Source organism: Artemia sp. Qi Xiang Cuo, chromosome 1 (genome assembly GCF_049724085.1).
Source record: "Artemia sp. Qi Xiang Cuo chromosome 1, ASM4972408v1, whole genome shotgun sequence".
Lineage (NCBI taxonomy): Eukaryota > Metazoa > Arthropoda > Branchiopoda > Anostraca > Artemiidae > Artemia > Artemia sp. Qi Xiang Cuo.
The window spans coordinates 42,746,127-42,818,215 of record NC_142794.1 but is presented as its reverse complement, the minus strand read 5'-3'; the positions used below and the strand labels follow the sequence as shown (position 1 = coordinate 42,818,215).

The 72,089-nt window shown below is 35.1% G+C and overlaps 1 protein-coding gene across 2 annotated transcripts; it reads left to right on the top strand.

Moving 5' to 3' along the window:
* Window positions 1–27,149: 27,149 nt before the first annotated feature.
* On the top strand, window positions 27,150–71,756 carry LOC148956337 (protein SET-like). Of its 2 annotated transcripts, none has more exons than XM_089094993.1 (6): window positions 27,150–27,223; window positions 50,189–50,566; window positions 57,227–57,470; window positions 61,386–61,492; window positions 65,607–65,716; window positions 71,613–71,756. In XM_089094993.1, the coding sequence occupies exons 1-6, from the start codon at window positions 27,219–27,221 to the stop codon at window positions 71,633–71,635; spliced, it is 867 nt and encodes a 288-aa protein (XP_088951119.1). In that variant the 5' UTR covers window positions 27,150–27,218; the 3' UTR covers window positions 71,636–71,756. The 2 variants fall into 2 exon arrangements, with proteins under 2 accessions (XP_088951119.1, XP_088951124.1); XM_089094998.1 differs by lacking the exon at window positions 27,150–27,223 and adding an exon at window positions 36,359–36,504.
* The last annotated feature ends 333 nt before the right edge of the window (window positions 71,757–72,089 follow it).

Here is a 72,089-nt window from a genome sequence, read left to right as displayed (position 1 = left end):
GGAGATCTTGTTTTGACAACAGATCCAAGCGGGCAAGAGACTGGTGTAAAGTCAAATGCAATTTTCCTTGACATGAACTCATTGTATTCCTCGGCAATGTCTCACTAGTCTTTGCCGTGTGGGAACTATAAATGGCTTGAGAATCCTTGTGAGTTCCCCGACATTAAAACCGTTGAGGACAATGGGTCACAAGGATGGTTCTTTGAAATTGACGAACACATTCCATTGGCGCTTCATGATTCAGTCAAAGATTTTGTTTTCCCCTGTATCAATCGACCAGTGACCAAGGACTCACTGAGCCCATACAATCGATCATTGGTTGAGGATATGGGGATGCACTTGAGCCCCTCCAAGCAGAAACTGATTGCGGATCTGGACCCTAAACATGATTTCGTTGATCACCATGTGCTTTTGTGCTGGATGGTGAACAATGGTTTCAAGATCATGAAAATACATAGGGTCCTGCAATTCAATCAAAAACCTTATTTGAAGATGTTTATCGATACCTTTGTCGATAAACGTTCTCGGGCAAAAATTAAAGTAGAAAAGGAAATGTACAAGCTAATTCTAAATTCTGCGTTTGGCAAAATATGTGAAAGCGTACGGAACAGATCTCGTTGTGACGTCGTGACTGACCCTCAAGAATGTGCTCGAATTATTGCAGACCCCAATTTTACATCGTTCACGAGCATAGAAACCAGCATGGTTCTTCTACACAGGAAAAAGAGATATGTGGTACTGAACAAGAATATAGCAGGAGGTAGTTCAGTACTTGAAATTTCCAAAAAGCTCATGTTGTCGTTTTTTTACAATGTGGGCAGGGTACAATGGCCAAGGGAGATGGAGGTTCAAGTTTACTATGGAGATACAGATTCTCTGCTTCTAAAAGTAAAAACCGGGGATTTATTGGGAGATTTAGAAAATGGGGAACACATCAGCTCGCGGATGGATTTCACTAACTGGAATCCGTCCCTCTACCCCGAGTTTGTGAAACGTCAGGCCCCCAATCAACTACTCAATTTAAAATAAGAGACCGGGGAATGATTTGATATCCAATGGGGTGTTCCCGGGTCCTAAAGTTTATTGCATTGAAACTCATAACAGGGATGTAAAGCAGGCGTGTAAAGGGGTGCCTACACATTTTGTAAAGAACAATTTCAACATGAGTGTCTACAGAGACTGTGTAGAGAGTAGCCTAGTGCCGAGAGCACAAGTGCTAGCAATTCGCTCTCTACAGTATAAAAATTATACTGTTAGAGTGGAAAAGTATGCAATGTCATGCATATCCGACAAAGTCTTTGTGCTCGGGAATGGTGTAAATGTACTGGCCACTATCAAATTTCAGACCGGGTTGAAGGTGTAGACTATCGCAATCACCATGGTCAGGATAAATTAACCTAAACCTAACCTGATAAATTAACTTAACTCAAACCTAATCTGATAAATTAACCAAACCTAACCTTTCATGAATTAACTTAAATGATCAAACCTAACCTAACCTTTCATGAATTAACTTAAATGCTCAAACCTAACCTAACCTGCAGCAGCAGTGACGGCGACTATTGTATACTGTTTCGATCCACAATCCCCGGTGGGGGTGGGGGGGGGGGGTCCCGCCCGTGGCTGGTGTCTCGGCCCACGGTTCTCGGGGGCGGGGGTGAAGGGGTCCCGGCAGTGGCCGGCCTTCGACCCGTGGCTCCCCGGAGGGTGATGGGGGAGGGGGTATACTTTTAAATTCATAGTGTTCAACTGTGTTATTCATGTTCGTGTTTTTTTATGTGTTGTACAAATAGTGCTATTGTACAAAAAAATGTGTGTGTGTGCACAACTAGTGTTGGTGTCCTTGCTGGACAGAAAGTGTTTTTATGACAATAAATATTGTTGTACATATAGTGTTGTTGTTCTTGTTGAGCAAAAAGGTGTTTTTGATAACAAATATTGTTGTTGTTGTTAATAAATATTATTGTTGTTGTTGTTAATAAATGTTGTTCTTGTTGTTGTTGTTAATAAATATTGATGTTCTTGTTGTACAAGTGTTTTTGTTCAATAAATGTTGTTCTTGTTGAACAGAAAAGTGTTTTTATGTTAATAAATGAATTGAATAGTGTTTTTGTTGTTCTTGTTAACGTACTAGATAGATCTATGGGAAAATTATTATTACTAATTATTCATTGGACAAGTAAGGTTTACAGTTAGTTTTAGTCTGACTGTTGTCAACAGCAGCAGTATGTATCAATTTAAAACACCATTCAGATCGTTTCTTTGTGGCCCATCAATGTCTGGGAAAACGACACTTTTAGAAAAAATAATTCAAAATTGTAATAAAATATTTTTGGAAAAACCAAAGAAAATTTATTATGGCTATAGTATTTGGCAGGAATCCTACGATCAAATAAAAGCTATTGTCACAACTATATCAATGCAATTCATACGGGGACTTGATGTTTTCAATAGTATTAAACCAAACTCGTGGCTGATTATTGATCATTTGGCTGAATCCATTGAACAGTTCTCACAGGAAATACTAAGGCTATTTACGGTTCGCTCTCATCATGAACACATTTCCATAACCCTAGTTCTACACAATCTGTTTCATCAGAGCAAATGCATGAGAACCCTTGTTTTGAATTGCACCATCTATATTATCTATGAGTTGATCGTGATTCTAGCTCGCTAATAACTCTCAATAAGCAAATGCATCCCGGCGCTCCCAAATTTTTGCTGTCAGCGTAAACTAAGGCGACAAATAAGCCCTACGGCTACATTTTGCTAGATCTTAATCAGAGCACACCCGAGGATCTACATGTAGTCACAGATATTTTCGACAAGGAAATTACTGAATATCTTCCGTTGAACAGTAGAAAAAGCTATTAGTTGCCATTGTGACACTGAAGAAACCACACGAAAATAGACACTTATTTTCCGTTTTAGACACTTCAAAACCCCCACTCAGGAAGGCCATACTCAAACATGATGTTGACAATGATTTCATTAATCTAATATCTGAACTTTGCTTAAATTTAACTGAGGGCAATGTACACTTGCCAGAAGGTGTTAGACAACAGACAAAGCAACATCTTTCCACTGTACGTGCATTGGCTTGCAAAAACAAAGGAAAAATTTTTAAAGGAAAGCGTCTCCTTCAAGCGGGTGGTAGCTTTTTTACACTTTACTGACAATAATTGCAGGACTTGTAAACAGTTTTCTCTAGAGAATGGCTAAGCCCTATAAATTGACGCCATTTGAACTTGTCCTCTCACCCGTGGAACGTTTTGAAGACAATCTAAGCAAATTCATTAATGATGAGAATATTGCCGATGACAAAAAGCTAGTTTTACTTCAAGATGCATTGCGACGTGTGGACAAACATAGACCTTATCGTGAGAGACCCGCCGTCATCACAGATCCCTCTAAACAGGAAACATCTCAAGATTCAGCAATGTAATCAAAGGAGAAGGAATTGAATTCCATAGTGTCAACAATTGGAAACCTATTGCCAGTGACCTATCGAGAACAGAGTAAAAGAGTATTAGCATATCTCATGTTGGAAAGTGGTGGTGATAATCAAGTTCAAGTTGACAGCGCAGGGAAACGAATTGTAATTCAGGGAAAAAGTTATAATCTAGTCGATTTAATTTTTGATATGGTGACAAATCGTAAAGAACTTTTATGATTTGACAATAATCACACCTTTCTAAATGCATCAAACTTCCCCAAAAGTCTTATTGGCAATAAGCAAATTCTAAAGAAACTAAGAGAATTTAGTCCTCCAGCAACACCAACACCACCATTTAAAAAAGAAGAAGATTCAATATTTGAAAATACTAGCAGCAGCAGCAATGATTTTATAACACCTGTGGCTGCTAGTCAAAAGCGAAGACGAATTAATTCACCCTCCAGTGTGCAAAAGGGGAGTGGACATTACACTATGTGTTTGCGTTAAAAATGGCTGAAGTTCTGAAGCATGTCTATGAAAATATTGGTGACGCGGGAAGTCTAAGTTCCCCCACAACGCTTTCTAAAGTTGCCTCTGACATAGATGGCAGCACATTAAAAAAAGCAAAAGAGTATCTAGAAAATGAACCGAGTCACACACTGCATCGGAATCGCAGGCTTCATGGCAAACAATATCGAAAAACTAAAGCCTTTTTCCCTCTGCCTATAATGCAAACTGATCTTTTAACTTTAGACACGATTCACCGACGTCGCAATGCACCCTAAAAATATATTCTAGTCGCAATCAGTGTCTTTAGTCGCTATGCCTATGCCATTCCTTTGCAATCAAAGAGAGGTGTTGAAGTTGCTAATGCTTTAGAAATTTTTCTTGAACAGGATTGCTATAGAAAAATTCAATCGGATCGCGGTAGCAAGTTTGTTAATCCCCATGTAAAGAAGGTTCCATTGAAATATAATATAACACTTTATCATAGTCACAGCCTAATAAAAACTGTATTGGCTGAACGATTGATAAGAACAATTCGTCGATTAATTTCAATATATTGTACACTGAAAAATACTGCTGCTTTTATTCATGATTTAGATAGAAACATGAAAATATGTAATCATCGACCACATCAATCTCTGTCCAGCTGAAGCCCTTGGGATGTTCATTGCAGTGAAAATACATTTGATGCTTTTCTAAAGCAATATTCCAATTGAAATGAGAAGAAAAAGAAGAAATTCAATGTTGGTGATACTGTTCGAATTAATAGAACCACCAATATTTTTGAAAAGGGGAATTATTTATGGAGCACTGAACTTTTTAAAGTGTCCAAAATCCTAGACACTACACCCACGACATATCGACTGCGAGACAACAATGATGATGAGATTCTCGGTGGTTTTTATGAATATGAACAGCAAAAAGTTAGAAACACTATTGAAATTTATCAAATAGAAAAAATATGGAGGAGTTGTACTCTTAGGGGCCAGACACAGTTGCTTGCTCTTTGTCTATAATACAACTAAGATTTGGAATTTTGGGTTAGTAATGACGAGATTGACAATGCCCAATGATTTCTATTTGAATTTTATGTCCAAATTTTCCGATCCTCTCTATAATGATTTGGATAAAACAAGTGATTTTTGGACGAAACCCTCCCCCACCATCAAATTCGACGATGGAAAGTATGAAGTGGCTCTTATCGACTGTATTCTCAAAAATACTTATGACTTTCTGAGAAAAGATCGTAAATATGATATAAAAATTAGACCCTATGATTGGCCACCACCCTCAGGTGATCAAGAACAAATTCAAAAGATCAATTGGATGAATTATCCATATATTGAATTACCCTATGAAGAACTCACCTGTATGAATGATTTATGTCGTTCTATCAATAAAAGAATTTCCGCTAGTAAAAAAGGAGCTTTTCATTTCATCTATTCAAAGGAGGAGGGCAAGATCTACATTAGTTCATCCATTTCCAATGAAAAGGTTATTCTCAATGATAATCTAAAAGATGTTCTTTGCTTTAAGCTCAATACAATCAATGGTAAAAGTGCTGGAAGCACTAATTTTATTTTTGCTGACTATCCGCCTGCCTTCTCCACGGACACTTTTATATTTATCTACACTTCATTTGTGGAAACATCCCGGGTTGGCAATAGCAATATTCCCCTCCTACGACTTCTTGAACGAAAAACCAATAAAGAACATATTCACCACTACAATATAAAGCATCTTCAGTATATCCCCGTAAGCACGTCCTATTTGGAACTCTGTCAGTTAACACTAACAACTGAATTAGGTGATCCCCTAGCAATATCAAAAGGTTTGGCTGTGATTACATCCATTTTCGACCCATCGTTCAACAATAAGATGTCTAAAAGAAAAGTGGTATTCATTTGTCCTGATATTGACCTCTATGTTAATACTCTTGGCCCAAGACAACAGGGTAATGGAATGGACTATTACAAAGGTCGCTCGTCAATGTCTGGCTATGGTCTTGGTAGTTGGTTGCTGTTTAAGCTGTTTCGCTCTGCACTACCTCTGGCTAGAAAATATATTGTACCGGCTGCAACAGATTTTGCATCGTCTACACTATACGATTGGAGCTCTGGCAAGGATTTTACAAAAAGTGCTTCGGAAAATCTTAGGTCCAGTGCGCGAACCCTTGACGAGAGATTAAAACAAACTGGAAAAGGTTTAAAAAGGTCGAGAAACAGTGCACCACTCATCAGTCTCTACTCAGGTCAGAAACGTAAGACATCACCCCTGTCAAAAAAAAGAATGAAATTCGACACGTACTGTAAACAATAGAAGAAGCCCCAGGAAGAGAATTGTTAGATCGAAACTAGATTTCTTTTCCTAAGATGTCATATCTACCGTAAAAGGATTCCCAGCCTTCGATCACCTCCTCATTGAATATATTCGATGCAGAAAATGTTGATGCGAGTGTAAAACATGGATACTATGAACAATTTTATCCTCAACAACTCCTCTGCGATAATATCCACTTTCAAATCTATTCCAATGAAGACTAATTTATGGACATGTCTTCGACATTTATAGATTTACGAAAGAAAGTCCGGAAATCCGATAATACTTTGCCGATTCTTGCCGATGGAATATCCTATGAAAATTGTATATTACATAATTTATTTCGTCAAATCAGTGTCGACATCAATGGCACATTGGTTAGTGCAAGCAACAATCTCTCCAATTATACAAGCTATATGCAATTCATGCTGATGACACCAAAGTCATACAAGGAATTGAGAGGCACCTCCAATGGATATGAATATATTACTAATACTGATAGTACAGATGCACTTAAAAATGCTACAACTAGTGAATTACATCTAGTTGGAAATATATATCATGAAATATTTAATAGACCCAAAAGGCAACCACCAAATATTAGAGTAAATATAAAATTAACGCTTGCTCCATACGACTTCATAATGAGAAAGGAACTTGCTGCCAATCATGATGTGACTCTCTCCCTCACCTCAGCAATACCTCATTTAGGCAAACAACAAGTTATGAGCTCTGTTGCTTTGGCAGTAGAAAAACTGAGAGCCAGTGGAAATAATATTAACTACTTGTGCCTCATACAATCACCAAAAAACGTCATATTGCCACGGGGTCACGCACCTTCACCGACTCATCCTTTATCAATGGTGAAATTCCGTCAAAACTGGCCTTGGCATTGATAAAAAGCGCTAGTGTAATAGGATCGTGGACTGGATGACCATATAAATTTGAAATGTTTTGGCTTTCATCTCTTGTCTGCAAAGTAAATGGAATCCCACTCTACAATCTATCTTTTGATAAATCCTATTGAACATTGTATGAGTTGACCATGCAAACCCTAGATCATGATTCACAACTATTTGAAAATTGTATAACCGAAGAAATGTTTGCTAAAACACATGGTATCATTGTATTGGATTTGTCTGGCACCCAGGATATGAGTATAGTACGTACGGGGAGTGTGCGTTTAGAGTGTAAATTTGCCGACCCACTAGCTGAGAGTATTGCACTAATCTCGCTAAATCAATATGAAATCTATTAGGAAATCACTCCCGAAGGCAGTATTCTATTAAACTTGGCACCATGAACACCAGTCAAATAATCAATGTATTTAATATGGACCCCTATATGTCCAAATACAGGTCCTATTGTCTGCCCTTGGACTTTCTTGGAAAAATTCAAAGTCAACAATACCCTAATTATTGTTAATAGCAGTCCGTCAACTGTACAGACAGGTCATTGGTTGTGCATCTTTCAAACAATGAAGACGATTGAATTTTTTGATCCTCTTGGCCTACCCTATACAGTCTACACTCCCCATATCAGCAACTATATTGAGAGCAGTGGGAAAGCTATTATTCAAAATTGGAAAAGAGTGCAGGATCTGACGACTAAAATCTGTGGCTTCCATGCACTACTATATTTTGTGTTCCGATGTCGCGGCTATACTTACAAGCAGTTTCTCAACATTTATGTAGACGATTCACGTCTGAACAACCTTATGGTGGAAAATATCCTCTCATACCTGTATAATATTGATTTTAGTGCCATACGAGTAAAGTGCTTAAAAAATATATGTGAATTTGCTTATTAATAAATGAAAAATGTATATACAACAATGTCTTTATTCTTCACTTTTGATTTCATCTTCTTCGGTGTATAGGCAACTGTCGTGAACCACTAATACTGATAAATCATTTGAATTCACTGTATATTGATCTTGATTGGCTGCAATGTCAGGATCACATTTTCTACAGTATAATATAACTTCACTCTTGTCATATCTCTTTGTATTGTCAATAATACTATTTGCATTCATATTATGAAATTTCACAAGTTTCAATCTGTCTATTTGAAGCAATATCACATACAGTGTTTTCAAATGGTGAATCACATTCGATAACTGCCAAATAAAAATCACTAGGTTTATAGTCATAATAGGCAGTGTCATCACAACGATGACGTAGAAACCAAATTGTCTTGTTACCCCAACAGGTGAATCGTAAAACTGATTCTTCCTCCCAGAATAATTTAAATCCATGACTATACCAATCTCGTAGAAAAAAACTAAAATCACGTTTGGGATTCTTTCCAATCATACCGGGGTAAGTATTCTCCCACTGATCACATTTGTCATAGTGACAATTGGAGCACAGATGTCCTCTAGGGTGAGAGTCACAAATCTCTTCAAGATAAGAATTACATCCTTTAATTTGTACTGCATAGCCTCTATGTAATTTACAAGGATTACAAAATTTGCACTTTTCATTATAGTCATCAATAATTGTACAATTCTCACAGGATGTCCAACTGCCAAGAGTTTACATGCATAGTGGACATTTATTGAACATTTTTTGGTTTCCGATGTCAACTCTCTCACAGCTAAATCGAAACTGATTCTCGTTCGATAAATTCATAGGGAGGAATGGGAGAGGAGTAACTCTGTGAAGCTACCTCTTTCGAAGGTGGAGCCATCTACATTGAATCTATGGCAATGTTTTCAAAAGTACATCCACGATATTATTCTGCTCTGTTCCAATTAATGTATCAATAAATTGAGTATAAGCATTTGAGTCGCATTGACATAGTTTCATACAATAGTCCAATGGGGAAAATCAGTTTTCATTATATTGTCAAGTGTTTCCTGAGAGAATATCTTTCGTTGAAGGGATAACTCAAGAAAATCATCATCCAAAATCAAATGTTTTTCCATAAACAAAAGATTAGATCTAATTCTCTCTTTATCATATTTATTTATTTTTTCAATCCTATCACTCTCACTACTGCTTCTAGACTGACCATGATTCTTTAGCCTAACATTCTAACAAAAAGAAAAGGGAACATTTTCAATTTCAAAACAATTTTATTGTATAATTACAACAATAATACTATACATGTACAATTACCGATAGAGCTTATTGTCTTCGATATGCTTCACTAATGCACTTAAAGCACTTTGAAGTGTATTCACATGCGCTATATCAACTTTTTGCAGCGAAGCATAATTGATCCTCCATTTAAAATTTGCTCAAGGATATCGCATATCTTGCATATACTTCATCCCATTCCAGACAAAGCCGTGACCCTCTCGTGATTTCCACCGCAATGTTTGTTGCTCTTGTATCATTAATACCAACTCCACTATCAACTTCTAATAGTGTAAACATTCCACTCATCATTATTACAAATATATCCTAATAAGTAAAGTCAAACTGTTCTGACTCCTTGAATTCTATTTACACACTAATAAAAACTATAGCAAAAATCCTTTCCTTATATTCTCTGCAATCCTGTCCCGCTAATATTTCCGAATCTGATTGGCTTAGAAAGAGACACGTGATCTTGTCCTGTTAGAATCAGTAATTCACCGCCGATTATTTAAATCAATTTCCCAGAAATCTACTGTCCCTCTAGTGGATCAATACATTGCCCCGTGAGAATTCAATGCGCATGTGCAAACTTTGCCCCGGAGTCATTACACTTAGAAACAACAAATAAATCGACCTTGAAAAAGGTGTCATTGACCCGTTAGAGTCGATCAATAATCCTTGAATAAATTACAACCTGTCAGCGTTAGACTTAATTATAGATGGCAGCACATATGTTCGCTCCGTGCCTTCTGAGAACTCCCTACTGATTAGCTCTCACACTTATCTCCGAGCCGTTTATTTATTTTATTTTTTATCTCAAGTCGTGCTTAGGTTCCTTGATTTTTAACCCTAAGTAGCAATAATTAATCCAGACTCCTTCATCTCTTTCCCTTTAATGAGGAATTCTGTGATCAAAGCGTTAAGTGCTAGAGGAAGGTCTGTACAAATTTTTATGCAAGAGCCCTTAAGCTTGGATATGTTTTGTATAACTAGATAAGTTGAATAAGTAGCATTTGACAATCGAGCAACGAGCTCTTCTGCTTTTGCTCTTCGAGTGACCGTTCTAATTCAGCTATTTTGCTATCTATTTCTAAAGCATCATTCTTTAAGTCTTGTATTTCGGAAGGCCACTTGTTTACTACAGTTACTAAATCACCCAGCTTACTAAGTAGTCAGTCTAATTTTTTGTTTTGGAGCTCATTAGTTTGGTCGAACTTGGTTTTTGATACTGGAATATTCATTAGATAATCTGGCGATATACCCGAACGAAAAAATAATTTTCTAAAACATCATAAAATAAGACTTACTCGCAAGCGGGGTGTTTGACTACCCCCAAAGATCCAAAAAAACGTGATGTTGAAAGAAAAATTCTGTCGAATAAATTCTTCAGAATGACAGTTCAGGTATCCAGTAATTGTGCAACAATAATCCCTTTTTTTCACTCAAATGTAATCCAGTTACGATGGCTTGAAATCCAATTACGATGGCTTAAAGATTTGATATATTGATCTTCACAGTAAAGGAGCTAGATTTATACTGGTATTTTATGGGTGATGTTTTTTTAAATGCATTAAGAAAAAATGATTCATAATGATTATCAAGGGCGATATTTCTGTATTTATATCTTGTACTGATCGATGGGGTTTTCAGAATTAAACTTCAAATTGTCTTTAACTTCAACTTCAAATATCTTCAAATATCTTCAAATATCATTTAACTTCAAATATCGTTAAATATCATTTAACTTCAAATATCATAACTATACTGTCATATGAATCTGGGGTCCATAATGATTATCCAAGGCAATATTTCTGTATTTGTATCTTGTACTGATCAATGGGGTTCTCAGAATTTATGTGATTATATAGTTCGATAATGCGCTGGATACTGAGATTCAAATATAGTGTTACCTGATACGTAATATGGTTCATGGTCGAAGAAACAACGATCAAAGGTAACTGTTGTTTTCGTAGACGAAGCTGGGATGAAAATTGCCTGGAGTGTATGGAGAGTACTCTTCGTTGGTTGAGGTATGATGAAAATAGATGTTACTATGTTGTATGGGCAACTCATTGTAATGCTCGATATTCCATGTGTCAATCCACTTCCTGTAATAAAAATAACGAGGCAGAATCACACGTTCTTTAAAGTAAGTACTTATAGTACAAATAAGTCACGTATTGATCGGGTATATGAATTTTTACGCTATGAGACAGAGTTAAATAAACACACTAATATAATTCCCATTGAAAAATTCAATACATAGAAGTTTCTTCTAAGTTGTTATAGCCTAAGGACGTTATAAAATATTAATTCTTCAACTTTAAGTGTGGTCTCTTATTATACTTTCTAATATACACTACTACATAAACTTTATTTTAACTTCCTTCAACACTTAGTTAATTTTACATTATATTTAAAATAATCATTTAAACAGAGTTTATACTACATGGTTAATTTTGAGGTCTAATTTTACAAAAATTTTCATGCCTGCATTGTTCACGCACGTCCGTGCTGTTTAAGAAACGCATGTTGTAGCGTCATAACCACACGGTTTTACGTAAACGATACTACACTGAGGGATCAAGACATATCAAGGACGAGTGGAGACCTCTATACCCACTCGTTTTCTAATGTCTTCCTTATTTCTTGGCTTAGACGTTCTCATGGGGCTCTGGGTTTAACCTCTGCATTTCAGCTGTTTCCCTGTGTTCTTCTCTTGGTTTTCGTCTTCCTAGTTTTAGGATTTTTCTGTAATTAAAAGTCAATAGGGTTCTTATGGTCAGGGACGTTGCGAATACGACACATACGGCCAATAGTATGTTCCACCAGAAATTGGTTGAGAACAATCCGTACTTATTATCCACATACGTTAATCTCTGTTCTTCATTTGTAAATAGGGGAATCTGCGAATCTAATACTTCTCTTATTTTTGTGAGCCTTATTGTCCCTTTATTCTTTTCTATTTTTGACCATATCGAGGTTTTTATTTCCTCGTTTTCTATATTGGGAATAGTGTACGACAGGTTGATCGCCTTGAAGTTAGTTATTTTGGGACTTAATATCTTTGTGCTCGTGGTAATTAACGGCGTTTGGATGGTTCACTCTTTAGTTACGAGTCGACACCCTTGTTTTATGGTTATCGTACCCACATTTTGTAATATTAATTCTGTTTTGTAACTTGGGTCTATTCTTTCTGTTTTATTATAACGAGATAAAGTTCCAACAGTTTCTCTTGGAACAGAAAATCATTATAATGTTCATAAATATGAACAGAATGAGCTCCTAATTAGACACTTCTGTACTGGTAGTTTTTTTTTTTTTTTGATTTTATAAAGCTGCCAGATAGAAGGGTATAGCCTACTGAATTGCATAGTTCAAAAACTAAACTTCTTTTCAAAATACCTGACACTCCGAACTAGTCGTGTTTACTTCAGCCAATAAGAACAAATTCGCTCTATCAAAATATACTGAAAACTGGCGGAAATTTGTACGGGTATAATAGGAATGAAGAAATATAGGTTTCAAGAGGAAATCTCTTTAGTTTCTCTCCTCTAAACCGATAGCTGTCATGAGCCTTGAGTTCCTCCCCAGGCTTCCCACAAAACTTGGTCCATCTATTTTGATTTGATTACACAACTTAATACTGAGTAGGGGATGATTTCCATAGTTCATTTGTAGAATATAAGTTGAATTCCATGGAGGAGTAAAGGGACGTATCCTTGCTAAACTCAAATAGGCTACTTGGGCTAGGTGAGCATCCCAAATCCTCGATTCCCTACGTGTTGTTTTACACCCGGTGTCCAATGGCCAAGTATAATAATAACACATATAGAATCGATGATATTGTCTTTGAAAACACGGTCGGTAGGGGAGACCGAACCTCCCCTCCCCATGATATAATTTCCGTTATTGACCTCAATAACTGGGTGCATTATAGGTTATACAACTGATTAATTCACATTTATAGGGGTATAGTTGATTTTCATAAGGGATTTGAAATTTTTCTTTACATTAATTAGGGATACTTCCTCCTGTCAGGTTTTTTAACCGTTCTGCCTGACTGTGTCGTTATTTTCTCCTCTGTTTCTTGCGGTTTTTTGTTTTTAGGTTTTTATAGCGAAAAAATGTCAAACTTTTTTTATTTTTTTTTAAAGAATTATTGCCCTTTTAATCTTGTTTGTTTCCCGTGTGCGGCTGCTGAGGTCGGTCTTGATTTTCCTATTTCTTTAGCTACTATATGGTCTTATTCGCCGTCAGACTCTTCAGAACTGGTTTCCGACAAATCCGGATGAGAAATTTTAGAGGTGGCACTTTTTGAGGTATCACCTACCCGTCCTTCGTAAATTTTTACTCCTCTAAAAGTTGAAGGTTTATTCCCTAAGTCATCTTTTTGAATTTTCCACTCGGAAGATTTAAAAGATTCATGAGATCCTTGGGAGAAATCAGGAGTTTTCGCACGGCTCCTCCACTGTTGGAAGTCCCTTTCTTCAGGGGGATGAGGCATTCTTTGCACTAGGGTTTCCCTCCATGAAGTCCACTGTTTAGGTTTGACCTTGGACACAGTTATATCATGATATTGACCTTGCTGGTCATCCTTGGGAGTTTTATTCTTGGGCAATTTACTTTGACTCTTTTTTATGGGGAAATTAATTAAATCCATAGCTTCTCGCAGGTTTGTTTTAGTTAAATCTTTGGGAGGAGTTTTCTTTACAGTAATACCGGGGGTTTCTACAGCTCTGTTTAATTCCTCCTCTAAAGACAGGGGCCTTTCTATCGGTGATGCAGGGGAAACCATATCGTCTAGAAATCTTTTGGGGGGTCATGGGGTCGAAATTCTATCGGGGAAAAATTGGGTTTTCGGAGATATTGTATAATCTAAATCTCCTGCGCTCGCCGATGAATAACTTTTTGGTCTTTTTGGCGTTTTTATTCTTACTGGTATTAGGGATTTTTTCTCTGGAATAACTAGATTTTTCATAGCTAGAAATTCTTCAAAATTTTCCTCATCACTGTCATTCTCGAAATAGTCTTGCTTGAGATTAAAGGGTTTTAGCTCTACCAATCTTGATCTAGGGGGCTCATTTTCTGCATCTGACGAATCAGTGGAGGAGGGATGTGATACCCATCTCTCTGGAAATTTGGCTCTTTTTATTCGGCTAACATGCGCCTTGTAAGTTCTTCCACTATCGGGGTTTTCCATTTTAAAAGTATATTCGTTATCTTACTTTTTGACTATTCTGTACGGTCCAGAATATTTGTTCGAAAGTTTTTTTCCTTCCGTTTTCGCCTCGTTCTTTAGGTAAACGAAGTCTCCTACTTTGAAATCTATACTTCCCTTGACTTTGGGTTGATTTCTTAGTTCTTGGCATATTTTACATTTTTCCAGCTCTTGCCTAACTATTTTATAAGTTTTCCTCATATTATTTATGAATTCTTGTTTATAATCTCCTGAGTTATTATAATACTGCCGAGATTCAATAATCTCATTATACGGGATTTTAAAATCACGACCAAAAAGTAAATAAAACGGATTGTCTTTGGTTGTTTTGGAATAATCAGTGTTGATTACGCTAGTTAAATAAGGTAAGAATTTATTCCAGTCGCTCCTTTTTTATTTTTTATAAATACTTAATACGTTAGAAAATATTTTATGCCTATTTTCTATTTTACCATTAGCTTGTGGGTGGTACGGAGCTGTCACCATTTTCTCTATATTAAGAAAACTCATTAAATCTTTTGTTACCTTTGAAACAAAATTGCTCCCGTTGTCACTCAAAATTTTATTAGGAATGCCAAATTGTAAAAATAATTTTGCTAACGCCTTACTGGTGGCATAAGCACCTTGATTTTTTAATGCTTTTGCAAAAGTAAATCCTGAAAAGTGGTCTATAACCGAAAGAATACAAGTATGGCCTCGGCTAGAAACAGGCAAGCCTCCCCTTGTTCCGTATAAGTCAAATGAGATAATATCGAAGGGGTACTTTGCTACCGGGATCCTTCCCATTGGAGCATTAGGGTAGGCTGGGGGGATTTTTCTTAAGTTACATGCTTCGCATTTACTTACAAATTCTTTAAGTTTTGTCAATGCAGACGGCAGGTAAAAATATTGTTTTTACTTATGGAATGTTTTCATAAATCCTAAAGGCCCACCAGTATTCGAACGAAAATATTCAGATGCAGGCACTATTAAGTTTTGTGGTAGCACAGGTATTATTGAGGTTTGGTTTCTGTTTGCCTCAGCGGTCACGATTTTACATATTATTTCTTCATCAAGATCATGGTAAAAATTATCTATCTCTTTTCTGAGAGTTTTGAATTTATCCTGTAACGCATCATTATTCACAAAATAATCGATTAGTGCTACACACATTTCGTCCTTTTTTGCTTTCTTTTTATATTTTCTAATGATAAGAGACAATAGTTAATCTTATTTTCTGTTACCGTGTGCTTGACTTTGTTTTTCTTACATCCATGATTGATCTTAGCATTGACAGCGTAAACTTCATTTTATTCAGTTTCTAACGGACTATTTTCTTGGTATCTAATCAAAAAGTCTCAAGCTGTGTTTTGTTTACCTTTTAAATGTTCAAATTCGTAATCTAGGTCTTGGATTTTTATAATCCATCTAGCTAGAATGCCCTTGGGGTTTTAAGTGTGCGCAGGTACTGCAAGCTTTTATAGTCTGATCGTAGCATAAATTTTCTACCAATTAAATAATATCCAAATTTGTCCAAGTGGTGGAAAATAGATAATAATTCTAAGTTTGTGGCGGAATAACAACTTTCGCCTTTTGATAAAGTTTTACTCGAATAGCATATAACTTTTTCTATTTTTTTTTTGTTTAGGCGTTCCCTCTAGAGGATTAGGGTTTTCTACCGGGATTATTTGCGAAAGAATTGCGCCAATGCCTTTTGAACTAGCATCGGTTGTAACCACAAATTTTTCGTTTTCGAAATCAGGGAGTGATAATATTGGTTCAGAAGTGAGTGCCTTTTTGAGACGGTCTAGGGAAGTTTGAGCTTCCTGGGACCAGGTAACATTTTGGGAGTTCCCTTTAGTTAATTCCGTGAGGGGTTTCGCAATTTGGGCATAATTGCGTGCGAATTTTCTAAAGTAGCCAGTAAGACCTAAAATTCCCCTTAATTCTTTCATAGTTCTTGGGGGCTTGAGGTTTTCAACACATTTTATTTTATCAGGGTCTGGGGATATCTCTCCTTGGGTTACTACTACTCCTAAAAGTTTAATTTTAGGTTGAAATAAATTTACTTTTTCAGGCCGGCATTTTAAATAGCCTTGTCTGAACTGCTCGAACACCTTAGCTAATGTTGCTAAGTGTTGTTCAGTGTTTTCTCCCACGCATATAACATCATCAACAAAATGAATGAAATTCTTTAATCCTCTTAACAGGTGCAGTAGGGGTCTAAATAGCGCGCTTGAACTTGTTTTCAATCCGAATGGTACTCTTAAGTATTCATATGAACCACATTCAGTTGCTGAAAATGCAGTTTTATGGACATCCTTTTCGGCTATTTTCACTTGGTGTTAGCCTTGAGTGAGGTCCAAAAAAGTAAAAATTTAGTTTTGCTGGACATTGAATCAAGAATTTCATCCATTCTTGGTAGAGGAAATTTATCACTAACTACTTGTTTGTTGAGGGCTCCATAATCTACTACAAGTCTAATTTCACCATTCATTTTTGGTACTAAGATCACTGGTGCACTATACGGACTTATACTTGGGCGTATAGTTTCATTTTTTTCTAGTTCATGGATTTTATTTTTTAACCATTCTTTGTGCTTATATGGCACACGATATGGCTGTTTCGTTACAGTATTACCGGTCATGAAAATTGAGTATTCGTAAAGTGGTATAAGCCCGATGTCATCTTAAGATGCAGAAAACACATCTTTAAAATTCCATAATAATTCGCATAATTTTTTCTTAAGTTCCAAGTCCGTAATATGATCCATATTAAATTTGTTTAAACATTGCGATTTAGTTAAAGGATATTTGTTATTTGAAGTTTTGATACCGTTAACTAGGTTTCTTTTAGAATTTTTCCATCTATTTAAATCATTCTCCGTTAAAACCTGGATTTGAACTAAACACATACCCTTTTTAATTGTAATTGTATCATTTTTGTGATTGTTAGTTACCCAAATAAAACCTTCTCCTTTGTCATAAGATATAATCTGTTCCTCGCATAGCAGATTTTCAGGTATTTCAGATGGGGTCACAAACCATATTTCTGATTTTCTAACCACTGGCTCAATCATCTGTGATATTTGAATTTTTAGCATCGTTTTGGGACGGACTTTTGTTTTCCTTATCGCGAATCCATAATATTTCTCTTTATTTTCATTGTTTATTAGATTCATACCGGCACTATGCTGCGCCATGCGGCATCTTGCGGCGTCACGTTGGGTTTTACTATGTTTTTCCATAATTCCACTATTTTCTTGATTTCGTTTGACCTGTACTGTCGCATATCTCCTATTTTTATTTTCGCAGATTCAATAATTTTATTATTTAAATTTACTTCATTTCTGCAATGTCTCTCAGGGTAATTGAACAAATTTCGAATTATGCCATATCTTTGCGATACATGAGGTTCAAAATACTGCGACATTGTACAACCAGAAATTTTGTTTACTGTTACGTTGTCTTCGTAACCTCTGTTACAATTTCTTAAGGTAGAAATTTCTTCGCCTACCTAAGCTGGGTAGACAAGCCTCTCAGGAGTCACGTCTAACAGTATTTTATTAGACCATAGAAAATTTTTGCCTAAAATTGCCTTACATGGAAAGCTGTCGCATATTAAAAAATATGTTATAAATATCCAATTGTCTCTTTTTATGCTTAGGCGCATTGAACCTTTTGCGTCTAAATTATGGTCTGTCACACTAGTTAAATTGGGATTATTAGGGTTCCTATGTCGCCTAATATGCAGAGGCAACATATTAAATACGCAAGAGTTTATGATACTAATCGTTGCACCGGAGTCAATCAAAGCTTTAAAATAAACATTTTCTACACAGAAATCATTAAATATAGGTAACTTGTTATTAATATCACTACAAGACGGTACTAATATTGTCTTGGACCTATTAAATATTCCGGGCACCCTCTGGGTCCAATTTATATTTCTGAGGGGCCTGAAACGTTTCCCTGAGGATTTATTTCATGTGTCGGTGCCTGTAATAGATATTCAGACATTTGAGATTCCGTAGGCATATCTAATTGATTTACATCTGTCTGCCTTCGCCATATATTATTATGGTAAGTTGGGTGTCTTGCGTCAGTGCCGCTTACTGGCGCTGACTGCCAATGCCGTTGGCTTGCAAAATTTTCATGTCCCGTTGGCAAATTTTCGTAATTTCTATTTAGCATTCTCGCATTATATTGGCTTTGGCGAGTATTTGGGTTTTCAAATCGGTAATTAATTTGTCTGTTGGGGGGAGGGTTATACAAGTTTGGTTGGTACGTGTTGTAGGGTACTGCTTGGCGCAATCCCCTTGGCTATAGCCTATTGCATGACCGGTGCTAAAATTTGTTCTTCCCAACAAATGGTTGCCGTAACTTTGCGCATTACCGACAACAATTTTTGGTATGCGATTGAGGACAAAGTAGCACTCCCTCGCGATATGCTCAACACTATTACAATTATAGAACCTCATTACTGTAGGGTTATTTTCGTGATTGGAGTGTTTGATAGGCTGAAAACGTACTGTTTTCTGCCTAGCGAGTTCTTGCGTTTTATTTCTTTGTGGTATTGGGGAGTTATCCCTTGAAAATAAATTGGGGGATGCCTGATCGCCCTTGAAGTTTATGTTCGCATTTGAATCGCCTAGGCTATTTATTTTTGCTTTACTATGATTTGCAACCATCGTATCGACTTTGATCAATCGCTCTACCTCCTGAACTGCGAGATCCAACGTCTGAATATTTTTGGATATTACCACTCTATATAGTTTTGGGGGTAGCCCTTGCAAAAAGGTATTTAGTATGACTATTTCATACAGTTGCCCCGAACCACTTTCGTATTTTGCCTCTACAGAAATGCGTATATTATCAAGGTATTCTCTTATATTTTGTGAAAAGTCAAATGTCACTGTTCCGTGTTTTAATTTATTTATGGAACTGGTGTCTATAAACCTATCTTTAAATGCTTTTAACAAGTTATCAACCGTATTTATTGGCAAGTTGGCGTTATTGCCTATGGTATGTTGTGTCTGTTTTAGGACACGCGATCAATTTCTGCACTATTAATAACTCGTTATGGTCGTCCGACATATTTTTTTTGCGTATTAATCAACGTAAAATAAATTTTATTTTTTCACTTAACCTATTTTGGGGGAGGCTATTATCTCCTATGAGATATCTAAAGGGTTTCCCTGTAGTAGCTTAGCGGCAATAGGCCTAATCACTTTACTTATATGTCTGTATAGTTCCTAATAATTAAATTCAAATTACAAAGTTTTATAGCCTAGTTAGTTCGCCAGTTTTCCTCCAATTTCCGACTCGCGCCAATTGTAGCAATAAAGGTTTTAAGCCATTTGTAGCGATGAAGATTATGCCAACAAGACCTGCGCCACCCTCAATTATTGAGTGAAAATAAAATGTACAGCCATGTAAACGTGATCTCTTTTTCTTGAGCTATCTGGAGATCCGATTCCCTGGGAACGTTACCTTGGAGATTTTTTTTGCGAACTAATTACCTATCATTAGGCTGGATACGGACATATAAAATGAAATAAACACAGATAAAAAAGCAATACATTTATTGGGACTTACATATTTGGGTGAACAGCAGTGGGTCACTCCAAATGACAATAACGGTGACCGAGATACAACATGAAAGAATTTAAGACTTCTATCTGAATGGTCCTGACTCTCGTTTACGAATATTTTCAAAAAGTACTTCTACCCCACTATCAAACTTAGCTCTTTAGTCTTGCGCTGTAAGAACTGGCTCATAATTGGCCCGAGTGGTCCAAGGATGCGAACCTTTCGTCCAATAATTTTTTTTAAATATTTCTGATGATTCAAGCGTTCACACGGTTCTTACCATTTAAACTTCCTTAGAAACTTTGTGCGTGGCACTTTTTTGTTACTAATTATCTTAGCGAAATTGGAACCGACTAGCGTCGTTGTTTGACTGAAGCTAGAATGCAATTTCTCTTTTTGCTGATTAAGAATTTAGACTCTTGGAAGCGGTATTTGAACTCAATTGGGGGACTTTTAATTTCTGTCCGAATCATCTTTAGAAGAAATGAATCTTGTATTTTAAATATATCGCATTTTGCTCCCAGTACATACTGACGAAAAGTGTTATTTGTAAGCAAAATTTGAGTGTGTTAAGTAAAAGTATGTTATCACTGACAAAAAATATTATTTCTAAGTGAAATTTAAATATGTTAAGTAAAAGTGTGTTAGTTTTAAGGTAAAATGTTGTTACTTTGATGAGAAAATTTGTCAGTGTTAAGGAAAACTTGCTACTTCTGGCAGAAAACTTCTTTTCATAACAAAAAATTATTACTTCTAAGAAAAATTTGGTGTCTTTGACAGAAAACTTGCTAGTTCGAATAGAAAACTTGTTATCATAACTAAAAAATTGTTACTTCTAAGAAAAATAAGTTGGTATCTTTGACAGAAAACTTGCTACTTCAAGCAAAAAACGTGTTATCACTGACGAAAAGTGTTATTTCTAAGAGAAATTTGAGTGTGTTAAGTAAACATATGTTAGTATTAAGGAAAAAAGTTGATGCATCGACGAGAAACTCTGTTAGTTTTAAGTAAAAGTTTGGTAGTATTCAAGAAGGATGTTCTTACTTTGAAGAGAAGGTTTGTTAGTGTTAAGCAAAATTTGCTACTTCTGACAGAAAAGTTGTTATCACATTCAAAAAATTGTTACTTCTAAGAAAAAATTTGGTATCTTTGGCAGAAAACTTGCTAGTTCGAACAGAAATCGTGTTATCACTGACGAAAAATATTATTTCTAAGAGAAATTTGTGTGTGTTAAGGAAAAGTATGTTAGTTTTAAGGTAAAATGTTGTTACTTTGATGAGAAAATTTGTTAGTTATAAGGAAAACTTGCTACTTCTGTCAGAAAACTTCTTATCACTGACGAAAAGTGTTATTTCTAAGAGAAATTTGAGTGTGTTAAGTAAAAGTATGTTAGTATTAAGGAAAAAAGTTGATGCATCGAAGAGAAAATCTGTTAGGGTTAAGTAAACGTTTGGTAGCATTCAAGAAGAATGTTGTTACTTTGAAGAGAAGGTTTGTTAGTGTTAAGCAAAATTTGCTACTTCTGACAGAGAAGTTGTTATCACAATCAAAAAATGTTACTTCTAAGAAAAACTTTGGTATCTTTGGCAGAAAACTTGTTAGTTCAAACAGAAAACGTGTTATCACTGACGAAAAATATTATTTCTAAGATAAATTTGAGTGTGTTAATTACAAGTATGTTATTATTAAGGAAAAAGGTTGATGCATCGAAGAGAAAATTTGTTAGTGTTAAGGAAATCTTGGTACTTTTGGCAGAAAACTTCTTATCATAAGGAAAAATTGTTACTTCTAATAAAATTTGGTATCTTTGACAGAAAACTTGCTAGTTCAAACAGAAAGCTTGTTATCATAACGAAAAAATTGTTACTTCTAAGAAAATTTTTTTGGTATCTTTGAAAGAAAACTTGCTACTTCAAGCAGAAATTGTGTTATCACTGACGAAAAGTGTTATTTCTAAGACAAATTTGAGTGTGTTAGGTAAAGTACTTTAGTATTAAGGAAAAAAGTTGATGCATTGAAGAGAAAATATGTTAGTGTTAAGTAAAAGTTTGGTAGTATTAAAGCAGAATGTTGTTACTTTGAAGGGAAGGTTTGTTCGTGTTAAGCAAAACTTGCCACTTCTGACGGAAAAGTTGTTATCACATTCAAAAAATTGTTACTTCTAAGAAAAAATTTGGTATCTTTGGCAGAAAACTTGCTATTTTGAACAGAAATCGTGTTATCACTGACTAAAAATATTATTTCTAAGAGAAATTTGTGTGTGTTAAGTAAAAGTACGTTAGTTTTAAGGTAAAATGCTGTTACTTTGATGAGAAAATTTGTTAGCGTTAAGGAAAACTTGCTACTTCTGACAGAAAAGTTGTTATCATAATAAAAAAATGTTACTTCTAAGAAAAAATTTGTTATCTGTGGCAGAAAACTTGCTAGTTTGAACAGAAAACGTGTTACCACTGACAAAAAATATTATTTCTAAGAGAAATTTTAGTGTGTTAAGCACAAGTATTTTAGTACTAAGGAAAAAGGTTGATGCATCAAAGAGAAAATTTGTTAGTGTTAAGGAAAACTTGCTACTTCTGGCAGAAAACTTCTTATCATAACGAAAAATTGTTACTTCTAAGAAAAATTTGGTATATTTGACAGAAAACTTGCTAGTTCGAACAGAAAACTTGTTACCATAACGAAAAAATTGTTACTTCTAAGAAAAACTTTTTGGTATCTTTGACAGAAAACTTGCTACTTCAAGCAAGAAACGTGTAATCACTGACGAAAAGTGTTATTTCTAACCTAAATTTGAGTGTGTTAGGTAAAAGTATGTTAGTATTAAGGAAAAAAGTTGATGCATCGAAGAGAAAATATGGTGGTGCTAAGTAAAAGTTTGGTAGTACTAAAGAAGAATGTTGTTACTTTGAAGACAAGGTTTGTTAGTGTTAAGCAAAACTTGCTACTTCTGACAGAAAAGTTGTTATCACATTCAAAAACTTGTTACTTCTAAGAAAAAATTTGGTATCTTTGGCTGAAAACTTCTAGTTCGATCAAAAATCGTGTTATCACTGACGAAAAATATTATTTCTAAGAGAAATTTGTGTGTGTTAAGGAAAAGTATGTTAGTTTTAAGGTAAAATGTTGTTACTTTGATGAGAAAATTTGTTAGTTTTAAGGAAAACTTGCTACTTCTGGCAGAAAACTTCTTATCACTGACGAAAAGTGTTATTTCTAAGAGAAATTTGAGTGTGTTAAGTAAAAGTATGATAGTATTAAGGAAAAAAGTTGATGCATCGACGAGAAAATCTCTTATTGTTAAGTAAACGTTTGGTAGTATTAAAGAAGAATGTTGTTACTTTAAAGAGAAGGTTTGTTAGTGTTAAGCAAAACTTGCTACTTTTGACACAAAAGTTGCTATCACAATCAAAAAATTTTTACTTCTAAGAAAAAATTTGGCATCTTTGGCAGAAACCTTGCTAGTTCGAACAGAAAACGTGTTATCACTGACGAAAAATATTATTTCTAAGATAAATTTTTGTGTGTTAAGTAAAAGTATGTTAGTTTTAAGGTAAAATGTTGTTACTTTGATGACAAAATTTGTAAGTGTTAAGGAAAACTTGTTACTTCTGACAGAAAATTTGTTATCATAATGTGAAAATCGTCACTTCTAAGAGACAATTTGTTACCTTTGGCAAAAAACTTGTTACTTCTAACAGATAAGTTGTCATCATAACGAAAAAATGCTACTTCTAAGAAAGTGTTTGTGGTTGTGGGGGATGTGGTGATGGCAGAGGGATGTCTTAGAGTAGTTATAGTGCTACACGGTGGGCTAAATTGCTTGCGAAAGTCCGAATGAATGACTTGAAAGTTAAATTTTTTGCGAGAAATGTCGGAAAAGTGTTATTGGGGAAATGGGTGAAGAGAGGGGATGTCTTAGAGCATTTATAGTGTAACATTGTGAGTGAAATGCTTAGAGTATCTAACAATAGTAAAGAAAAAAATGGGGGCTTCTCTGTTTTCAAAGGGAGGGGGTGATGTGTGTAGAGCTGGTGCTAGTGTGAAAACAGTGTCGTAGCGCCATCCCGCTTTGGACCATAAGTATACTTTTTTATCGGTTTGGACATCTACTCTTCTCACACATGGAAGGTCTGACGTTAGAGTGTTGCTGTAGAAACTCAAAGATAATTTGCTTATTATTACTACCTTTAAATTATCTCGAGCGTGACCGTTTTTAGCCTCTTTTATCACCTAGCCGAAGCCCAGATTCCATCTCCTCGGAACGATCCAACAGTAATCAAACCCCCCTGAATTGCGTTGGGATGATCGGATTCCGTCCCTGGAATGAGACAACACTGACCAAACTCCCCCACATCGCGCCGGGTGGGTGAGAACAAGAATTTTCCCCTTTGCTTGTTTTGATATTTTTGCTGAAAAATGTGTCCTGGGCTGCGCCAGGGTTGAGATAAACCGTACGGTGGATTGGATACTCCCTCGGTGGTGACCTGCGCCCGGGGTGGTACCCTAGTCGAGGGAGAGGTACTCCGGGTTCTTGAGCGGGGACATGGAACCCAACCAGCAGAAGAAATTGTATGTCCAGTATGCATCTCAAATCATCGTGATATGCATTTTCTCAGGATGATACCGTAAATAATACCCCGAAACATGTCACTGTTAACACCTATCAAAAATCCGATTTAAAAATCGGATGTGCAAATAACTTGTTACGATACTGTGCCGCTTAATATCAATTTGCCTCTGTCTGCTTGGAATGATAGCCCGCATGTATGGTGAACAATAAAAATCCTTATATCCATAAAAATAAAACATCACCTCAAATGTCCTTCTGAACTCGAATTCACAAAAATAATAAAAGAATATGAAAAAAATAGGCTTAAAGTGAACGAGTACAGCCGCTAACATATTTCTTGCCATTTTGAGAAAAAAGTAACCTAAAATGCATCCCTGGGGTCGCTCTTGACCCAAAGTTTTACGGTTTATCGAAATTACATAAACAATGTATTCCCTAGTATTCATTAAAGTCAATTGTAGCATGTATGAAATCCCCCTTGCTTCCGATATTTGGAAACTTTGTTTCTTTATTAGCTACGCAATTGGACTAAAAATGAAGATATTTATAGACAGTTTCGATTAGCTATGGCTAAGTTTGTTAAAGACGAGTTAGTTTCTTGCGAAACCACATGAAATCAGAAAAAATGTCAAATGTTTCTTTATTAGCTACGCAATTGGACTAAAAATGAAGAAATTATACATAGTTTCAATTAGCTATGGCTAAGTTTGTTAATGACGAGCTATTTTCTTGCGAAACCACACAAAATCAGAAAAAATGTCAAATTTTTCTTTATTAGCTACGCAATTGGACTAAAAATTAAGATATTTTTAGACAGTTTCGATTAGCTATTGGTAAGTTTGTTAAAGATGAGCTATTTTCTTACGAAACCATACAAAATCAGGGTCACATACATTGTTTAATATTTTTACTAGCTAATTTTAAAAAAAGGGCATAAGAATATACCCAATGAACCCTTGAATCATCCCCCACCCCCCTAAAAAATATTAAAGTTTTCATAAGTCACCTACATTGTTTAATATTTTCACTAGCTATTTTGAAAGGAGCTTTGGTTCACTCCTAAGACAGTGATATAACTTTTTATCATTATTCGATATTGCTAATAATGCACTTAATTCCGGACAAGATAAAGAATTGTACCCAATAAGTCCTTGAATCACCCCCAACCTGCCACCTAAAAATATTAATGTTCTCATAAGTTGCCTACATTGTTTAATATTTTCACTAGCTAATTTTGAAAAAGAATGGTATAAGAATATACCCAATGAACCCTTGACTCATCCCCCACCCCCCTAAAAAATATTAGTTTTCATAAGTCGCCTACATTGTTTAATATTTTCACTAGCTATTTTGAAATGAGCTTTGTTTCACTCCTAAGAAAGTGATATAACTTTTTATCATTATTAGATATTGCTAATAATGCACTTAATTCTGGACAAGATACAAAAATGTACCCAATGAGTTCTTGAATCACCCCCAACCTGCCTCAAAATATTAATGTTCTCATAAGTTGCCTACATTGTTTAATATTTTCACTCGCTAATTTTGAAAAAGAAGGGCATAAGAATGTACCCAATGGACACTTAAATCATCCCCCCCCCCCCGAAAAAATATTAGTTTTCATAAGTCGCCTACATTGTTTAATATTTTCACTAGCTATTTTGAAAGGAGCTTTGTTTCACTCCTAAGACAGAGATATAACTTTTTATCATTATTAGATATTGCTAATAATGCACTTAATTCCGGACAAGATAAAGAATTGTACCCAATGAGCCCTTGAATCACCCCCACCCCCTCAATAAATGAATGTTCTCATAAGTCGCCTACATTGTTTAATATTTTCACAAGCTAATTTTGAAAAAGAAGGGCATAAGAATGTACCCAATGATCCCTTGAATCATCCCCCACCCCCTACAAAATATTATTTTTCATAAGTCGCCTACATAGTTTAATATTCTCACAGGCTAATTTTGAAAAAGAAGGGCATAAGAATGTACCCAATGAACCCTTGAATCATCCCCCACCCCCTAAAAAATATTAGTTTTCATAAGTCACCTACATTGTTTAATATTTTCACTAGCTAATTTTGAAAAAGAAGGGCATAAGAATGTACCCAATGATCCCTTGAATTATCCCCCACCCCCTAAACAATATTAAAGTTTTCATAAGTCACCTATATTGTTTAATATTTTCACTAGCTAATTTGAAAGGAGCTTTGTTTAACTCCTAAGAAATTATATAACTTTTTGTCATTATTAGATATCGCTAATAGTGCAATCTATTCTGGTGGAAATAAGCTTGAAAAGTTCTCACATGACACCTGGTCTATAGAAACAATGAACTTTTCAACGTTTCGTGAACGTCTGCAAACTGTTTCTAGCCATTTATTTTAACAGATCCGTCAAAAATGTGTTTGGAAAAGGACGTTTTTGCTGTGTCTTAAATTTTTATAGTGGCGAAAATTTCTTTTAATATGGATTTTATTGGTGGATGTTTGCATGAATAGTTGATGCGGTAAGGATTGTAAATACAAAAGTCATAATGGGGAAATATTTTTTGGCCCCGGGGGTGGGGATGGGGTGGTCTTCAGGGCGAAAGACAGAAGAAGAACAAGATAAAAAAAAAAGTTAAAACTAAAAAATCAATAAAACCACCACCAAAACAAAAAATATACAATTGGCGCAAACTGATCCACGTAGGGAAAAAATGCTAATATGGAGTTACTTCAGTGAGAACACCAGAGAACAGTCAGTTGCTCTGGTGTTCTCACTGAAGTAACTCCGTATTAGCATATTTTCCCTACGTGGATCAGTTTGCGCCAATTGTATATTTTTTGTTTTGGTGGTGGTTTTATTGTTTTTTTAGTTTTAACTTGTTTTTTTTATCTTGTTCTTCTTCTGTCTTTCGTGCTGAAGACGCCTTGTTTGTGATACAGGCAAAATATCCGCGTTGTTTTGCATTTATCTTTTCTTTTCTCTCCACTGGCCGCAGTCTCGTTTGTTGTTTTTTTTTTCATTGAGATTTTTCTCTTTGTTGTTTTTTGTCATGGCTGGCCAGTTCGGCTTAAGATATTTCATAGATTTGGGAATGTAACATTTTAACTGAATAGAGAAACAATTTAATTAATTCCTACTCCTCCCTACGTCTTTCAGAATTTATCTGAAGCCTCATGCAGAGTAAGCAGTTTGTCCTTTAAAAAGTACTTTTTTAGGAATCTACCCTATCCCCACCTAAACAATGACTCCCCCCCCCCCTCATTACAGCTGATACGCAATTACAAATCATCAAACGTAGCCTATTTTCATTACAAATAAAGCGAATCAACTTGCTAGAATCCAGTACTGCCACCGTGTGGCATAACTTATTTTGCAACTGGGAAGCCTTAAATATAGTTATTGATGCTTTAAATAAATTAGCTTCTCAGAATTCTAAATTGATTGCACATTCGTCATCTTCTGGGTAAAGTCACAGTTTGGTGCCCTAAAATACCAAGAAAACAAGACTTTCCCCTGGCCCAATCTGTATGGTCAATTAAAAAAGAGCTTTAAATTCACATTTGAATGAGCTCCCTCCCAATTATCTTGGACCTTCGATTTGATACAATCACCCCTGTGAAAGGCAACACAAATAAACATGCATCGACGATGTTTCTTCTGAAAAAAGCAAAACTCCACGTTTTGAAAATGGGGGCTTGGAACCTCTATGGTAGGGTTCTCTGATGTGATACATCTAATAAAAGGATTTTCAATAAGATCGCGTGCTTTTTGGGGGGTGTTTCCCCTTTTTTCAAAAATTTCGCAAATTTTCTCAGATTTTTGGTTTTGGGTAGTCAACAATAAACTGAAAGAATTTTATATATTTCGAGGCAGCATAAAAAGCCAATACTGCCCGTGCAATAATTGGCATGAGAATTCCATTTTTAGTCTTGATGAATATTCGTCGAGTGACTTTTTACTTCCAGTTTTTTTATTACAAACTATTTGATAAGATTCTATTGTGACGAAATTTTTTGAAGCTGTTCATTTTGTTTAGTTGAATAGGACCCTAAAAAGAAAGAGGGTTAATCTGGCAGCTGGATATTAAGTTTAAATTTTGTTTTCCTTTCGCTATTCTATTTTTTATGTCTGAATATATAAGGGATTTAAGTTCGAGGGAGGGAGAATTGTTCTGTTATGATATAGGTACATTTTAAATGGCTGTTATAAAATCAAAACGTGGAATCTATGCAGGAAGGATGATTTTTCAGTATCTCTACTCCTTCTATAAACTATTCTAAAGCGTAGAAAATTGCATAAAGACAATTCCACATCTGTTATAATCTACGGAAGCAATAAATCTTTTTGTAATTTTGGTTTGAGTTTGATTTTATTTAAGATCAAATGCCTAATAATTAAATATATTTTTGGTTAAATAAATTGATCCCCTTACCAGGAATCCCTGTCGTTTAAAATTTACCGTATTTTGTTTCATCTTGCATGCGAATTAATTGTTTTTTTTTATTTGAGAGTTTTTTTTAAACTATTTAAAAATAAACTAATGCCTACGAAAGAAAATTCCTGAAATATATTCCCTGTCACCCAACCACCACTGATATTTTGGCATTTGCCCCCCCCCCTGGAAAATTTTCTGCTGGTGCCCTTGCTGAGAGATTTCGGGACAAAAAGTCAAACTGTACCACAAGGAAGGGGCGAAGGTAAAGGATTGATTCTAATGGGATATATTTCCTCCTTGCTGCCGGTTTTCACCTGAAGAGTGGAAACATAGTTTTTACTTTGAAAAAGATAAAAAAAGCCTTGGAGATTTCGTCGAAGGGACTCATCTGAATAAACTTGCAAATCAAAATAGTCACTGAGGTATTTCCTTTAATGAAAAGAAGTGAAGGGTATTCTAGCAAAAGATAGACCAAGGAAAATAAATTTGCTTTTTTGAAATGAAAAAACTAAAATCTCTACACATAATGTCAAAAATAATGCATTTTTAAAGCCATACAAAATAAATAATGGTATTATTTCTACAAAGTAGCTGAATTTGTAGCCTTGGTATCACTCTGTGGGTACTCTTAACCCTTTCTATTAATAATTAGAAAAACTTTCCAAAAAATATTTTTTTCAAAGAAAAGTAAAGGCCATTTTAAAATTAAGATCAGCAGATCTAAATACCTGTTAAAATTCAAAGTCAAAACGGCTCCAAATTACTATTACAGAATAAATGAAACCCAAAACCAACAGAAATTAAATAAATAATCATAGGGAAAAAATACAACAAGTAATAATATAATTGAATAAATAGATCTTAAAGTGATTAATACCTAGATTGAATATGAAAATCAAGCTAAAAAAAAAAAATTTTGCTATTGAAGCATAAATGAAACTCAAAACGAAGAGAAATTAAATAAACATTCAAAGCAAACAAACATACAATAGATATTAATGCAAAGGAAAAGATAAATCTTAAAACGAGTGAAACTTAAATTGAATATGAAAATCAAGCTTGAAACGAACAAAAATCAAGACAAATAAGAGTTTGGGTATCACCTCCTTCTTTCACTGGAAAGGTCCAAAACCTATTGGGTCATTGGCGTTTTAGTGATATCTGATGTTTGAACTATTTTAAACAAAATGACCACCTCAAAGTTTTTATCGGATGGGTTTGGGGAAGAAAAAGGCGTTGAAGGGGGGGGGGGTAGGGGCTAGTTGCCCTCCAATCTTTTTTTACTCTGAGAAAGTAGACTAGAACTTTTAATTTCCATTCAAATGAGTCCTCTCTGAAGTTTATACGAGTATCCTTTTCATAGGAACCATATTCGGCCCCAGGACAAAGCTTACAATGCCTGCCCCAGACCCTAGTGGGTTGCGTCGACACAGGAGTTTTTGTTATCTAATTTTTGAACATTTTTTTTTAAAATAGCTATCTCAAAATTTGCAGCGGATGGGCTAGGGGAAAAAATTGCGTGGGGGTGTTAGTCGCCCTCCAATCTCTTAAATCTTAAAAAGCGAACTAGAAATTTCAATTTCCAATCAAATGAGCCCTCTATGAAGTTTATACGAGCATCCCTTTCATAATAACTATACATGCCCTCAGGGCATAACTTAGAACGCCTTCCCCCGGGCCCTGGGGGATTTCATCGACAACGAAGTTATTCTTATTCGACCTTTGAACTATTTTTAGCAAAATAGCTATATCAAAATTTTCATCGGATGGGTTTGAAAAAACGCATTGGGGGGCTGTTGCCCTTGGATCTCTTTTGACTCTGAAAAAGTGAATTCGAACTTTTAATTTCCAATCATATGATCCCTCTATGAAGTTTATACGAGCATCCCTTCCATAAGAACCATATATAACCTCAGGGCATTACTTACAATGCCTGCCCCCGGGTCCTGGGGGTTGCGTCGACAGCTGAGATTTTGTTATCTGAGTTTTGAACTCTTTTTAACAAATTGGCTACCTCAAAATTTTCATCTTCCGCATTACGGGTAAAGAGGCTTGGGGGGGGGGCTAGTTGCCCTCCAATCTCTTTTGACTTTCAAAAAATGAACTAGAACTTTCAATTTCCATTCCAATGAGCCCTCTCTGAAGTTTTTATGAGCATTCCTTTCATAAGAACCATATAGTCCCCCAAGGCATAACTTACAACGCCTGCCCTCAGGCCCTGGGGGGTTTAGTCGACCCCTTAGTTTTGGTTATACGTTCTTTGAATGATTAAAAAAAATGGTTATCTCAAAGTTCTTATCGGATGGGTTTGAGGAAAAAATGCCATGGAGGGTGGGGGGGCTATCAGCCCTCTGACCCCTTTTGACTCTTAAAAAAAGAACTACGACGTTCAATATCCAGTCAAATGAGCCCTCTTTGAAATTTATACCGGCATCCCTTCCATAAGAACCATATATGCCCCAGGGCATAACTTACAATGCCTGCCCCAGGGCCCTGAGGGGTTGTGTGTACACCAAAGTTTTTTTTATATGATCTTTGAACTATTTCCAATAAAATGGCTATCTCAAAATTTTTATGGGATACATTTGGGAAAAAAGGGCTCAGGGGGCTGTTTAACTTCTGATCTCTTTTGACTCTTAAAAAGTGAACTAGAACTTTCAATTTCCAATCAAATGAGCCCTCTTTGAAGTTTATACGACCATCCCTTCTATAAAAACCATATGTGCCCCCAAGGCATAACTTACAACGCCTGTCCCAGGGCCCTGGGGGCTTGTGTCGACACCGGAGTTTTTGTTATATGATCTTTGAACTATTTTTCATAAAATCGCTATCTCAAAATTTTTATCGCATGAATTTGGGAAAGGAAGGGCGTGGGGGAGGGTTAGTTGCCCTCCGATCACTTTGGACTCTTAAAAATGGCACTAGAACCCTCGATTTTCAATCGAATGAGCCCCCTTTAAAGATTATACGACGATTCCTTCCATATTAAGTGCCTCTGGGAAAAAAAATTATAATAATAAAACGTTGGGGCCGTATAGCCTTTACTATAGGCAACGCTATAGCGTTGCCTCTGATTTGCAGTGCCAGTATCTTCTTCATCATTTACAGCGATTGGTTTTAGATAAATTTTCCCACAATAAAAGCTTTCCAAAGAAAATTAAAGAGCAACAGTAACCCAAAGATGAACAGAAATAAAGTCAAATAGTTTTTCCAGAGTAAAGCTATCATGAATCACAATCAACAAATAAATAAAACCCAAGACTGTCATAAATTACAATAAATAAGAAAGTCAAACTCAAAACAAGCAGAAAATTACCACAAAATAGTTTTTCAAGGAAAATTAAAGAGCAACATTAACCCAAAGATGAACAGAAATAAAGTTAAATAGCTTTCCAAAGAAAATTAAAGAGCAACAGTAACCCAAAGATGAACAGAAATAAAGTCAAATAGTTTTTCCAGAGTAAAGCTATCATGAATCACAATCAACAAATAAATAAAACCCAAGACTGTCATAAATTACAATAAATAAGAAAGTCAAACTCAAAACAAGCAGAAAATTACCACAAATTAGTTTTTCAAAGAAAATTAAAGAGCAACATTAACCCAAAGATGAACAGAAATAAAGTTAAATAGTTTTCCAGCGTAAAGCCAGCATGAACCACCATCAACGAATAAATCAAACCCAGCACGAACATAGATTACAATAAATAACAAAGTTAAACTCAAAACGAGCAGAAACTATCACAAAATGGAATAGGGCTAATCCCCAGATCTTCTAAAGGCCTGAACATAATGAGTTTAGACAGGCTTATAGCACGCATTAACTTAATCATACATAGCTAAAAGGCACCGGGATGCCCAATCCTAATAACATTTTAAGGTAAAGCACAAAGCCATCTGTATCTATACTTTTTGTCTGTGGCTGCTCTTGAGCCTCGGCCTAAAGTCTGAGGCCTAATTTAGTTTTTGGCTGTATCCTAGGTTACAAACCATGGTAACTTTGCTTTAGCTATAGAAGTTACTTGACTTGACACACACCTGGAACGGTTGTGACTTGTGAAGTAGCTACTGGGTTATTGGGTTTTTTAAGGGTATAATCGCCCTTTGTTCGGTCATCTTCTGTTCTTTTTCTCTTCATGAGTTTCAATTGTCTTCATTACTCTTTCAGTATAAAATACGTTTCAAACCAGGATTACTACTCTAACGAAATTATTGGTACTATTCAAGATCTCTGAAAAGCACCATCTTGGCATAAAAAGTACTACCTCCCAAAAACATTGCCAGGTTTTGCGCTTCGCGCAGCACAAGGAGCACCTCTTAAGTACCACATCGCAATTGAGCATCTTAGTTACTCTTTGGCTTATCATATAAGTAAGATTAAATTTTTATTTCTCTATGAATAGTTCTCCTCAACTGACTGCTAACATGACAGAAATTAGCAACTTAAATGGGATCCAACTATATGTAAAAACTTTTCATATCTGGGTGTTCGCTTTCAATGGCTCATGGTTCTTTAGTGTTGTAAAACCACTTTCAGACTATCCATTTTCTTGAAAATGGGACGGAAAGCTAGAACCATTAAAAGCACTAAATATTACCCACCCCCCTAATGTGCAAATATATGACCAAAATTATATATTTCTCATGTATTTTTTCTATTTACTGATTTCGTCAGTGTTGATTTAATTTACGACTAACCAGGTTGAAAAATGGGAGAATGTATGCAAAAATATATAATTTTGCCTATATATTGGCACATTAGGGAGTTTTAGTGGTAAAATACAGTAGAAGAACATCCAAAATTTTTTAACTGCAAATTGTCTGCATATTATGATATAAGAATTGTTTTTGTAACACGTTTCCTTCCGAATATTTCCAGTTCTGTCCTTTTACCCAAAAAAAAAATTATCCATTCGTTTTCAAAGTCACTTCTTGTCAAATTAACGCCAAGACCTCCCACCCCCATAATGTCTAGAAGTAGTAATAAATACTAAAACTATAGAGGGCGAGGGGCACAAAATGTAGCTTTCACATACCAGGGGGGAGGGGAATTTACCAATTTAATTTTGTCACTGAATATACAAGAAAGATTTTTCAATAAAGTACCGCTCAAACCATTTTTTTCAAAATATAAGGGGGCAAAGAATCAAAGGAGGGAGGGGAGTAGCCCATTCTCCAATTTACTCCATTGATACTTGAATATTAATATCTGGCTTTTCTATAATCGAAAATTGATCCCTTTGACATTTTCTATTATTTTTGTAGTTAGAATATTTCTAACTAGCAGCTAGGGGCAGATGCGGGATTGTTTTTTAGTGGGGGGGGGCAAAATAGGTTCATCCGATAAACTTGCGTTAGGAGCAAGTTCAATTAACGCAAACTTGCGTTAATTAAGTAAATTACACTACTTTAGACTACGTTAAGGGGGGAACCCCACTCGCCCCCTGGATCCACCACTGCTAGAAGCTGTTCATAATGCAATTGAAAAACATCACGCTTTTGCTTGTAACCTTAGATTATATTCAAGTATTAAGCCAGGGACGGGGCTGTAAACGGTTAAACTGGAAGGGATTTAAAAAATCTGATGAAAGACAAATGTCGAGAAAAATAATACCTGAATATAGGGCAGTAACAGTTTTATCAAACGTATTTAGATAAATGATGTTCAAAATATTTTGTGAGGCATTCATCAACAAAACAAACAGCGGTATCCTATATAACTACTGGTTTTAAGATAATTTATTTTAAGAGAGTGTCTTTTTAGTGTAGGATTTCAGGAAGAGGGCGGGCACCGAAGTCCCCCCATAGTATTTTAATAATGAAATGCCTATGTATAATATTTTATTTTGAAATAATTTTTTGTAATATTTACTTTCAAAAATCTTTTTATCTTTTTCAAAAATAATATTTACCTATGTTTAGTCTATCTGTACGATTATTCTTCTTTCTAGATGTCTATCTTAAGAATGACTCAACAAAACCCCAGATGCTATCTGTTTTTATTCTGTAATATAATGTTACGTCTATTTGTTGGCATAAGAAGAGAACAATCTTTAAATGAAAATGTTAGTATGTTATGTCATACTTGTTGCTACACGAATGCTTGTAAAAAGAAAACTGGAAATCGTTCTTTTTTTACGGGGAAACAGATAGCTAATCAGCAAGTCGATTTCTCGAACATTAAATTTTAAAAAGGCACGACTTTTGATAAAAACTACTGAGAAAGTACTTTTTTTTAACAAAAAATATTGAAAAAGTATTACCTTCGCAGAAAGTATTAAAAAGTACTTATGTATTCATAAAGTATTTATTAGGTATTCAAAAATATTCATAGTACTTAGGTATTCCCTGTGGCAACTCTGTTTCAAACTGATATCAATAGCACTGATGATAAAGATGCACAGCTACTTCACTAAAAATTACCGTTAACTATCTTTAGAGTTAGTTCAGATGTTTGGGGAAAACGCATGAGATTTCAAATAGAGAGAATGTTTACATGTATCCTAACAGCAAAATATTCAAGCATCAGAAGTCATGACTGAAGATACAGACTTGGAAGCTGCTTGGAAGTCTGAACTTGAAGCATCGTGCAAAAGTTGATATCTTTGTACAAAGGCAATCACATTGAGTGTTTTATGATGCCTGACAATCGACATGTTTTTAAAATTTCAAAAATACCATCACAAATTCCCTATCAGTTCAACCCTCCGTACGGAAAAGCTAGAAAAAAATCCAAATAATACTCTGAAGGTTCGTTTACACATTGCGGAAATTCATGTGGATTTAGCAATCCGTGCGGAAATTCTGTCTGTTTTCGTGCTAGAAAAAATCTCTAGCTTTCAGCAACGTTTTGTTCAAATCAGGACGGAATCTTGGTAAGATTTTTAAATGAATAAAATCATGAGGCATGGAATATCAAAAAGTAAACGATCTTATAACTTTGGTTCAAGGCTACCCCAGCTAGTTGCATCCTGCACACCCAGGCTATAAGAAAACTAAGAAAAACGGGGTCATTTGGCTCTCTATTGCTCAACAGCTTTCAGAAGATGGTAAGAACATAGGTCATGCTGTTGCAATAATTTGAAATCTTTGCCTTAAAACGCAGCGTTATTTTGGCCATAGTTCGAACAGAAACGGACGGATTTCGCAATTTGTAGACGAACCATGAATGGGAATCATGAAACTCCCTATAGAAATTCATATAGAGAGAATGGGAATTCCCAAACGTCTGAACTAACTCTGAAACGAAAAAAAGTTACCGTCTGCTGCACCTGGAATGCAGCCTTATCATACAGAAAACTTTCCATCGAAATTGTAAAGAAGAAAGCGAAGATTTAGGAACTCAGTATATTGAACAAGTGAAGGTAATAGCCTAACTCCCATAGATTACATGATTGGCTAAGAGACCCTGGTACTTTTAGGGGCCTTGCACGGGAATTTGCAACCACCCGAATGACCTTCCCCATAACTTCGTCTTCTTTATTTCAAATAAAGGCCTGTATCTCTGAGACTCAAATTCATGGAATAATAATTTTACATAGGGTAAAAAACCAGTATCCAATTGAGCAAAATTATGTAAAACTAAAACCCTCACATCTTGTCACCAAAGAGGAATTGAGAAGGATTGGGTATATTAATGAATAGCTAAAAGTCTAAGCTATGCATCAATATGGTTATTATTCAGATTATTTAAGATCAACCACTTGAAACTATTAGGGTAAAAAACCAGTATCCAATTGAGCAAAATTATGTAAAACTAAAACCCTCACATCTTGTCACCAAAGAGGAATTGAGAGGGATTGGGTATAGGCTATTAATGAATAGCTAAAAGTCTAAGCTATGCATCAATATGGTTATTAGGCTATTCAGATTATTTAAGATCAACCACTTGAAACTATTAGTTTATTGACTCTCCTGCAGGGACCTCTTTTTGGAAATACCAATTATCCTATTTTGATGAATAGGCCTATATCCTTATGCCTTTTCAGTTTTATTCATATATTAACAGAAAGCTGATTTTCTTCTGATTCTATAAATATAACTTTTATTGCTTGATATTTATTCTATAAATCACAAATATTTAAATATAATTTTCTTTTCAATTGCTTTTCAAAACAGAGACCACGTTTTCAATTTATGCTGACAAATCATTGGTGAAAATTTGACCAAGAAGGCAGGGTTCTTGTTACTGCCCTCACCTTGCTTCATGTTGTAATAAAAAGGGGTGGCCCAAAAACCCATTGCTATTTTTCCAGAATGCCAAAGAAAAGTAGTCTTTCCCAAAAAGAGGTCTTTTACCCTAGGCAAGGGAGAGATCTGCCTGAATAGCTGACACAAATGAAAGGTTCACTTCTGGGTAGTGTTTAGGTCAATATATACCAAATCATATTATTGAGTTTCAAATAAAGTGAATACACCATTCAATGCCTTTTTTTATGCTGATTATGAATATAATAAGCATTTCTATTGTAAATTAGTTCCAGCCCCCCCCCCCTATATCTGCTATACCTAACCTAAACATATATGGACCTAGATAGGGGGGGGGCTGAAATTACTTTCTAATATAAATGCTTATTTTATTTTTATTAAGCATAAAAAAAGGCATTAAATGGTGTATTCACTTTAGTCCTAACTCAATAATATGATTTGGTATATATTGACCAGTGTTTATCCCAGGATGGTATCTGGGGTAGCCTAACCACCACCTCCCAATTTTTGTGGATGGCTCAAAAACAGAATCCAGGACTGCTTGTGGAGTCCACCTCCCATCTTTATGTATAGCAGCTGTGGAAAGGCTCCAAAATTATGCGAGTATCATGACAGCCAAAATAGCTGCCATCAACATTCCATTGAAAGCCATTATAAAGATGCCAATCTTCCAAGAAACACCCCTCTTATAATTTATTCTGACTCAAAATCAGCCCTTGCCTTGATATTTTCAGAGTATTCAGACAATGATATCTCTACCACTCTTGTAATATTGAACCAACTACTTAAATAAGGTAGGCTATATCCACAAAATTCCAATATGCTACATCCCAAGTCATATGGGCATTAAAGGAAACCATGGTAAATATTTACCAAGTCATATTGTTGAGTTACAAATAAAATGAATATACCACTAAATGCCTTTTTTATGCTCTTTACAAATATAATAATCATTTTTGTTGGAAATGAATTTTACCCCCACCTCTATTTATACAATTCAGGGTAGCCTATATATTTTCACATTAGGGGGGTAGGGTAAATTTTATTTCTGATGTAAATGAGAGGTAAGTTTAAACTTTACCCTCCCCCCCCGAATGTGCAAATATATACCCTGAATTGGTATATATAGGGATGGGGGCTAAAATTCATTTCAGACAAAATTTATTATTATATGTGTAAAGATCATAAAAAAAGGCCTTGAGTGGTATGTTCACTTTATTCATAAGTCAATAATATGATTTGGTAAATATTTACCAAAACCACAAGGCAGATGAAATAGCTAAATCTGCCCTTCAGTCTGAAATAATATCTGGAAGGCCTATACCAGTAAGAGATACAAAATATTAGCACCTAAAAATTTATCTAGCAAACCAAAGCCCATCAAACCTTTCTCCATTTACATCCCAGAAAGACTCAAAGATGTACCATAGAATATGATCAAATGCTACTGGTCATAACTGCCAAACTTTTTGTTTCCAAAATGCAACCTCTTCGATGATAATGAACCCTCTTTGCCACCTATGCCAAACCCATGACAAGACCATCAACCATATTCTTTTCAGTTGCCCTGTGGCAACTCTCAACCATAAAAAAGGGCGGTTAACTTTATCTGCTATATTCAAGTGCCTTAAGCTAACCCCTAATATTGACCAACTAACACAAAGCAAACTCTCTTCAACTGATGATGCTAAATTGTTCAAAGCTGTCTTTAACTGCCTGGATATAGTTGGATTCATCAATGATATATAAATTCAATGATATTTTTATTATTAAGTAATAATAGACTAATTTTTACATTTGATTTACCAGGATGCCCCTGACATCAGATACTGCAAAAAAGGTTAAATGGATTTATCCAAACCCTATAACTGAAGAGAGAAGAAGAATAAATATCATAATCTGAGGATAGGAAAACAGCAATCAAACACTAACTTGGGCAAAACAGGCTGTGGAGATATAGCCTAGATTGCATTGCTAACATAGGCTACTGCTGTCAGGTGGCTATCCTAGTTAATTTTGGATAATAGGTTAATTTTATATAATAATTTTGGTTAATTTTAATGTCCCACAGCCCTATCATCCCTAACTGGCGTACACTGGACTCGTCCATATCGCTAGCAAGTGCGATTTAAGGTAAGGTAATAGGGTTTAAAAGAAACCAGATATATAGGAAAATGGCATTTCAATTTGGACATCCACCATATGGCTAATATGGGGGTAAAGTTCATTTGTGATGCAAAGGAATGTTATATTTATATTCAGGATGCAATTCTGGGTATATATTTGCACATTAGGGGTAAGGCCATACCCAGGATTTTTTTTTGGAGGGGGTTTTGCTCAAAGATTTTTTTCAGGAGGGGTTTTACACAAACAACCTCAAAAAATGCATACAACTTTTGTTTATATCCATTTTTGTTACATTTTTACAAGTCATAAAAACTTTTTTTTAGGAGGGGGAGGGGCAACCCCCCCCCCCCCCTCTTGGTACCGCCTTGATTAGGGATATATACTGTGTAAATATATAGGTTCTAAAAATTTCATGAGTTTCTTATAAAAACAAGGAAAGAAGTGTAGATAAAGGTTCTCCCCCTGCAAAATGTGCTAATTATATATATTCTGCACATCATGGAGTAAGAATTGTTTTCTGAACATGTTTCCTTATGTCCAGCTGGGCTCCTAGGCCTATAATACTGGTTGGCTGGTTGGCTAATTTAAAGATTTGCATATATGTATACACTGTCAAAATAGCCATCTGGTGGTATCCCCTGTAATTTAGCTAAGATGGAAGTGAAAACATCATTTGATGTCTTTTTTATGCCCTTTCATAATTCAAGAATTGCTTCTGGGGATAATTGCATACTGAGTCCTTAAATTGGTCCCGAAGATATTTTATTTTTGTTACCACACAAAGAAGTTATCAACACTAGTTAAGTTATTGAAAAGTGTAAAACCATATCAATAGTTTAAAAATAAGTTGTTCAATAGTAATTTATTCCAAAAAAAACAATTCAAACCTCATTTATTAGGCAACTCAAATATAAACCATTTCCCTACCATTTCAAGTTTTTCAAATGCCATTGACAAAAATAGTGCTGAATTTTGTGATTTGAAACTTTGTCATCAAAATTTAGGGTAGACTATATTCCAATTCAGGGTAGGCTATACATTTGTACATTAGAGGTGGGGGTGGTTAAATTTCATGGTAAATTTGCAGTTGGCCATATAATTTAGCTAGGATAAAAGTAAAAACAACATTTGTTGCTTTTTTATGCTCTCTTATTATTCATATAAAATACATTTGAAAGAGCATAAAAAAGGCATCAAATGATGTTTTCACTTTCATCCTAGCTAAATTATAGTGCCAACTAGAAATTTACCCTATACTGTTCCTTAGGCAGTAAATATTGAGCAGCTCATATTATTTACCTACAAATAAAATGAACATACCACTAGATGCCATAATTTATGCTCTTTCTTATTATAACTAACGCTTTTCTGGCAAATTTAATTTTTAGGCTTTTTTGGACCCTTGACAATGATAATTTATTTCTGCTTTTTTGGTATTAAAAGGGTTAAAACATTCCTTTCAAACTTACTATTTCATTATGAAATCGATTTTGTTAAAGTTATATAATCCACAAGCATTGATTTTGTGACAATTGAGTTGGATAAAAAAATTCAAAACAATTTTTCCATCTGCCATGTTTCTTCTGTCAGCTTTGATATTATTTTTTTTACTTATTAGTGAAACATCAGTTTTTAAGTGGCCTAACAGAATAAGAAGAAAACATGGCAGATATGTTTTCAATTTTTTGGTAAAATTCTAGTTTAGCTATTTCTGGCTATCTTTAGGGTAGGAACATGAAACTATCAGGCATGGGTCTACAGACTAAAGTATGTCATGGGAAGGTATTTTGAAGTACTTACCTCCACCCCTTCTCCCTTTTGATGCCCCTTACCTTTGATGACCTTTAAAAATTGTTGTGTTATAAAAGTAAAACCTTGCAAAATAGGTTTTCTGCTTAAATTAAGTGCAAGGAAACTGTTTTCAGCTTCACAACTTTGCTCAATCCCAATTTGTGTGGTTTCAAAAATCTGTAAATACATTTCCTAAATTTAGAAAAAAACATTTATATGCCTTAAAATTGTACTCAAATAACAGGAATTGTAATTTAAGAACTAAAACTAAAGAAAAGAAACTGATAATTAAGGTAAAATATTGTTTTGTCAAAATTTCAATAGGTCAAGCATTCAAATTTCTAAGACTTAGAATTCAGAAGAGGGTTAACATAGAATCTTGGCAATACCTTCCCAGATTATGTTTTTGGTCCTGGATTTATTAATGAAAGTTTCATTTTCCTTAACCTAATCCTTCTTCAGGATAGCAAAAAGTAAGCTAAACTAGGATTTTACTTTTTTTTTTTTTTTTTTTTTTTTTTTTTTTTTTTTTAGTTTCTTCCAGCTTAGTGTAAGACAAGACAAAGAGAAGTGACAGAATAAAGGGAAAATATATAATTTGGGCTATATATTTGTACATTAGGGGGTGGGGGTAAAGTATTTGGACAGTATGTAGTTAGAAAACACTTCTTACTACATAATATGCAGAGTAATTGTACCTAATACATTAGACATGCAGACCTGCTATACTTTAACCCCACTCCCTAATGTGCAAAAATATATAGCCCAAATTTATTTCTAAAGTGTTATATTTTTATCATACTTAGGCATATTTCATTAGGAATGAGTGTCAGAAAAAATATTATAAGTATATTAGGTTGGGGGTATTTCATACAAGTACCTCCAAAAAATACAGAATGAAATTGTAATTTTCAAGGGTCCTAAAAGGGCTTAAAATTGAATGTGCAAGAAAAGCAATTATTATGTACAGAAAGAGCATAAAAAATGCCATCTATTGGTTTGTTTACTTTATTGGTAGGTCAATTATATGAACTGCTCATTATTTACCCCTTAGGCTATGTACAAAAACTCCCCAAGAAGGTATAACATAAAAAAACAAAATTTCTACTTTCAATATTCTCAAAATTTCCTTCACGCCTTTGTCTAATCATATCTTCAGGGCTCCAATTATGATCCCCATCCATAAAATGGTGTTTTCTTCAGAAATTTTTGTAAAGTCTAAGGGTATATCTTGTCTTGGTAGGCAAGGAGATGATTGCTGCAGTATAGTAGATTATGTTTAGAAATGGTGTTATTTTCATCTATTCTAAAAGAAACACCAGAATAACAAAACAGCCTCATCATGTGATTCCCCAATCAACACTCTTTCTAAATTTGATTATTTTTGCCATGACAATGTACCCCACTCATTCTCCTACTGGTGCTAAATAGCCTATAGCCCTAAATAATATATCTGATGTTTTTCATTGCTTAAATTATCACCTTTCTGTTTTTAATATGCATTTTTAGTTTTAACCTAATGAGTTGCATCATGCCATTAGCCTGTAAAATAGAGAAAAGAATACAACAAATATATTATTTAGAATGATATAATGATGTACAAAAATCAAAGCAAACATGAATGTCTTATTAGTAGAAACTTTCTATGTGTTAGAAAATAAGAATTTTGCTATTATAAGATTATTTTGTAGTTTGTGTATAGCCTGGGGCTTTATATGACCTTATAAGGAGGGAAGAGGTAAATTGTCACAGTAGAAACTTTTATTTTTTAGATACAGTGTTGATTTTTGAATAAAAGAAATAGTCATTGGGTTTTTGTAATGTGTAAAACAGGCAATCACAATGCAAAGTTCCTATTGAGCTATAGACATGTCTGGAGGATAATATCACACTAACCAGAAATTTTAAAATAAAATAATCTTTGATTTTCTCAGCTTTATTTGCAGTCAGCTTGTGAAGTGCAAAGTTTTTGTATGCATTGAAACTATGCCAAAAAGAGACTAAAAAACCGGAATAATAATTTTTTTTTTCACTTTATCATGCAAATTTTCATCAAGTTTGGCTAGAACAGGTGTTGAAACTTGGGCAACATTTCCATTTGACATTTTACAGAAAAATGGAAAGTTAATAAGCTAACAAAATATGCAAGATAACTTCTCAGTAATGCAGCAGAGGAAATTGGCAAATACAATTAGCTAATTCTTTTGACATTTTGTACATAAAATACTGAAATGGAAATATGGCTGTATGCAAACCTTTCATGAAGCTGCAAAAAAATTCTCATAAATGAATGGTTTTCTGCATCATTGTCTGCACATTAGGTTCTGATTTTTTTGTAAAGATTTTCCCTATAAATAAAGCAAATGCATGAATGTTTCCTTTTGTTACAAAACACAGTCAATGAGCGTGCAATAACAAATATTGTTAGACTTTAAAAATTATTTATATGCTAAATCTAGGTCAAAAATTCAATTTAGAAATTACTGATCAATAGTTAAGTTTTATATCAACTTGTTGTAGTTTCAAGCCAACTCATTGCATTAATTTTTTGGCAGTTTATATTAATTTGTTCAAGTTCCAAGCAGTTTTCTAAAGTTTTAGCCTTTTTGGTACAGTAATGACATCTGCTTACAGGAAATGGAAAATTATATGCCAATGTGTGAACTTTGAAATAAATTTAAATTGCACTTATAACCAACAAGGTGAGACTGCACCAGCAGATATTGCTGTGAAAGATGATGTTGATACAATAAATAAATAAAATCAACACATGGTTGGCTAAAAAAAAACATCCACAGTGATGATTGACATCACTTGCACCATCCTCTGTAATGACACTACAGCATTAGGAGCTTCTCAGTCTAGTTTCCACAGTTGCTAGACCAATCAGTATCCACACCTTTCTTGAATCTGCTACTAAATGAGAAATAACAGTTTTTCACTCAGAAAATTCCAAAGTGACACTACCCAATTTGAAAAAAATGTAGCTCTGCTTCTTTTTGAACAGAATTCTACCCATAACTTGCTGCTATGGCTGCAAGTCTTTTTGTTTGGTTTCTAAATTGAACAGCTTGATTTGGTTTTGTAAAAGTTTGTAGGTATTGATTATACCTCCTCTTCTTCTTGTGTAAGTAAGTGTGGGTATATGCAAAACTTTCAGTCTTTGTTGATTAGAGTGCTTGGTATAACTGCTAAAAGTGTTGTTGCTTTCCTTTGAACTTTTCCTATTGAAGCTCTTTCTCCTTTGTTAACTAGGCAGGCTGCTGTCATGCAATTTTGGTCTGACTAAATCTTTGTATAGTTTACTAATACCTTGCTTTGTTCTACTGGCTATGGTTCTCTTGATGAGTGCAAGCAATTTGTTGACAGAATTTAACAGGCTGGGTGTTACAAACAAACAAAAGTGATGCCAAGATCATGTTTTTCTGTTACTGCAAGAATCCATTAATTTACTTGCTACCCTTCTTAAGAAAATAAGCAGTCCTGGGGTTGCAGGACCTGAAGTGGATGACTCTGCACATATCAATATTGAATTCAAGAAGCCAGGTTGAAGTCCATGCTAAAACCATATCAAGGTCAATTTAAAGAGTGTTCGTTTATCAAAAGCATGGTTTGCTAGACCTATTAGTTTTGAAGCATCAGCAAAAAGGCTGATTTATTTTTAATTTTTTATGGTATATCACTAAAATTAATGGCAAAGAGGGTTGGTGCAAGGACTGTTTCCTGGGGTGTGTTGGTAAAGACTTGTATCAGGCCCAACAAATAGCTAGCTCTCCAGGTCCTACAATAACTACAGATTGAATATGGTCATTCAGGAACTCAGTAATTCAATCTATGACAGTTTTGTAATCCTTACCACACCACATTTGACCTGGAAGTTTGCATTGCTAACTTCATTGAAGGCCTTGGCTAATAACTTTGGGAGGGTTTTCAGGGCAAACTGAAGTGCTTTTAGAATAGCATAGAGTGTTTCTGACTTTTTATTTTACTGCTAACTTCTCTATTTAAAATGAAATGGCCTGACCAAAACCAGGGATACTGCACCACCACCACTTAGAACCAGCAGCAGACACCAAATCTTCATGCAAATGTTTTTTTTTTTTTTTTTGTTTAGGGTAACTCATATTTACCAGTGTTTTCCTTACCATTTTTTCAAGGAGAATGCTAATGTTGGCAATATAATCTGTTGCTGTGGTTGAAACCACAAGAAAATCTTCCTGGGTGAATTTTGGGCAGGTTTTTGCTTTATTTTTTGTATTTATTGCGCCAGGTACTTAGAGGTACCTGCCGCTATTCAAAGATAATGGATATTACACTTAGTAGTTACTTACACTTAGTAGTTAGCTGCCATGTCTTTTGGTTATCATTGAACTTCTTTTTTAATTAAGAATATTGCTAGAATCCTCTCCTATTGGCAAAGGAATACTTGTCTAATATCTTACATAAATGATCATTATAATTAATTGTTGGTATTAGAGGATCTATGATATTGTTGCATCCATCCTGATTGGAAAAACAACATCATAGACTAACAGTTTGATTAGCAAAAAATGCAGCTAATGTTTGTTCAAGGTGAAACACTTACATGCTAGTATGTATATTGCCTGGACATGATTAACATTGACATATTTGACAATTTTCTGAACTCTATGGGTAATAGCAAGTGAGTAATTTGTGTGAATTGAAAAAAAAATGTATGAGTTTGTTCAAGTGATGATTCTGTAGCACTCAGAACTAGTCCATCCCTTGTCTCTGATAATTCTACTAATCATCTCTGTAGTTCAAGTAAAATTCAAGTTTTAATCACTCCATTAGTCAGATCAGACTTGAAGTCATGAATTCCTCTCATGCTGCCTGGAGTACTCTGATAAAGTCAGCTATAAAATGTAACTTTTTTTGCCTTCTAAAAATTACAAATTCTTTTGGTTTCTTGGGTGACTTTTTTTAATTTCCCTATGTGTTTGAGATCTGTGAACCAAGGCTGAATTGTATTTTGGTATTGCTTAATGCTTGTGACACTTCACTCTGGCTTTTTTGGCTTGTAATTATTGGTGGGTGGCAGTTCATCACTTTCATTTTTAGAATTTTCATCTCCAGTCGCAGAGTCTTTATGGACTTTATGATGGTGATTTGTCTTTTATTTTTAAATAATTGTTGCATTTATTTTTGAAACAATACATTTATTCATCTGTCTACTATTGATATCTCAAGATCGAAAGGTGCTTTTTTCTTTGAAAGTTGTTTATTTACACAACGTTGGTTTCTAAACCGCCTTGACCCTGATTTCAATATATTACTACCCCTCCTCTCTGGTGGTAGGCGTTTCCCCTCTAAAAATCCCCGCCCCTGCAGAAAGCTCCCTCACGTGTAAAATTGAGCTGCCACAGAGAAAGTAAAAAATGGGTACATTGAAATGTTGATCAGATGTCCTAAGGGGTAAAAAATAACCAGATGTCTGATTCTTTAATGAAAGTTAACAAGCTTTTTTCAGTAATGAAAAAAAAAATTGAATGAAATGGAATCAAACAGTTCATCACTTTTTTTTTTTTAGCAAAAATGTGAACAAAGTAATCCAGATCAGTAGAATTGATACCAGAGTCAATTCATATTTAAGGGGTGGCTATATAAACTTTGTAGGGGGCTCATTCAGTTGGAAATGAGAATTCCTAGTGCTCTTTTTAAGAGTTAAGAGAGATTGGAGGACAACCAGCTCCTGACCCCCTTTGTTTCCTCAAATGCATCTGATCAAAATTTCGAAATAGCCATTTTATTCAAAATAGGCTAGTGCAAAAGTCAAATAACTGCGGCTCCAGGTTTGACAAAACCTCCAACAGCCCCTGGGGCCAGGGTTGTAAGCTATACAAGTTGCCCATTGTTAACATGTAAGTTTATTATGGAAAAGCTGGTTGTATGAACTTTGGAGGGGCTAATTTGATTAGAAATAAAATGTTCTTGTATCCTTTATAAGAGTCAAAAGTGAACAGAGGGCAACCAACCCTCCCCCTCCCCACATATTTATTGGAGCTTTTAATTATGATGAATCAAATGGCTATATCAACATTTCATTTGGGGGGAAAGGGGCATGAGAAAAGGGTTAGTTGTCCTCAAATCTGTTTGCTCACTTAACTAGGCACTTGGACTTTTAATTATGGTTCAAATGAGCCCTCACCCAATCTTCAAGGACCCTTGGTTAGATACAATTATCCCTTGGGGAAACAAGAAACAACAAATAACATACATCTGTGATCTTTCTTTGTAAAAAAATATACAATTTCAAATTTTTGTCGATAAGAGCTTGAAACCTCCATGGTAGGGGTTCTCTGATCTTTTTGTAGCTAGGAAGGACGGTTTATTCTCTCAAACAGTTTATTTTAATGTAAAAGCATCCTAACTCTCATTGAGCCTTCAGATAAATGCAGAATTAGTTCTAAGGAAGGGGGGTAGGGGCAGAAATCGATATGTAATCCTTCTTGATTTCCAGGAATGTATCTGATCTTCCCTGTTATAATGAAAGTAAAGAGTTACATTAATCCTTTCGTAATCAAACAACAAACCAAATAAAGGAGTTGAAGAGAAGATTCAAGGAAAAACTCGTTGAGGAAGTTAAGGATAACCCTAAATCTTTCTGGTGTTATGCCACTCAAAATGTAGCAGAAGACACACAATCCCAGATATCTTGCACGATAGTAAATCAGTTGCAGATCCTGAACTGAAAGTTGAAATTTTCAACCAACATTTCTCTTCAGTTTTTTCGTCCAACTCCAGTATTTAGGCCTATATCCTACACCTCCTTTATATGATGTATCACATAATATGGAACCAATTCTGATTACATATACTTTGGTTCTAAAGGAACTCACATCCCTCAAACTGAATAAATCTGCTGGCCCAGATGACATTCACCCACGTATCCTACATGAATGTCATACAGTTCTGTGTTAACCTCTTTCCCTGCTGTTCAAATTATCATTAAATCTTTCTAGACTACCTTAGGACTGGAAAACTGCATTTATCATTCTTATTTTTTAAAAAGGTAGAAAGGACCTTGGTGAAAATTATTGACCCATCAGCATGACATCAGCAGTTGTTAAGGTTCTTGAAAAAAATAATCAATTCTGCAGTTGTTAAACACCTTGAAGCAAACAATGTTTTACACAGTTCACAACATGGCTTTTGTTCTTTAAGATCTGTTGACACCAATCTCCTTGAATCATATTGATCACATCACCAAGTTCCTTGATATTGGGGTGCCTGCTGACATGATTCTGCTTGACTTTTCTAAAGCTTGTGACAAAGTGTGTCACAAGCAACTTGCAATTAAATTATGTGCAGTCAAGCTTGAAGAGAAATCCCGGCCCTCGATCCTTGATTTTCTTTATTTGCGTAATCAATGTTTTCAGTTATTTGATGACTCTGGTAATCGTATTCTTTCTTCCTCAACGTGTGTTCTGAGTGGAGTGCCTCCCACACTATGTAATATTTTCATCAATGATGCTCCTTCCATTATCAGCAATAAATCAATTCTTTATGCATATGACCTGAAGCTTCTTGGACCAGCTTTGTCCTATCAAGATCATGCCCTGCTACAAAACAATCTTTAATTGCTGGGTTACTGGGTTGAGGCCTGGCTTCTTTAATTCAATGTTGCCAAGTGCCCTATCATTCACTTTGCAAACTGAATCCTTCTTGCTCTTATTTTTCTTAGGCCACCCACTCTCCTCTATAAATACTGTGCAGAATTTTGGTGTCACTATTAATAATTAACTAAAATTCAGCTCTCATACTTAGAGGTCTGCTGCCAGGGCTATTTTGACCTTGGGACTAATTAAGCGTGCTATTTCCTCTTGTTCCCTAAGGTCATCAATCTTCTTTATAAGGGACTTGTGTGTCCTAAGCTTCAAGTTGGAATGTCTCTTGTCTGTCTATATTTAAAAAAGACATAAAAGTTCTTGAAGATGTGCAGAGACATGCTACTAAAGTGATATCTGGCATGCAAGAGCTTTTCTACCCTGTAAGACTGTCAAAGCTGAATCTCCCTACACTTGTTTACAGGAGAAATAGAGGCCTTTAAGTTATATAATAGAGGCCATTTTAGCCTTTAAGTTATTGAGGGCTAATATTCTCCCAGCATTATTCCCTACTGTTGGTACTAATTCAAGAACTAGAGGTCATCACCTGAAGCTTGTCAAGCAGTCTAAAATTTCTATAGTCCATACTCAATTCTTCTCAACACGTATTGTCAATAGTTGGAAGAAACTATCTAACGAAACAGTTGCTGCTGAATCCGTTGATGTTTTTAAATGAAGGCTAGAAGCTGAGTGGTCCTCCAGAGAGTGTAAACTCAGTTGGGATGCTACTGAAGATGCAACAGCACCTGGTCACCAGTGTACCTGCATACAACTAGTCATCATTCTGGAGCTCTACAAGGAGAAATCCTTAGATTGCTCCTAGCTGCAATTTAAGGTAATTAAACCTCAAAACGAGCAGAATTTATTCCATACAAGAGGGAGACTGCCCACTCGTCATCCCCAACCTCCCCGTCATGGTGGTAGAAACTTCGGAGGATAATCATTCGATCAGAAATTGAGAGTTCTAGTCCTTTTTTTTTTACAGTCAAAATTGATTGAAGACCAACAAGCCTCTGTGCTAGAGCTGTTTTTGGTATCTGGTCCTTTTGATATCCCTTAGGATATCTTATTGACATTTTAAGGTACTTATTTTATACTTTCGCGGTGACTGCTCTGTTTTGCGTGTAGGGGAATTTTCCACGAAGGAGATTTTCCCTAGGGGGAACGCCAGTCCCCCTTCTCTATATGTAAATATATTTGATGCTGTTTTCCTTTTTGTACAAAAATTTATTTTCCTCTTCCTGTCTGTTTGGGCATGCATCATCAACTAAATTGATCTTGTCTCTCTTTCTAGGATTGACAAAGATTTTTTTTTGCAAGAAATGTCAGAACCAGATACAAAAAGACCAAGGCTAACTAGCTCTGACTCAGCTCTGGAAGATGAGCATGCATTAATTTTAGAAGATTTAGACAAATGTCAAGTAGAAATTGACAAAATAAATGAAGCTGCAGCTGAAGAAGTATTAAAAGTAGAGCAGAAATATAGCCAAATACGAAAGCCTCATCTTCAGAGAAGGAAAGAAATTATTGATAAAATAGATGATTTCTGGTTTTCTGCACTTATTAATCATCCCTTCCTTCGGTCAATAATTGACGAATTGGATGAAGAGTGTCTATTGTATCTTCGAAATTTTGAAGTAGAAGATAGGGAAGATATTCAGAATGGTTACAGGTATGTTTTTACGTTTTTTTTTAAATATGCTTGTGTGTCTTGCATGTATTTGTGTGTGTGTCCTATGTCTGCATCTTGTGTCTCTGTTTGTCATCAAAAGAATATATTTAATGCAATCTGTTTAGTGAGTGAAACCATTATGATATGGGTATTTCACTTTAACATATATGATGAAAAACAATGACCGCCCCTTCTCAGCATTATCTCAAAGTAGGAACGTCCAAAAAACCCTTATGCTTGCTATGATGTATCAGCTTTTTGAAACCTCAAGATGTGAACCAGTTAAAATTTATAGGAGTGGTTTTTATTTAACTAGAAAATAGTCTATAATTATCAGAGAATCAGTTGATTTTTGTATTTTATATTTTATATATTTATTGGAGTGGTTCTTATTTAATTAGAAAATAGTCTAGAACTATCAGAGGATCAGTTGATTTTTGTATTTTATATTTAATTAATTTATAGGATTGGTTTTTATTTAATTAGAAAATAGTTCAGAATTATCAGAGGATCAGTTGATTTTTGTATTGTATATTTTATAAATTTATAGGAGCGGTTTTTATTTAACTAGAAAATAGTCTATAATTATCAGAGAATCAGTCAATTTTTGTATTTTATATTTTATATATTTATTGGAGTGGTTCTTATTTAATTAGAAAATAGTCTAGAACTATCAGAGGATCAGTTGATTTTTGTATTTTATATTTAATTAATTTATAGGATTGGTTTTTATTTAATTAGAAAATAGTTCAGAATTATCAGAGGATCAGTTGATTTTTGTATTGTATATTTTATAAATTTATAGGAGCGGTTTTTATTTAACTAGAAAATAGTCTATAATTATCAGAGAATCAGTTGATTTTTGTATTTTATAAATTTATAGGAGTGGTTTCTATTTAGTTAGAAAAATGTCTTGAATTATCAGAGGATCAGTTGATTTTTGTATTTTATATTTTATGAATTTATAGGAGTGGTTTTTATTTAATTAGACAAAAGTCTAGAATTATCAGAGGATCAGTTTATTTTTTTAAATATAGTAGTCAGTTAGTTAAATCCATTTTAGGATCCTATAAACAATATTTGTAGATTTTTAATCTCAGCACTTTACTATTCAAAAAAAGCAAAGAGTGACTTATGTTTAAAATGATTTCTATTGTGATGAGAATTATATTCTCATCCGTTGAAAGTTATTATTATTAAAATTTGTATGGGTTCCAGGATTCTGTCTTTTTCCGTAAATTTTTGGTTTTTGTGAATTTCCCCAGATAGTTCTTCTAGTTTAAGTTCCATTCATTTCCATGGCCCGCTATTTAAGAAACAACTTACAATAAATAAATAATGTTATAACTTGGCATATACATACTAAACAACGGCTAAGTATAAATCCATAAGGAAAAGAAATCAACTCACCGACAGTCCACACGAAACGGCAACCCTCCTATCATCCGACAATCAAAAGCAAATTAAAAATTGTCTACATCATCAAGGATCCAACGCTAACAAAACAGCAACCCAAAAACAAAAAAAAATCCTTAAAAAAAATAAAAATTATTTAATATTTACCCTTAATAAAAAAACTTTTCATCTGTCTCTTAAAGGAACCAAGCGTTCGTGACTGCCAAATTTCAGCAGGAACCAAATCACAAGCACACCCCACAGTTACAGCCAGACCAATCTGAACAAACCAAGAGAGTAGCCATAATCATCACATCCTTCCAGTTATGAACTGTGTACAAATTTACTTTCCTTACTAGTTTAAGTAGTCCAGAAAAACAACATGGGATATCTCCGTGGAAGTATTGATATGTCAACGAAGATATAACACAAATATTCTTCATCTTTAGGAGATCAACAGGAGTGTGTGTAGTTGACTGGAGGATGCTTTCTCATGAAGATGGTGAACAGAAGCAAGTACAGAAGGAAATGTAGACATCCACACAGACGAACAGTAGCATGTATACGGGTAAATGAGAGAGGAATATAAAAGACGGAGGATATGAAAAGGAAATAATTGCTTTAATTTTCAGATGATTCCAAGTCTACCGGAAACTTTCACTCTTATTACCTGAACATGCCACTTAAACGATATATTTTCATCCAAAAGAACTCCCAGGAATCGCACATATCGATCAGGGGCGCGACTTATGGAGCTTCTTCGTGTACAAAGCTCAGTTATTGTGGGACAGCTGATACCTGTACAAAAAAAATAAAAATGAGAAGGTACGACGTTTTTACATTTAAAGCTAGTTGATTTACGTCAAACTCATTGAGCATCTTCTCAGGCATTGCTTGAAGCTTTAGAATAAGGGATGATTCATTTGAAGTTGCAGCACCTAGAGTAGTGTCATCTGCAAATGCCACCAATTCTTCTCGATTATCAGATGTGAACGCTGACGTAGTTTGACAGTAAAATTAATAACACAATCCACAGCAAACATTGGTAATTGGGGTGTTAAAAAGTCGGTAGAGGTCGTTCACATAGATGAGGAAGAGGGTTGGCCTAAGAATAGAACCTTGGGGTACTCTGCATTCAATTGGAACTTACTCGTCTGCATCTTCAGTGGCAATAGATCTGTCAGTGAGGTGTGAAGAGAACCGAGACAATGCCTCCTTATGCACACCATGATAAGAAAGTTTACCAATGAGGATCTTGTGTGTAAGGCTGTCAAAAGCTTTCTTTACATAAAGAAAAATGTTAAATTTGTGTGTAAAAATGTTAAAATATGTTAAATTTGCGGGAATTAGGAATTCCCATTTAAATCTTGGAAAAAGCAACGCTCATGGTAAACAAGAACCAGCCCATCTGGCAGCTCTATGTTACAGGCTTAGTCCAAAAATTCTCCTCCGAATGAACTGGGATTACAGATTGAATCAGGGCAAATTCTAGAGAACATAGAGTTTAATTAAAAGGCATTTTTTAAGAAGGGTAACGAGTTATTTCAAAATTGTTAATTTGTGCCTTAGGGCCTCTAGTTTTTGAATTTTGTTTCGAATTGATCTTGTTGAAAAAACATTTTCATATCGTGAAAGAGGGAAGTATTTTAAATGATAGTCAATATCTAGCAAATGCGGAACGCAAGAATTTAATTAAGTATACCTTATCAATTACTTTGCCTTCTAAATGTTATTTTTAGATCTAAATGTTCATCATGCATTAATTCATGACGGAAAAAAACAACAACACATTTCTTACTTTCAAAAGCCCTAGTTTTTGAATACTAAATTTTTAAAGATTAATTTATTGATTTTTTTTTCCTCTAGATTTTAAATAATGTAAATTTTCTTGTTTTTAGACAGCCCAATCAATTCAAAGAGACGAATTGTGGTAAAAAGAAATCAATAGGATATACTAGATGTTTTCCAGAAGAATTGCCCTAAGAACAGTTATAGCTAAGAGCTTGAATGGCTATATCTCAAAGAGCAAGTTACATTAAAAATTTGGTTCGATCCCCCTTTAGCTCTATAATTAAGAAAGAATTAAGATAACAGTTCACAGATTATAGATGAAGAATTATAGGTTGCCAAAAATCGAGGTTTTTGGCAATCCACTTGGGGATAAAAAAAAATGCATGATATCCTCGATTAGGCTAGAAAGCCAAAAGAAACGATTTTAAGTAAATGGGAACTTCATGGGAGGGATTAAAAAGTGTAGTGTTGGACAGAAGGAAGGGATTCCTGTAGACCTGTGTTGGCCTCAGACGGCTAGGGTGGCAATACGTTGGAGTAGTAGTAGAGGTAGTAGTTTCTGTTTTCATTGTGCAACATGAATGGTTCAACACTAAAGAAATACCGTATGTTTAATTTTATGGGTTTTTTTTGTGAGGAAAGCCATGATTATATTGTGAAGTGTACTATTATTACATGTCTCAAAATCTGAGGTATAGACGTAAAATTTCCTTATTTTACTGCCTCAGTGTGATTGTTATCATTTATGAGAATTACCGTATCGCATCAATTAAAAAGGATCTAGATAGTGCAGTGGTTCCGTATTGGCCTGTAAATTTTAATCGTTGACATATGATTAAAATTGCTGTGAAAGTTTGATCCCACTTTAGCAAACTTGGATGAACACAATGCCCAGTTCCGCTCTGTATTTTGTCAAAGTTCTGATCGTAGGCAGCGCAATTGTGCTGCCTAAGTAAAGAGCAATATGGCTTCAATGTGTTCTTGCTTTTTTTTTTTCTTATTACACACATATTCTATCGTAGAAACTTTGGAGGGTGGCTCATTTGATCAGAAAATCAAAGTTCTAGTGCGCTTGTTAAGAGTCAAAAGTGATTGGAGGGCCCCCTCCCCCCGCGCTCTTTCTACCTCGCTCCTGCGCGCGCTCCTCCCTGAATACATCTGATCAAAATTTCGAGATTGTCATTTTGTTTAAAATAGCCGAATGGTCAAATAACTGTACCCCCAGGGATGACATGACCACATCACCAGAGGCAAGGGCTATAAGTTGTGCAAGTTGCCCATTGCTTACACGTAATTTTTGTTATTGGGAAAGGGGGCATGTTTGATCCTGGGTCTCCAAAAAGGCTAAGGGTATTAAGGTAAAATTTTCAGGGAATGTTTAAGTAAGTCAAAACGTACTGTGTGCATGAAGCATGTAAGAAGGGCGTATTGGCAATATCCCAAGAATGACTGAGGGTATTAAGTTGAAACTTTTTGGGCATGTTGAGGGGGATGTGGAACTAACCAAAGGCCACTATGTGCATCCAGATTGTCAAATATCTAAAATATCTTAAAACGGCTTAAGTTAATAAGTTGAACCTTTAAGGGCATCCTTGAGGGAGATCTAAAATTAAATAAAAAACACTAGACGCCTATGCAACTAAATCAAAGATATCTCATCCCTCTGAACACATCTCAGGAGCGGCTGGGGGTATTAAGTTGAAAGTTTATGTGGAAGTTGAGGAGTGTGTAGAACTAAATTAAAAGACATTATAAGCATCCATATTTTCAAAAAGGCGTATCTGCAGTATTGCAGAAACAGCTATGGTTATTAAGTTGACACTTTCAGGGAATGTTGTACTAAATAAAAAAAAAACACTATATGCATCCAGGTTGTCAAAAGGGCGTATCTGCAATACCTTAGGAACAACTAAAGCTATTAAGTTGAAACTTTCAGGGAATGCTGGGAGCACGTTGAGCTAAATTGAAAGACACTCTAGCATCCAAGTGGTCGAAAGGGTGCCTCTACAAAATATCAGAAATGGTTAAGGGTATTTAGTTAAAACTCTCAGGACGTGTTGGAAAGGAGTTTTAACTAAATCAAAAGACACTATGTACATTCATGTTGTCAAAATGGTGTATCTGCAATGTTTCAGGAACAAATAAGGGCTTTAACTAAAAACTTTCAGGGAATGTTGAGATATATCAAAAGATACTATGAACTTTCTTGTTTTCAAAAGGGTGTATCTGCAAGATCTCAGAAACCATTAAGGATGCTAAGTTGAAAATTTCAGAGAATGTTGATGATATATAGTACTGAATCATAAGAGACTATGTTCATCCAGGCTGTCAAAAGGGCATATATGCAGTATATCAGGTACTTCTAAAGGCTTTAAGTTGAAACTTCCGGGAATATTTAGGAGGGAGTTGAACAAAATCAAAACAGTCTTTATACTTTTAATTGGTCAAAGGGCATTATCTGCAAAATATCAGGAACGGCTAAGGGTATTAGTGAAACTTTCAGGGTATGTTGAGGGACATTTCGAACTAAATCGAAAAGCACTATGTGTATCTATGCTGTAAAAATGACGTACCTGCAATATGATCTGCTGGGGGTTGTTGAAGGGATGTATCTGCAACATATCAGAAAATTCTAAGAATAATTGTTGAAACTTTCAAGGAAAGGTGAGCAGGGTGCTGAACCCTTCTTTGGACCTTTCTTCTGCGGAAAATGTTTTTTTTTTATTATTAAAGATCAAAAAACTAACCAGTATTCCGTAAAAACTAACGGTAGGTAATCCTTCATTATTCTAGGTGATGAAAACTATCTTTAGAATTTTTTCCATCTATCTTGACCTTTTAATTGGATTAAATTGAAGATCCTGTCTAGACACTAAAAATCTGCCAATGTAGTAAAATCCGACGATCAAGGGAACAATAAAAAAAAAGAAAAAAAAAGAAACGTAACATTGATTCACAATGGTCAGTGTTGCTACTAATGCTGGTGGTTATAAAAAGTCTATTCACATCACACGGTATCCAGGATCCTTGACACGTAAATCAATGATGCTGATCTTTATGTGCAAAGAGTAGGCAGTGAGATTGTCATCTTTGATTGAACTTCCTGAAGCCACTGCTGTTTTTTGGTCCGATTTGGTCACATCTCACTAGTCTTTTTCAATCCAGCATTCTTAACGTATTTAAGAATTTGATATGCGTCAACCTAAATCGAGTAAGCTTCACCGATAGTTTTGTTCAAATGTCTCTGAAGACAATTCCCTGTGTTGTCGCGTCGGCTACTTATCATATCCAGAATGAGGATGGACTAAAGCCAAATAAACTGAATGTTGCGTTTGGGTACTTATCTTGAAATGAAACTTCATTGTTTGCAAAGATTTGTGAATGCTACCCGTGCTTTTTGTATCCTTTGCTCAATATTTTAACCTAGTGCAGGATTTAACTGAAATCTCAGTTTTTAATTTTAGTATTTTCCAGGTTTAAATTCCATTTCCATCCTAATCCATTTTTCTCTAATGAGGTTTTGATAAAAGAGTATGATATTGGAGGGGAGGAGCCTCATACAACTAGCACGAAAATTCAATGGCAGCCTAATATGGATCCAAAAGAAAGGCGAAAGAAGCAAAATGGAACAGCCGGCAAAAAGGGTTTTAGGGAAGACCATCTGAGTTTCTTCGAGTGGTTCCAAGACGACGAAATCCTAAACGAAGAAGTAGCAGATGTAAGTATTTTGAAATGACAAGCCAGCCTTATGTTAATGAAACTATTTGTGTAATACGGTAGTTGACATGCTTAAACGATATAGGTTATTTGAAAAGTCTGGCACGTGTTGTTTGAGGCTCTTTATCAGGGAGAAGCTGGGGGGACTGCCCTCCTCCCCCCCTAAGCTTTAAGGCGTTGACACGCAGTGTTGAGGCCTTGGAACTTTCGGCGTCTTAATTTAGCTTATGTGTCCGTATTTGTCGGCACATTTTTTGTATCTCCTCTCCAAACTCAAAATCCTAGCTTCGCCCCTGTTTTTATATCACACTATACTTTATGTCTATAATTTAGAAAGTAAGAGAAACATTACAATTTTTCTTTACTGAAAATTAAAATCAAATGAGCATTTATTATATAGCTACACACGGGTCCATCATTATAACTCACAAGCTAAATTTTGGGTCCGAAATTTCCTTTGGAAGAAGCTCTTTTGTAGCAGTTTTAGCGTATTATAGGCTACCCTGTTCCCTGTTGTATCGCCTGGGTGTAAGTTTATGATTGACTTCATTGTTGATGTGACCTTGTTTGTTTATCTATTTCAGTATTTCGTATATATTTAAAGCAAATCCTTCCTTAGCCCTATTTTTGTCATTTTTTTTTATAAAAGTAGAGTTCTAATCTCATTTTCTTCTTATTTTGTTTACACTGATATTTTATTCTGCTTTTGTTGTCAAACTATCCGTATACCATCGTAGCATTCAGACGTTACGCGTAGGAAGGAATTTTATTTTTTGGGGAGGGGCAACATTTTTAAGGGATTGGTCATACTTTACAAAGGGTAGAAAAAAAATATAAGTCATATGAGAAATATGGTAAAAAAGATATAGTAGTGCCGGACCATTATTAAACAGGGTTCTAAACTGAGGACCTTGTGCCAAAAGCAAGAGAGTGGGGAATCTGATCCAATTTTTGCTGTAATTTATTTTTCACCTATTTCTGTGTTTTTTTTTTCATTTTTCGTGCCAAACAATTGTGGCTAGCAAACCCAAATCTAGTTATAGCTATGTTATTAAATTCGCATTGCTTCTATATCAAACGATTGCAATTTTTTTTTCAAATTTTTTGGGAAATGAATAGTATTGACAACAATTTTATCTCCCCCCCCCCCCCTCCTCGACCTATTTTGATGCAAGGTCTTCAATTATAACTGCTATTGGGAAAAGGTACGTAAATACTTTTAAGATTAAATTTTTGTATGTTTAAAATTATATATTCTATTTCACATACTCGGTTATTTTTTTAGAGCCCTAGCAACTGGTAAATTTTGCGATTGAATTTAAAGTTTAATTTTTCGGAATAAAGTGTTCCGCTGTGTAGTCTAATTTTTTTTTTTTGGCCCCAAACTGTACAGAATCTCATATCTTTCCCTAATCCATGCCTGTTTCTTTTTTTTATACTTTATTAATAACGAAAGTAGGTTATGCTTACTAGCATGTGTCTTATTAGGAAACGCTTTAGTGGCGATAAACACGACGCCATCCCTATGATTGCTTTAGATAAATCGACATTGTTCGGAATTTGTGAAAGTAGCTATAACAGGATAATCATCATAAGAAAGCTAACATCATTTAATTTTTTAATTGAATTAGTTAGTGCCCAATGTAACTATGATGGGAGTATTTTAAAATTACACGTATCTGGACTAAGTTTTCTTAGCTGAATAAGATTATCACTACTACAGTTAAAATGCATTACTCCCTTAAATTTCGTTGCTTGCGTTACAGAATTGGACTTTTTACTTGTTTTCTTTGACAATTTTTATTAGAAAATGATTATTCTACAACGAAAATATTGATACAGCCGTAGAAACGCATAGCTTACTTTATTTTTACGAGAAAAAAAACGGTTTGTGTATCTCCTAATAGGTTGAATACAATTTTTATGGCTGCTGTCATTGTATTGTTTATTGCGAGATAGTAAATTATAGATATCTGTAAAACCTTTTATATCGGAGTGAATAAAAATCTTGAAGTTAAAACCCTGTACTATGGCAACTTTTTCGTGGAAGGCCTCACCGACGATAAGCAACTCAGAGAACTTGTGAGAAAAATTGTAAAGGTGAAACAAATGGTAAAGAATATGGCACTGAACTTTACAGTCCCTACTGGTAGTACTAATCTCCATTCCATGACTCTTCAGCCAGAAAGTGATATGGGCGTTTGGGGGCCAGCCATCTTGTGCTTTCGCGGACCCTTCCTGTTTACCTTCCCCAGATTTCTCTATGTACCCATTTAGAGCTGAGTTGACTCTGGGTGAGCTCCCAGAGTCACACCTCAAACCCCCGTTCCAAACCAAATTACCAGCAACACCGGGACTCGAAACCGTATCCTCACGGGGGACAAAGGATTTCAAGTCTAGCGCGCTAACCACTCCACTTGTGACAGTACAAAGTTTGAATTTTTTACGTAAATTGCAATCAATAAACAGTGCCCATTAATGATGTATATTTGCATATTAAATATCATTTTGTTTGAATAAAGAGTCAATTCGGCTGCGTCAAAACTTTTCAAGAGAGTCAAAACAAAAACATTTCTGACTGTTGCCAATTGATTCACCAAACAGGGTTTATCCAGGCTATATATACATAACTCGATTTCGACCAATATGGCAGTTGCATCTTACTGATTACAGCAGCCAATGTTTTTGAACATTGGCATATACATAGGATTGTGTCTCAGTGAGGGTGAAGGACTGAGAAGGAAGGTGGCTCTGAAAGAAAATTAAATATAAGGAAACAAGTTTTTCAACTGAAAGGAAGGAGCAACACTAAAACTTAAAAGGAACAGAAATTATTATGTATAGGAGGGGGTTAGCCCCCTCCTTAACACCTCGCTCTTCACGCTTAAGTTTTTAAGTACTTTTTAGTACTAAAAAGGCTTCTTATTGTCATAATTAAACGAACCTTTTGTTTCAGGAGTCGTTCTTAAAGAATTGGGAAAAAAATTCAAACTTCTTCCCCCCCCCCTCCCTCACCCGAAAAATGTATGTTTACTTCCCAATAACAAATACTATTTGTAAACAATGGGCAAATTTTATAACTTGAAGACTTTTTCCCAGGAATTGTGGTGGATCGTGCTATCTCCAAACGCATAGTTATTCGGCCTTTCAACTATGCTGAAGAAAATGGCTATCTCAAAATTTTGATTGGACGATTTTGAGAAAAAAGGAGCGTGGAAGGGGGCCTAGTTGGCTTCCCATCTTTTTGGTCTCTTAAAAATGGCACTAGAACTTTTGATTTTCATTTTAATGAACCACTGGTCGATAGGATCACCCCTGGGAAAAACAAACAAATAAACACGTATCCGTGATCTTTCTTCTGGCAAAAAAATTAAAATTCCACATTTTGCAGATAGGAGCTGGAAACCTCTACAGTAAAGTTCTGTGATACGCTGAATCTGATGGTGTGATCTTAATTAAGATTCTTGGACTTTTAGGGGGTGTTTTCCTTTTTTCGAAAATCAGGCAAATTTACTCAGGCTTGTAGCCTATGATGGTTAAGAATAAACTTAATGAAACTTGTATATTTGGAATCAGCATAATAAGCTGATTCTTTTGATATATCTAGTGGTATCAAAATTCCGATTTTTGGAGTTTCAGTTACTATTGAGCCGGGTTGCTCCTTACTTACAGCTGGTTACCACGAACTGTTTGAAAACGCAAAGATTGGCCACTTGTAATACAAATTTGGTAAGTACTTAGATATGGGGGGGGGGTACCCTCTTTCCTTTGTTGTGTACTCACCTGTTAAACATTGCTATTTTCCGAGAGAAAGAAAGAGTATTAGTGTCATATTTATTATTAAAAAAACAAACTTTTATGGTTTTATGTGTAGCAGGCTCATTTACTACTCTTAATTTTGTTCAACGTATTTCAGCATCTTAAGGACGAATTGTGGTTTAATCCAGTTCAATATTATGTCTTATCTGATGCCATTGCAGTTGACGACGATGAAGGGAATGATGAAGAAGAATATGACGAGGGGTAAGATTTCCAAATCTAGTCATATTATTTATTGAACTGAACTAGTTGGTGTAGACTCGGTTCAACTGTGTATATGCATATAACTGTTCTACTGATTCTACACTGTAGATGTGTATGCATATGCATAGTTGGACCAATTAATTTCCTCTTGGCGAGGTGAGTAAAACCGAACATTTGTTATCTTGGCTGCTGAAGCTCTGGTTACTTTTTTTGTGTGTATGTGTTGTAATGCAGATCAACGCTGCTCATTTATTCGTATTTTTTAATCTTGATAAGTGGTTTTCTAGCTCAGTAATAACAAAAGATGGCAATTTCAAAAATTTTCTCTTGGTATAGGGATCATAAATTGGAAAAGAATATCTCTCCTAGATTTCTACGATGTATTTCTGGAAGTTTCAATCTCAAAATCTTAAAATCTGTTTTTTAATTTATCAACTTTTAGTTAGAGCTCAATAATCTTTAAACTTTCGTATGCATATAAGTTTGGCCCAGAAGAAGACATAAGCTAGTCTAGCTGCGATCCAACACGTAGGAGAGGATGAGGGGGATGGTAGATATCTCGAATCTTTTTATTTGTGCATGTACCAGAAATAGCCACCATTTTTCAACCAAACTTGATGCAAAGTCAAAACTAGTATACCAGTTTTGTCTTGGGGGTATTTGATTATAAAATGACCACTGCCAGAGACGATGGGAAGGGAAGGGGGAGGGGGTCTAAATTTTTCTTTTCGGGGAATCAACCAGAAGGGAAAATAATTCATGTCATCAGGAAATCTAACACAAGCTGTTATCGTATCTTAACTAAATTTAGTATGAAGTAACAGAAAGTATCGTAATTTTATTTCTTAGAGGTCTATATTTGATCCAATGTCTGTGTGTCTTTGTCTTAGGATGGGGGTCTAAATACCTGTCATCATGGAATCTAACAAAAGAGTTATTATATCTCAGTAAAACTGTATAAGGAGTAAGAATTAGTATCCCATTTGAGGGTTTTGGTTTGCGAGCACAAAAAGTTTGTTGTGGGGTTCAGTAAATTACTGTCATTTTATCTGTAGATAAAAGATAAAATGGCTTTCATGGCTGTCAATTTTTGACAGCCTAGTCAACAGGTAAATTTTATGATTGTATATACGGGATTTATTGTTTGTTTTTTAAGAATAATGCCCTGGACAGGAATCTCATGTCTTTCCTGAGCCCATGCCTGTTTCTTTCTAAAAAAAAATATGTTAGGCTAACTCGCCTATGTCTTATCAATAAACACTTTAGTGGCGATAGACACCCTATGACTGTAAAAGAGATATAGACATTGTTTGCAGTTTTTAAAAGTAATTATAACATGCTAAGTATCATGGAAACTTGAATATTAGTTAATCGTTTCATTGATTTAGTTAGCGCCTATTCATAATAGTGGTATTTAAAATCATTTGGCTTTGAAATGATTTTTCTTAGCAGAATAAGATTCTTACTACTACGACTAAGCACACTCTGAAAATGTTGTTGTGTGCCCTACACATTACATATCTTTATAAAGAAGTGATTAATTTGATTTTAGAGCTTAGAGATTACTGAGAGTAACTAGAGTTTACTTCATTTATAACTAGAATTTTTTGTCAAGCTCCTTATATTAGCAATAATTTATATACGAAAAATACACAAATAAAATCAACCGGTAGCACAGCAAAAGAGTTGCTTGCGAGGGTGTGCTGCTGACAAGAAAATAATGACAATAACAAATATATTGTACAAGGAGTCGGAGGATGAAACCATATACCAAGAAATAAAACGAGAGTAAAACACTCTCAGTTAAACTACAAAATGTTATAATCCTGATCCCGGAGCAACAATAACCGTGAATAAATTAATGAATAAAAGTCAATTAATAACAAAAACCAACAACTCAATCAATTTTTTTCAAAACATCATCATAAATTTTATTGTCATTCATGTTTAGTCTGTTTTGAATATATACTTACTGAGCAACCCCAAACGTAACTCAGATTTAAATTTTTGAATATATAATTCTTTACCATTATGGCTAAGCTTATTCTACAGATACTTGAAACTAGGCGAAGAAGCTCAATGTCTCCTCTTTTCCGAGTACCTCATTGAACATTAGATCTCTAACGAAATATTGCTGTAAAGCAATCTGGAAGGTACCCATTGTGATACCTATTCATAAAAATTGGTGAATATCAGTGATCAGTGATCGCGCAATCCAGGTGCAGATATTGTATTAACACTACTGTATACTGACCTCATCAAATCCTGATTGCCTGTTTTGCAAAAGGATTTAATAATATTTTTCTTTAAGATAGGGATTTGGCGAAGTATCCAAAAGGGAAGTACCAGGCCATACAGGTGAAGAGTATAAAATGTACGTGTTTATTAGAATAAAATAGAATAGCCATAGATTATAGGAAGGCAAGCATGCTGTAATTTGTGAAGAATCCCTAAATTACGCGATAATATTTTACTTATAGCTTTAACATGATACTTAAATGGTAAATTTTCATCAATGGTAATTCCATTATACTTAACAGACCTTGGCCGCTTAATTCCCTTCCGTGAATGTATTTCTCTAACCCAAGAATAATTTGGAAACCGCGAAAAGATAACAAAATTAAACTTGACTATATTTACGTCAAGTCGATTTACCTTTAACAATAGACACGTTTTAGTCAGTGCTGTATAATTGTAGAAATAAGCAGTTGTTCGGTTGGTACAACACGCATCAATGTTGTGTTATCAGCAAATATAGTCCGAATAAGATCTCTTATGGTTGACTCAAGCATTACGTTGCGTACTGCTGTTTTATCCATCACATTGCATAGTGTGAATGAGCTTGAAACCCTCCATCCTGTCCACTTTTTCGGGGTATGCTCCACTGATGATGAACAACTCAGAGAACTTTTGAGAATAAACTGTGAAAACACAATTTGAAGTTTTATTTAGATTGATTTTTAGTTTCAGGAGTCTTCAGGAATCCTGAGATTTCGGGGGGTGGGAGAGAAAGAATAAACACAAATAGTAGATGAATTATTTGCGAAATATGGGGGAATTATGGTAGGATAGTAAAAAATATGTAGATTTCAGGTGAGGGATTAAATATATTATATTAAATTGTGATGTTGAACATCATTGAAGCGTCTGTTCCCACAAAAAGCAACATAATGATTAACATATTTCAAATCCAATAAAAATAAACTATTGAAATGTGCGACTGGATAGTGTTCCTGACTTGTTTTAGCACATGTTACCTAAAGGTAAAGATTCTAGCTCAGTATACTAATAAATTATTTATTTCATGTAGTATTGGGGTAAACAGGTACCATGCAAGGGGATCTCGAGCACTGGCCCCAACAAAATATCTAGGTTCTATATATTTTTTTTTCTCGCCTCTTTTCTGTTATTTTTTATGCATATTTATCCATATCTGTCCGGAATTTTATCTGTACGAAAAGTGTGGTTCAATCCCACTTTCTAGGGCTATAATGAGGGAAAAGTTGAGATGGCTAGGGCAAGTTCTGTGGATGAAGGACGACAGATTTCCGAAGATTGTCCTTCTCGACCAACCGTCTAGGGCTAAACGGAAAGCAGGTCGTCCGCGGCTAGGGTGAGAGGATGTCGTAAAGAAAGATTTAAGGTAAATAGGAACTTCTTGGGAGGGTGTAAAGAGGGGGGCTTTGGATGGATTAGGACGGAGGAGGAGCATGCGTAGCTTTGCTGGCCTCTGGTGGCTTGTTGCTGCGATGAGTTGTTAGAACTAGTAGTTTGTTCGAGTCAATATTATTATTTAGAGAGACGTATCTCTTTGCGTCTCTCAAAATCTGGGCTTTTGCGTCGATTACGAAAGAATTCAGAAAGAATGAAAATTTTATAATCGAGAGAGTAGTATTTGAGCTTTAAGAAGAATCGTCAACAGGATCCAATTTGGGTAGAGCTGGAAATATACCTGGTTATGCGGGATAGGTAATGAGTGTATCTTCGTTTTGGCAGGTTCTTCCGTTTTGTACAAGTAATTTCTTGCTATCTTTTTTTTTTTTCACGTTTAAGTTTCCCTATTTGCAAATAAATTATGATTTGTATTTGATCTAATTGCTGTTTTTATTTTAAGTGACAACCTAGGAGATGATGTTGAACTGATAGAAGAAGAAGAAGAAGCCATCGAACTAGACGAAGGTGAAGATGACGCTGCCGAAGAGATTCTTGAAGAAGAGGAATCTGGTTAGATGATTTTTTTTGTGTGTATATAACCTTAATCCTGCTTTTTTTTTTCTTGTTTATGCCTCAGAGTTTGTTCCTCTAACCCCAAACTTTATTTGATAGTAATATGTGACTTAGAATAGACAGTATATGACTCAGAAACAAGTGTGGTGACCGTTCCTTACTGCCGAAGGTAGGTAAACAGCTGTGACTGAGATGTTTCTCCTACAATTTTTGACCTGTCGACTACCAGACGTCTCAGAAATACTTCAAACGCCGTCCGCTTCCTTTCTAGATTAGAAGATATATTGGACAGGAAATTAATTAGCGTGGGAAAAATCAAAGATGAACGTGTGACTGCTAGATGAGTTCCAGCTGACACGATATGGCTTACGGCCAAAATGGAACGAACAGCTGATAGTCACCATCGCTTGAAAACCTGCATGCAGAGAAATTTCAGATAAAAAAAATTACAAATGCAACTAGTGGCAGTTTGCTCCAAAACTTACAAAATAAGATTAATTTGGAAAATGTATCTTATTGTAGTAAGGTTTGTGGCACAATCAATCACTGAATAATATGCTGCTAGTATTACAGACAAAATAATTATTTCTAAAAGACTCATAAGCCATGAGACAGCCAAATTTACTCTGGACTTTAAAAAACTAAATCTCGAGACTTAGGAGAATAACTAAATTAAATATAAAATAAACTATATACATTAATTTAACAATTTTATCTGAAGAAGATAAACTACACAAATGGTCAAAATGAAAAATGAATAAAAAAGGAGCAAAGGGTGGTATAGGACTTCTTTGTTTAACATTTCAATTTTGTAGGGAACCAAATATTTTTCATATGTATTTTTTTCTAGGACTTGATTTGGGTAAAAAAAAGGGATGTGAGGTCTAAGTGGAGGAAAGACAAGGGGAGAGGGAATTTGTTTATGGGTTAAAAACACAAGTAGATTTTTGCCCTCTTTTGCTTAATGGTAACAAGATAGACTGTACCAAGAAGGGAAAAATAAGGAACTTTTCTTTAATCACAGGAAATGCTTAGTCTTTATTTACTGTCTCCATTCTATTGAAAAATTCCTTTGAGATATTTAACCGGCAGGGGTACAGAAATATTCACCTAAAAAGGAGAAGAAAATGTCCAAACACTGATATTTGGGCCTTTCGAACTTATTATGGAGTTAAAGAGGGAGGCTGGTGCAGCTGAACGTTGTAAAATACCATTAATGTGGTAATAGCAAACCATTTCCAATCATTCGAGGCTGTCGAACAGTTTCGTAAATATAACCAACATTTCTGGAGGATAGGGTGAGTGAAAGAAGGGAGGGTTTATTGGATATTCGTTCTTAAATTTTTGAATTTTGAACGACATCGTTATGTCGGTGTGACAACTGGCTCTCTGGTTGGTTACAGGAGTGGATTTAGGATTTCAAGGGGGTGGGGGGGGGGAAAGGGCTGCGTAGATTTTTTGTTGTAAAAAAAAGTCACCTTTACAGCTGTTTCATTTGTTTTGCTTAACAAATTCGTATAAATGCAAGTAACTGTCCAAAAGTAAATTGCACCTATCCAGATGGTATGGTCCCCCTGGATCACAAGCGGGCAATCCTTACGGAAGACAAAAATTCTCCCTGCCAACAGAGGTTTTACTTCTATATAAGATGAAGAGGTACGCTCATAAGATGAGACAATAATTCTCAGGGATAATTCTTCTTAGGGATGATATATACCCTGCAATATCAACCCTGAGTAAGCTCTGTAGCTATAATTGTCAATCCTTCGGCTGTCAAAAGACAAAACCGTGTTTGTAGTTCTTTTGCATTTTTCAAAAATGGTTTTGAAGATTCAAAAAACTTTAAATTCATCTTTTTCCTGGGTTGGATTTTACTAAAACAAATTATTTCCTCAGGCTGATGTGTTTTAACCTAATTTTTCTACTTTAGTCTCACGTTGAAAATTTAATTCTACACTGAGTTATTGACAAAGTACGGAATCATATTCATGGCCTTGCCGAAGAATTTTGGAGAAAGACGGAGAAAATTTATGAATAATATTCCCGGTTTTGTCTTGGGAAGCCATGGCGAGATCATAAATTTTCTCCTTATTTTAGCGTGAAAGTTAAGAACTAGTTTATGTGAAAAAATAAAGATTATAATGCAAAATCTGCTTCAAGCAAAATAGTGGAAAATATACGAAAATACAGCATTAGTTATTTTGAATATGGTCTTGCCCGGCTTCTTTTCGCTTTCTCACATTCGTAAATCTTCATCGTTTATTTGTGTAATCGTAAGGGTTTTCTTTTCGATATTGCCATTAAGACCATCGGCAGCCATTTGATTTGGCTCTCGGTAATAAACTTGAGACGAACTTCCTTAAGATCCAGATGGCTATGTAAGAGCTATGAAAAGGATCCAGTTCTGATTCTGAACACGGAGGCTTTAGCTCAGAAATCAAGAATTTCTACGCCCGATAAGTTCTCAATGACCTTGACGAATACATTTGATACTTCGTCAGCGTTATGTTTCTGAACAGCTTCGGAATAAAGTTTTTTGTCTGGTTTTGAAATCACAGGGCAAAAATGTTTTGCTGAAGACAACAAGTCAACGTGTGAAACGGTACTTCTTTATTTGTGGTATCGTGGACAGGAGCAAAACTTTCTGCAAATCAATGCAAAAAATATTTTCTTTATTACTCTGTTCATGCACTTCCCTTTTACCATCAAGAACTTTGACCGCTCATGTTTTTTATTTGTGCCTTTCTTTCTTCAACGTTTCAATATCTGTAATGTCACCATTCAGATGTCATTAATACACTATTAAAATAGCACGGCAATAATGATGATGCTTTAGATGGCGTTTAGCATATACTTTTTGAGATAGAAAAATATTATATCGAATTCAACTGATAATTCGATGTTATAAATTTTGATAATGCAGACTGATATGACCCGGTGAAGATCCATCTACAAATTAGCCAATCTTGTCGAAATACAGGAAGAAACCCGGGGAACGGTCCGTACTGTAGCTACTATAGTATTTTCGAAATATTTACTTGATTCGTGGCATTTGCGCTGGATTCTGATTGATGGATAATTCTTCTTTTTTTGTGTGTTTTTTTGTTTTTTTGTTTGTTTTTTTTACTCACCAAAACAAAGGCGGATTCTAACGCCTAGGTTGGTGGAAATAGGGGTAAATAATATCCAGGCCTAGGTAAATTTGGTGTAGAAAAAGAAAACAGTAATGGTTATAGACTGCTGCATTTTATAGGTATAACAATCTAGTTATAGCCAATACAGTAATTGGTAACAAAAGGGACCAAAAATTAGCATGGTATTCGCGTGATGGTAAGACGGCTAGAAAGGTGATAAAGTAAGGGTAGTAATTATAGACGCATTAGCTTGGTTTCTTGAAGAAACAAATTACTTAGTATGATGATACTTTTTAGACTCAGAGATGCTTCAGTTAAAGTTTTGGAGAAGAACAGCTTGGTTTTAGAAGGAGAGGGGGTGTGTCAACCAAATTTTCACCCTTAGATTAGTAATTGATCAGTGCTTGAGTCATCAGACCTCTTTAGTCATCAGTTATAGATTATGAGCAAACATTGGTTTTGGCCGACAGAGGACTTTATCGAAGTTCCTATCCTTGTATAGTGTACCAGATTGCATTTTAGTGATTCCTGCTATGTACGGGAATAACATTTCTGTGGTTAAGGTAGGAAATGAGGTTAGTAGTTTTTGGAGGTTTTGAGAGTTCGGGGTGCAAGAATAGGTTTGAAAAATAATGTCAAGAAGACTAATTCGATAAGACTGGGGATAGGTGTAGGTGAAGGGGTGATGTCGAGCATTGAGAAGATCGATCATGTGGACAGTTTTACTTATTTAGGTAGTTTTATTAATAAAGACGGTGGTTGCTGTGAAGATGTTAAAAGTAGAATAGCCAAGGCCGGGTATCGTAAGAAAAGATCTAAGAAAAATTGTAACTCCTTGGGTAGGGAGGGCAAAGGGTGGCTTTGAATAGATTGGGATGGGGAAGGAGTGTACGTAGCTTAAAATTGCAAAATATTATATTCACGGTTATGTCTTTTGACAGCCGCCATGTGTAGATTACTCTGACTACCCAAAGCAGTACTAGGAAGAAATATCATTAGTTGCAAAAATTACGACAGACTGAAAATGATGTATTTTTTCGATGTTTCTTTTTTATTTTGCTTTAAGTTGGGTCGAAGGTAAAAAGACCTGCTTTTGCCAAAAGGGTACCTTAGGTAATTCTATAGAATTTTTTCAAAGTAGCATATGCTTTGTATGCTCACCTCTTCCTAACTATTCTATGCTAGTGAAGTAATAGAGTCCAACTAGATTCAATCGAACCAGGCCACCTAAATCCAAAACCTAGACTGGAGTTTGTACTTGTATATAAGATAAAGAGGTACGCTGGTGAGTAGAGACAATAGTTCTCACCTCATGGGTGCGATATTTTTTTTTTTGCAATATCAACCTTGCTAAAGCTCTGTAGCTATGGTTGTCAATCCTTACCGAGTCCGTTGATTTTTGAATTAAAATCAAGTTGCCATGAATCCATGGCTAATGGGGGAAAAATTGTGAAAAATATGAAAAACTTAAAATATAAAAAAAAATCTATCTCTGATTTTTCTTTAAGTTGGGTCAAAGATAAAAAGACCCAGTCTTGTCAAAAGGTAAATCCATGTATAAGGTAAAATTAGATAAATTTGTAGAAATGTTTTAAAATAGCCAATTTTATTATATTTAACTATTTTATGTTAGTTAAGTAATTTAGCCCAAAATGATTCAATCGAAATAGGGTTTCAAAATCTATAAAATTGTTAAAATGTGTAGACAATAAAAATAGTTTTTTTTTTGTTTTTTTTTAAATCTGTCTTCTTTCAGAAAATTAAAAACTGGAGCCATCTTTAATCTTTTAGTTGAAATCCAAATTAAGTTAAAATCAACCTTATTCGGGATTTCATAAATCTGTTGGGTAATGCTGTACTCTCTCCAATGGCTGATATAGGGTGCAGGGTAAACACCCCCCTGCCTTTGTTGAAGAGAAAAAAAGAAATCCTAACCCTCAAATATGTCGATCAATAACAAGGTCCCCCCCCTGCTTTTGTTGAAGAAAAAAAAAGAAATCCTAACCCTCAAATATGTCGATCAATAAGAAGGTCATAAAAAATATCCATCAAACATTGAAAATATCCAGATTAAAGTTATAATGCGGATCTGTTGCGTAATTCCCAAACAACTGCATGTTTCGGTGAATTAAGTTTGTGTGCGAAAGCACTCAAAGCTGCTCCAAATCCAGCTTGATAATACAAACAAATGTAATTCTAATTTTGAAGTGCGGTATTTAGTCTCGCTTCTTTTCAATTTGCATTTGTTTCCAATGAATGATTAAATAGAAAATTATTATATTCAAAAAGAAACGGTGCATGTGCCACGTACAATATTTTTTTTTCTTTATGCCTATACAGATTCATTTAGTTTTCAATAAAAATTAGTCTTCATCGAAACTTAAGTGCCAGAGCAAAGAATATGGATAACTTGTCAGAGTGGAAACTCGCGCTAGTGTTTGTAAAAAAAAGCAACGCCATCTAGCACCTGGCGACACTTGACATTTTCTCAATCTTTGTAATCGTTTTCCTATCAGGAACTGATATCAGACACTTACTTCTACTCAAATTTTTACCAACTACACAAATAAAATTAATTATTCTTATTATTACACTGAAAAATAAAATGCCAAATGCTAGATGACATTGATGTTTTTGTCGACACTTGCGCCAGTTCCCACTCTTGTAAGATACCCATACTCTTTTTGCCATAGCTTAAGCCTTGATGCATTATTGTATATCAGCAAGTTTAATTTTCAATGCAATTTCTTATTTTCCAGGTGCTGGTGAGTTGGGTGAATGAAGAACCTAAAGATCTTATGAAATTTTATTTTCCTTGAATGTGAACAGTGTATTTATCATGAACATTTTTTAACATTATAGGTTTTCTTTAATTCTTATGGTAATAAAACATTTCCTACTTAGATTTTTATCAGTGGTAGAAAGAAAGAAAAATTAGGGATTTGAAACAAACGGTTTTGGTTGGCAAATCGGTGTTGACAGGGACGAGTGATGTCTTGAAAATAATTTTTTATTAGAAAAAAAACAGGCTCTTTTGTTTCCTCGGAGCAAAGGATTAGCAGTTGAAGTTTTTTCTCTGCTGAATTAGATTTATCTTTATATCAGACGAATGCCCTAACGAGGATAGGCTGGGTATAAAAGGTTGGAGCTGGTCCTGTGTTGTGAGAGGGTTTGGGGTCTCTGTTTTGTTATAAGCTCCGTCCCTATCCCCGAAAGGAAAATCATGGCCCCATAGT

Coding starts and splice junctions, on each gene's coding strand:
- LOC148956337 (XM_089094993.1), top strand. Junction 50,567..57,226: donor GATATTCAGAATGGTTACAG/GTATGTTTTTAC, acceptor AGTATTTTCCAG/GTTTAAATTCCATTTCCATC. Junction 61,493..65,606: donor GAAGAAGAATATGACGAGGG/GTAAGATTTCCA, acceptor TTTTATTTTAAG/TGACAACCTAGGAGATGATG.